This window comes from Eucyclogobius newberryi, unplaced genomic scaffold (genome assembly GCF_026437365.1).
Source record: "Eucyclogobius newberryi isolate DKJ021-1_F unplaced genomic scaffold, fEucNew1.0.hap1 SCAF_2, whole genome shotgun sequence".
In the NCBI taxonomy this organism is placed as follows: Eukaryota; Metazoa; Chordata; class Actinopteri; order Gobiiformes; family Gobiidae; genus Eucyclogobius; species Eucyclogobius newberryi.
This window is the reverse complement of record NW_027315834.1, coordinates 22,081,681-22,153,769: the sequence shown is the minus strand read 5'-3', so window position 1 is coordinate 22,153,769 and position 72,089 is coordinate 22,081,681. Positions and strand designations below refer to the sequence as shown.

At 40.1% G+C, this 72,089-nt stretch overlaps 2 protein-coding genes across 4 annotated transcripts; both read right to left on the bottom strand.

Moving 5' to 3' along the window:
* Window positions 1–18,676: 18,676 nt before the first annotated feature.
* arhgef28a (Rho guanine nucleotide exchange factor (GEF) 28a) lies at window positions 18,677–39,283 on the bottom strand. Its single transcript, XM_072454485.1, has 36 exons — window positions 39,208–39,283; window positions 37,437–37,500; window positions 33,705–33,855; window positions 33,293–33,628; window positions 32,490–32,649; window positions 32,185–32,365; window positions 31,890–31,950; window positions 31,067–31,110; window positions 30,927–30,993; window positions 29,375–29,448; window positions 29,182–29,297; window positions 28,930–29,110; window positions 28,761–28,854; window positions 28,390–28,473; window positions 28,092–28,131; window positions 27,498–27,599; window positions 27,048–27,171; window positions 26,272–26,404; window positions 26,024–26,079; window positions 25,858–25,918; window positions 25,521–25,641; window positions 25,328–25,437; window positions 25,110–25,250; window positions 24,780–25,027; window positions 24,585–24,710; window positions 24,381–24,498; window positions 24,054–24,308; window positions 23,684–23,760; window positions 23,433–23,611; window positions 23,268–23,359; window positions 23,010–23,195; window positions 22,674–22,888; window positions 22,529–22,576; window positions 21,633–22,148; window positions 20,441–20,717; window positions 18,677–18,825 (listed from the first exon to the last, which is right to left on the bottom strand). Exons 2-36 carry the CDS (start codon window positions 37,491–37,493, stop codon window positions 18,677–18,679), a joined length of 4,980 nt encoding a protein of 1,659 aa, XP_072310586.1. The 5' UTR covers window positions 37,494–37,500; window positions 39,208–39,283.
* A 4,557-nt stretch (window positions 39,284–43,840) lies between these two features.
* Window positions 43,841–60,641, bottom strand: erbin (erbb2 interacting protein). 3 transcript variants are annotated; one of them, XM_072454479.1, is made up of 25 exons: window positions 60,448–60,641; window positions 60,228–60,345; window positions 58,104–58,182; window positions 57,924–58,013; window positions 57,748–57,804; window positions 56,551–56,614; window positions 56,345–56,419; window positions 55,536–55,680; window positions 55,257–55,329; window positions 54,758–54,887; window positions 54,565–54,680; window positions 54,393–54,462; window positions 53,867–53,966; window positions 53,240–53,361; window positions 53,005–53,160; window positions 51,170–51,343; window positions 50,987–51,101; window positions 50,728–50,908; window positions 49,199–50,660; window positions 48,747–48,890; window positions 48,095–48,151; window positions 47,218–47,385; window positions 47,039–47,131; window positions 46,407–46,481; window positions 43,841–46,332 (listed from the first exon to the last, which is right to left on the bottom strand). In XM_072454479.1, the coding sequence occupies exons 1-25, from the start codon at window positions 60,631–60,633 to the stop codon at window positions 46,225–46,227; spliced, it is 4,158 nt and encodes a 1,385-aa protein (XP_072310580.1). In that variant the 5' UTR covers window positions 60,634–60,641; the 3' UTR covers window positions 43,841–46,224. The 3 variants fall into 3 exon arrangements, with proteins under 3 accessions (XP_072310580.1, XP_072310581.1, XP_072310582.1); XM_072454480.1 differs by lacking the exon at window positions 48,747–48,890; XM_072454481.1 differs by lacking the exons at window positions 43,841–46,332; window positions 46,407–46,481; window positions 47,039–47,131; window positions 47,218–47,385; window positions 48,095–48,151 and adding an exon at window positions 48,208–48,312.
* Window positions 60,642–72,089: the final 11,448 nt, after the last annotated feature.

The following is a 72,089-nucleotide window of genomic DNA, read 5'->3' as shown; positions in this document are numbered from 1 at the left end:
CACACATCTTTTACTTTTTTCTTCGTCTGTGTGAAACAGTACACCTCCCCATTCATAATAAACAGTATGTTTTATCAGAGCATTGTGCGGCAAAAAATGGGTGCAGGAGACGTCAGAATGCTAACCTACAACTGCAGGGCATCTTATACACAGAAAAGGTGTAAAGTCTTTCCTGAGTACAATCAGTGCTCCGAAAGTTTAGTGAATGAGCTTTTCCCTCTTCCACCATGTCTTCTTTATTTGATCCAACCCCAGCCTTATGACGGTCGACTGAACATAACGTGAAAGTCAACCAAGTCGCTCTACATTATTTTCTCATCTATAATATTGCAAACTAATCTAGTATTTACAATGTTGAGATGGCCGTGCCGACGATCAAACCCATGCATGCAATCCAAACTTAGTACGACTTTATTTAGTTTGTTTCATTCATTATGTTTTATACTTTCATTTGTGTTGCATTGTAAATGAAGACCTGTTTGATAAGGCTTCTCGTTGTGATGTTTGTTTGGGCTTTTTAATGCACTAGTGTGATTTACAGAGCTCTGCGGATAATGAGTGCTGCACTTCGGGACCTGCTGCTTCCATAATAAAGCACTTACTCAAGGAGCTGCCTAGAGACTGCAAGGTCAAGGTAAGCTTTAGTGTCAGGGTGAAGGCGTTTATGGCAACAATGAAGGACAAACACAGCAGACATAAACCAAACAGCATGGGCCCTCAACGATGCATAACACTGGGTAAAAGAAATGTCATGTTTGTATAGAGCAGATGAGATGTTTACAATAAAACTCTTGTCTAGAGAAAGAAAACGGTTCACAATCTGTCGTGACACGTGAAGTTTGGCTGTACCGGCCGATGCCTTTAGTCATAGAAAAAAATGAGTCTGGACAGTTTGAATGACAATCTATTATGCTTTTCCTTGCAGTATTGTCAAAACAAGCGAACCTTTGACCCTGCATGTTTTTCCTTTCTGACAGCAAATGCATTGACCAGTGATGTGGAATGCAGTCATCTGAGACGTGAGCGCGTGATATGAGCTCGCAGTGATTCATGCAGCGGATCCGGGAAGACGACTCCGGTCTCCACGAAGCAGCACGCATCGCCCTCACTGTCCTGTCTCCTCTCCTCTTAAAACTTCATTTGTGGCAACTGACAGTAATTATTGAGTGTCTGCGTGATGTCACGCAGGCACTATATGTTCTTGTATTTCACGTATTTTTTATCATTATATTTTCCATAATTTTCCATTGAGCCAGTTTCAACTCCTTAACGCTTCAACCGATTTCAACATGTTGTACCTCATTACGATCGCTTTCGCAGTAGTACGTGTGCTATTACTTTTACATTTGAACAACTTGTACTTTTTGCAGAATTTTCAAAAGTATTAGTACTTTTTCCCCATTTAAATGAATTTGGGCATTATGAGTGTCTGCGGAATTCTTTAGGCTTTATTCTTTAGAATTTTGTGACGGAGCCAGTCGAGCGAGAGAGAGAGAGAGAGAGAGAGAGAGAGAGAGAGAGAGAGAGAGAGAGGGAGAGAGAGAGGAGGGGAGGGGGAGAGAGAGAGAGAGAGAGAGAGAGAGAGGAGGGGAGGGGGAGAGAGAGGGAGAGAGGGAGTGAGGGAGAGAGATAGGAGGGGAGGGGGAGAGAGAGAGAGGGAGAGAGAGAGGGAGAGGGAGACGCAGACACTCCAGCAATGGCTTCAGCCATTGCAGATTTTCTAGTTATTATTTTTTATTTTATTTTCAGCAAATACGTGCCATTTTCCATTACATTACCTCAGCTGTCAGCATCAGAGCACATTCCTGGAAACTTTAAAGAAGTCATTGGATTTATTCAGTGTGAGGGGAAACATGACATCAGCATTCACATTCGAAGGAGATAAAACTATATAATTCAATATAGCCATTTAAAAATCAATGGCATTTGGTTTCAGCTTATTGCAGTGTTTGTTTTGTGTATGTAAGAAGACTGTTGTCTGCGTCACAACGATCTGTGTTTGAATGCTTGGTATTGACACACACGTTAAACAATACAATGTGACTGAGTTGACCTCTAGTAGCAGAATTAATTGACATAACTGTGTAGCATGCACTGGAGTAATTTTTATTTAAAACATGTATTATATAGCGTGTTATAATATGGGTGTTTGGTATTTATACAATAGTCTTAGTTTTTAAAAATAAATATATACTTTTTGTTTGAACCAAAATGTAAATTATTATGCCCTAAATTTTTGCCCATTTTACCATTATTATTAGTATTATCTTGTCTTACGCTAGCTGTTTTTATTTTATTTTATCTTTATTTTTCCCCTCCATTCCTTATTAGGAAATGAGAGGTTTTGTCTATAGGAGTTTTTGTTGATAAGAGTTTTGTTTATAAGAGTTCTACTATCAAGAGTGTTTTTTTTAAACTTCCTATAAGTTATCTGTCCTTTTCCTCTGTATCTAGCTGCGTTGCAACCATGAAATTTCCCCATGTGTGGACAATAAAGGAATATCCTATCTTAAAGTGGAAACTACTTCAATTTGTTTGATTCAGGCATAAGACAAGAACATATCCTACACTATGTCTTGCAGTACATCACATTTACGAAAGCTTTATTGCACTCATTTTAAAATCCACTCACTGTTGGAACAGCACAACCTTTACACCCGCAGTGACAAGCATGATAAATAAGGCTGCATGCATGACACTCCACATCACAGGGAGGATAATTTCTCTCACAGTTCCTATAAGACCTCTGTCCACTAGGCAGAATAGAACTGTCAGAGGCCGGTATAAAAGTAGAATTACATAGATATATCCCTGCGCTGTGTTATCACTGATGTGTGAACCTGTAAAGCTCAAGGTCTCTAATAACTTGAACTCTGGCACCAAGAAGAATACCATCTGGAGCATTTTTAAACCACTTGGACCATGATGCTATGACAGGGGCAGTTTTATACAACTTCTAGTCTGGTCAGCATTAGTTCCTAAGAAAATATAATCAAAATGGAGGGGGCCAAAGACTTTTTGCAAACACTCGGATAGAACACATGCACTAGTGTCTCCAAACAACACTCAGAGACATCGTGCGTGGGTGGTTTTGTTATTGTTTGATGAAACTCATTTGAATATGTGGTAGCTGTTTGTGCTTCTGCAAACAGTAACAACAGACATTTGTCCACGTCTGAGGCCGCTTGGGTTGGAGCAATTATACTTCTCATTTCAGAGCATATAATGAACAGTCAGGCGTTCACAAGCAGGACCTGTTTGCACTGCACAGAGTGTTTCAAATTAAACACTAGGCTTTATGGCTTCATTTAATCCTGTATAACTCTCTTTTGTGGTGTTGAAATGTGTATTTGGTTTGGGTGCAACTGCTTGTGTCACAGCATGCAATATAAATGAATGTCTACGTTCCCATGCCACGCCTTTAACTCTGCTGAAGTTTAGTTACATAATTAATAATTTCCAGTATTAAGAACGCATTATTAAGCTATTATACTATATTTTAGTGTGCTAATTGTACTGTACTCAAAGGTTGTTAATGGATTGTATGTTTTGAAGTAAATAAGACACATTGTATCCATGGAGTATTCATTTCCGTTTCCATCTGCTTTCGCACTCACACTCTCTAAATCCATCCATTTTCTACCGCTTGTTCCCTTTCGGGGTCGCGGGTGACTGGAGCCTATCCCAGTGACTTTGGGCCTTAGGCGGGGTACACCCTGGACAGTGGCCAACTCGTCGCAGGTTTAACACAGAGACATGGACATTACAGACAGTTAAGCTCACATTCACCAGGGCCAATTTAGAGTTACCAATTTTGCCTAACACATGCATGTCTTTGGATGGTGGGAGGAAGCCGGAGAACCCGGAGAGAACCCACGGTAACACGGGGAGAACATGCAGACTCCACCCAGAGAGATCAAGTGATGTTGGTCTGGTCCGGGAATCGAACCCATGATCTCCTTCTTGGGAGGCAAGAGCGCTTGCCACCGTGCACCACTCTCTTAATCCATTTAGTTTATTTGTAATCATTTATCGAGGACATATTTTTGAGATAGCTTGGCTTGAATTAACTTTTACTTAACTAAAATTGTGTAACACCTCACAAACAGATACAACATGATATACAGAACCAGCATTTCCTCATTCTCCCCACACACACACACAGACACACACACACACACACACACACAGACACACACACACAGACACACACACACACAGACACACACAGACACACACAGACACACACAGACACAGACACACACACACACACAGACACAGACACAGACACACACACACACACACACAGACACACACAGACACAGACACACACAGACACAGACACACACACACACACACACAGACACACACAGACACAGACACAGACACACACACACACAGACACACACAGACACAGACACACACAGACACAGACACACACAGACACAGACACACATACACACAGACACACACAGACACACACACACACAGACACACACATACACAGACACACACAGACACAGACACACACACAGACACACACACCTGATAACATTGGATCACAGTTGAGTTGCACAATATTTCCTCGTGTTCCGTATGTTCCTCACTGATCTTCTACTGGCTGTTGACTATTGATAGGAATCAGCCGGTGAGCTAAGGTTTCCGTTTAAGGCACATTCTTTCTCAAGGCTACATTCCCCATCTGTGTGCCCGCTTGACAAGTCCGACCTCCCTTTCACAGTCAGGAAGCCATGCAGGGATTAGCGGAATCAAATCACAACCAGGCTTGTTGTGTTGCTTCCACCGGAGAGCCATGTGCCTGAGGGCTTAATGAGAGAGTCCTTTATGTGGTGCTCAATAGTGACGTGTTTTGTTACAGTGAGCTAGTGGACTTGTTGATATAAAGTTTAGCCGCAGCGTTTGTCCTTCTTTTAGCTGCAGAGTGATAGCCCACAGGTTTTTCCATTGTGTGTTGGCTCCTGACCTCAGATTGTACTGAAGGACTTTTAGAAAGATTGTCCTGAGGATTTCCTGTGGAATGTGCACACAAGAAAGTAGGAATGTAAAAGCCATACTCATGTGCAAATGTAGTCTCCAAACATTTTAATCTGGCACCTATGAGCCTAACAAAATGTTACTATGGTTCTGTGAATCTCAGATGAACTAGGTTTGATGTTACTTTACATTATCAATGAACAAACTTGTGCGCTGCTTAGTCTGGTGCCCCTCTGTAGCACGTTTACTATTTATTTAAACGCCGTCTCTCTCGGCTCAACAGTCATTATGGGTCACAAGTGCTCTCGGGTGAGACAACTGTCTGGTAAGATGAATCTAAATTCTGCATACTCAACACTTTAATAGAGGTAAAAGTGTGACGGGTTTATCTTCCAATCTGTGGTTATTGAATTTATGTAGAGACATAAAATATTTAACAGATTGCCATGTATTTTACCAATGTATTGATCTTAAAGGTAGTTATAGCAAGTTCATAAACAATGTGCATGCCATTTAAATGTATGTGGAATTTAACTTTATATTTTGACTTTAACTCAGCAGTAAAACAGTTCAGCCAAGTGCACACCAACACTGAAGGTTAGCCAAGGACTGAGCACTATCTGATGGCACACTGTGATTTTTCTAACCTCCATGCTGATTTACCGCTCCTTAAATGAGAACAAACAGTGCACCATGGAAACCGTAAACCTCGTCTTATCGCTCCGCCAGTCCGGCCAAATAAAACAAATGTATCTCCAAATCAATGATGTATATTTCCAGTAGATATAACTGCATAACCCTGAAGCAAGGAATCACAATTTTTATTCACATATTTCACAGAGCTAGACTGCAATATCTAAATAACTTTTCCCTGCTTGAACTCCACAGATCCCTCACTATAGCTCAGATAGACTTTTATTATTAGATCACATAAAACACGGGCTGAATTACATTTCAAGTTTTATATCGCCTTTGTTTTTGACTTTGCAGAGCCTACAGCCATTCCAAACTTTAAATGTGTTTAAACTCTATCACCTCTCCCTATTGGTCTGGCCCCTCGCACTGTACAAGATTATTCAGGAGTATAAAACATTTGTCTCCGTCCACATGAATTTACTGGAGTTGTTAAAGTCTGTAACTTCCCAAACAGTACTAGATTTTAAGCGATTATGCAAGAGCTAAATTTAATCAAGGCCAGATCAGATAGTGGTGATTGAAGAAGGTAAAACAAGCGAGAGGTCTTTTATAAGGATGACAGGTCCAGCTCCGGAGGGACAGGTTTGCTGCTGCCAAACTAAATTTGCTGTTAGACCTGCCACGGCTAGCCCCCATCGCAGTCTGCTCATATATCTGCTGTAATATGAACTGAGAGAGAGAAAGGCAATTACAGCTCTCCTTTGGTGTGTCAGTTCTGTCATGTATGAGGCTAAAACACAGAGGCTCTTGTTATACCAACTCCCCCAAACTCATTTTCCACCTCAGTGTAAGATCCTATTACCCCAGCCACTGAAGACTGTCAGAAGGCCCCTATTTCGGAGGTTATTACTCTTCTTGCTGTGCAGGTTTTAATAAAGGCACCACATTATGTTGCCAGTGCCTCCTTTGGGCTTCAGGCCACGATCACGTCACTAACTTATAGGTTTGCATACAGTCTCTGCATTTGATTCAACCCAAGAAAGGACCTGGGTCTTTCTGTGAGGGGTTTCCATGTTTCTTCCCGTGGATGGGTTTGCTCCGGGCTCTCCGGTTTTCCCCATCAACAAATGATAACTAAAACTGGTCCTGACCAAGACTAGCCCAAGATCTGGAGATTGGTCCCCAGGCGTTGCACTGACAGGTTGCCCCAGCGGCACTGGTTGAAGGATGTTTTAAATGCAGAGGGTAAATTTCCCTACGGGGACCATAAAGACTAACCTGAACGAGAAAGGCATCAGGTAAAATGTTTTGTCAATAATCATACTTAAAGTTGGACTACAAAATTACATATGTGTTTTTGGGCACAGGAGAAGGTTTGGGAATTTAACCCAGCACCTTCTAGTTGTCTAGTGTCACATAAATCTCCATACCAGTCCAACCTGCCTGTACTTTAATACAAGGTCCACTGATATGCATTGAAACAGATTATTTAATATAGAGACCCTCAAGGATAATATTTTTTTATATTAAAAATTTGACCAGGACATGATATGTGCTCGAAACATGTCCATGTCAAATTTGAAATAGAGCACGCTCTGGATAAAACGTGATAATTACCTTTTCCCAAACAATAAATCCATTGTGACTGACAGGAGCTGGGGGAAAATGACTGCTCCCTTCAGCCGGTCTGCCCTGTTTCGCTCATTAATTGCACCACCAAGAGACAGCACAGGTGATGGATGGCACTGACACTGTCCTCTGCTGACATGATTTATCATTTAGCCTCATCTCTAACTTTGCCACTGTGTTCTCATCAGAGGGACGATGCCACTCCTTCGGCTTGCTGTTGATGTAAAATATATAGCTTCAAATCAACAGAAATTGTGATTGTGTCGTCACACCTCAAATCATTTCCAGTTAGCATGTTGTTTAAACCAATGGATTCAAAAGTTTTCAGGCACCGTGAGAAATGTAGCCATGCTCATACCTGCTTTCCAATGTCAGATCACATCAGCTCTCGGAAGCTAAGCAGGACAGGGAAGGTTATTACTTGGATGGGAAACCAGGGCAGCTGTGGCTACAATAGTTTCTTACCACCTCCTAGTGAGGAGTGTCGTGAAAGTCGCTATTTAAATAACATTTTCTGGACTATAAGTCGCACCGGAGTAAAAGTATAGGTTTTGGGGAAATTTATTGGATAAAATCCAAGACCAAGAACAGACATTTCATCTTGAAATGCAATTTAAAATAATAACAAACAAATAATAACATGGTGAACAGGTTTACGTATGCTAACGCTAACACCTTCAGCTACATGACGCACAGACAGAACTGTGGTGAGTGTCTGGTATGTTAACGTAACATATTAACAGTTATTCAGATAACTATAGCATAAAGAACATGCTAACAAGTTTACCTAAGCATCAGTATTACCCCAAATCACTAAATCCATGTAATTCTTCTTCCTCTGTGTCACTTGTAAACAACTCCACAAACTCCGGATGTAGAGGAAGTGCTGATTCTTCTTCTGCGTCGCTTAGAGCCTAGAGCGCCCTCTTGTGGTTGTCAGTGTGAAAATAACGAATATCACATATAAGTTGCTCTGGAGTATAAGTATATAAGTATATAAGTATATAAGTATAAATATAAGTATAAGTCGCACCCCGGCCAAAACTGGAAAATACGGTAATACAAAAAAACAGGTATTTTCAAAAGAATCAAAAACAAAATAAATTTGAAGGAGCGGTGCATGGCCAGGGTTGTGGGTACCTTGGTTTTCCTAAATTTAGCAGGTCAGTCACAATCCAACATAACAAGTTAACATGTTGCAGCTCTGTTTTCTTTGGACATTACATTTTGACATTTATAACCACTCAAAGCTAAGCACAACCTGAAACATTTCCTGCACAGGAACTTTATAGCTCTGACCTATCACTTCACTTCCCGTTGTCCAATATAGGACTCCTCTCAGCTCTACCACTCTATCTAAAAGTCGGTCAGGTCAGTCTGTCACTTATTTAGTCTCCAGCACGTGCCATTCAAGGACGTGCAGCACCGTGCAAGACAGCCTCCTTCTCTTTTGTCAGGTTTTATACTCTTTGTGAATGAATTTGCTTTTCTGGACAGCAGTGTACAACTCTCCCTGGTGACCCTGGTTAAATAATAGTCATTGATAGTGACTGTTGAATCCTGGGCACACTCATACATGTACATGGAGCTGGCACAGTCTGTTTGCTGCTGCTCATAATGAGAACAGCCAGCACAAACAAATGAAGTGTGCCAGGTGTGTATTTGCATCCACACACCAGAGCGCAGAGGCATCCAAACGCCCATGTAAAAGGCTGCACATGCTCTGAGGCGCTGCTGCTATTGGATTTCCTTGTTCTCCTTCTCCATGTAATGAAATGCAGATGCTTTTTTGTGCACCTCATCTCTTGGCTTACAGACACTGGATTACATTGTGGAGAAAGGCGATACTGCTGCCAAGTAACAGAACTAGACAGCTTTTGGAGGTTTTTACAGTTTGCGCTAAACAAAAATTAAATTAGAAACAGCTATGACGTTACTTATATTCTAGTGTGTTTATCGCCTATGTGGCAGTATGGCCTGCGGGCAGACCATGCCACTTCCTATTGGCTAATCATTAGGTCCGTTGGCCAATAAAATGTTCAGTTTTGTCATTCATCCTCTGACCCAGGGCCGGCCCAGCCTATAAGCGAACTAAGCAGCCGCGTAGGGCCCCGAGGCGTTAATAGGGCCCCCAATCTGGCAACCCGTCTTATGAGAAGTGCAAGCGCAGCGTGCGCCACTAGTGTAGTAGCGATGCTGGCGCGGCAGCGCACACAGCGGTAACATATAACGCACAAACCGCATTTATTTGTAATGACAATCTGGCAACCGAGACACCAAACCTGCGCTGATTGGTCAACTTCATTGTGCGCGAGGAGCTCGAGAGCAAAACATAAACACAACACAACGTGGTCCCTGCGTGGTCCTCATGTCCAGAGGAATATATCCCCCCGATGCCGAAAAACGAAAGAAGAAACTTCTTGACAATGTAAAGAAACTGCAAACTCAACAACACTCTCCAGGTATTGAACTTATCTTACAAAGAGACGGTTAATGCTGCTGTTTGAAACAACACGATTCTGTCACGTTAGTTCGCTCAGGCTGGAGGCGACGAGAGCTCTGCCCCGCACATAATAATGTGTCTGAATGAAAGATAATAAGCTTAACATTGACACCAGCCCGTGTTAGCTGCGGAGGTGGCGTCTATGCCCGGGTCACTAAGAGGCGGAGATCCGGTCCGGACGAGCGCCGTCTCGTCCAGAACCTCTGTCGTGAGACTTTGGAGTGAACAGTGTGCGGCCCCTGTCCCGGGCCCCTGTCCCGGGCCCCTGTCCCGGGCCCCTGTCCCGGGCCCCTGTCCCGGGCCCCTGTGCAGCCTCAGTCAGAGATGAGCTGGTTTGAGTTTGCGTCCCTCTCTCTCACATCACCATGTGTGAGATCAATCGTGACGCGTGATGTCTGTTTTACTTTGACTTCTTAAAGTGGAATAAGAGGAACGTAAAGGTTTAAGCACGTAAGGTCCATCAGCCAATCACATCGCAGCATTGTTTCATGCAGGAGTCCAGTGTGTGATGTTCTGATCAGACCAAACATTTATATTGTAATTAACTTTTAATAGAGCAATAAAACATTTCAATTTATTTAAAAAGCATCATTAGACTATTTGTTATAAATTATAATAAATTGATAGTGAAAAATAACCAGACATATTATGATTGCGTCTGTTATAGAATAATACTATTTTTATACAAAAGTGGCAAAGTTGCAGAAACACAGTCTCTTCACTATAGCGAGGTTTGGACCTTCACTTCTAGTTCTGTTCATTCTCTGGGAATAACATGTTTGCACTGTTTTATCAGTGTTAATTGTTAATCAAGCAATGCTTATGCCATTTGTTTAATTTAATATAACTTGTTTTGTCACTTTGGCAAGAAGGAACAGTTGGGAGCTGTAAAAGATAAATTAGTAAGGATAACTATTACTTTTACATTTTCAGTTAAAATGAATCAATTTGACCATAATTATTTTTCATAGCCAATATTGTATTGAGTAATTAAGTACACTATTGTATTAATAACTGGCTTTAATCATTTTCTCCTGGCACAGTTTCATCACATCATCATTTTATAGCATTACAACCTCAACATTTTACTCTTACTTTAGCCGGCTGGACCACATTAAAATGCACCAGAAGACCCAAAAAAGGTCTGAAAATTTCTGGGGGAGAGCCCCCAGACCCCCCTGTTTATTAATTTAAACTGCTAATGTGGCTGTAGACCCTTAACGCCCACAAATACGCCCAAAAACATATCTGGGACGTGTGTTATTTGTACAGGGAGTAGAGGTGATGTCAGCGGAATACCAAGTTGCATTGTGGGATTTAAGTTATCAATATTTGAGCTTGTGAGGTGTTGAGAATAAACTAACTGGCAAACGGATGCCCTGGAGTTTTGGTGCGCTTTGTTTGCGTTGAAGAAAGTTCCCATATGTGAATTGTTCACTGACAATGGCAATAAAACTGATTCTGATGACGTGGTGAGGGGCCCCCAAAAATGTTTTCGCTTAGGGCCCCCTGAAGGCTTGGGCCGGCCCTGCTCTGACCTACGCACTTCCTGGGTCTGGGTGTTGCTCCACGTACCTCCGCTCTCCAGTGCCGTGGCCTGTCACCTGGCGCCGCTTTGTTAACGCTCCGATGTGATCTCTGCTGACTCGGGATTGTTGTGGTCTCGCTGTCATGGCCCCACAGCGCGTGGTCCCGGGCAGCTAACGTGATGTAACCTAAACTCTCTGGAGCGGCGGTGTGCGCTGGAGCCGTTGCCTTGCCCTGCCCTCTGTTGATATGATCTGTGCCCTGTGTTGTCCAGATCCACTGGACTCTTAAAAGACTATACATCCACGCATAAAGAACTGATACAAACTGTGTTGTTACCCAAGCCTGTGTTAAAGTATTTATTAATTTAATAGCCTGTTAAATAAATTACATGTGAAACTGAAATCTGCCTCTGTATAATCAAGAACGAATCTGTGTGTCCTTTTAGTTAGTTTCCGGGTGTAAGCCCGGTGGCGTTGTTGGTTTTATTTTCTTTATTTTTATTTAATGTAAATTAGTTTAAAACATTTATAGTACCACCCGAATGCCACACCTATATAAAGGCTATACAACCCTAACACTGACATGCAGTGATGGGCAACTTTCACGTTTAGGATGCTGACCAACATTCATGACACAACTTTACTATCTATTTACATTCGGAACTGCTTATATTTGCTCTTAGAGGTGCACTATGTGACGTTTAAGAGGAGGGTCCATGAGGATGTTACTAGTTTGCATAGAATGCCTGATCTGTTCGGAGGCAAAACCGCGTTGGTCTTAAACTGAACAATTTTCACTGACAATTTTAATAAGTCGCACACAAAATGTGTCTGTTGTGCAGTGTAAATGGAGTACAAGTTGTAATGCACGACTGCTGATTGTACGGTCGCAGGGATTAATGACATGTTTGATATTTGTCATGAGTCGTTGGAGAGCATACATGGTAAAAACAGCTTAAGCGCCTCTGATACATCTTCTCATCAAATCATTGCTCATACAAATATCTGACACTGTACTGATAAATAATGCTACTATTCATACAATTATAAAGTTTGCTAAAGAATTTCTAGTTTGTTTTTGGCGTTTGAGAAGATATTGGCACCACATGTGTCCACAGGCCTCCTCTGGTCCCTCGCAGAATGAATATGTCAGTGGCCATTGCTCGGTGCAGTGTGTGTAAACAGTAGTGAGTCAGTAGAGATTCAATCACACACTGAGAATTTGCTGTTAACAAGTATAACAATAACAACCCATGCAATCGAATAAATGCAAGATAAGTTTTATGCGATACTGTTGAGCATTCAAGCGGGTTGTGAACCTCCCTCCAGAAAAGATAAATAGTGTACCTTTAAGATATAGTTCAGTACAATAGTTCTTCTTGATGTTCTTAAAGACAAACAGCCTCTTATTGTCTGAGATTTTTGAGCTGCTGCATGAACTTTCATGAAATGTTTTTCATAGTGCTTCTCCTCATGCAAATTGGGACTTGAAACCACAACAGCTAATAGTGCTGTCTGATTTTGCACTTCACTGATTTACCAAAATGTAATTAAAGTTCGTTCTTGGCCAGAGGGCCATGTGTGGCTTGACAGTGACTTGTGGCGCTCGCTGTTGGCCTCTCTGCCTGTTAATTAGGACAATGCAAAGTATTATATTTCTATTGGCAGTAACAGCAGCAGCAGATAGATACACAGTGTATGAGCACATTCATGTGGGATTGCCAACAATGCATATTAACAGATTTAACCTTTTAATTACATTTATTTATTTTTAAAGCACATTTTTGAGATTCCTTATTGCAGTAAATATCTCATGAAGCCAATCAGAGAGGATTATTGTGCTGATGATACCAAGTGCAAGCATTACGATGCAAAATTAGCTACACTACCACATCTCCACATTTTTAGTTATTGTTACAATATTTTCAGGTTTCATCTCATTGCACACAGCATGCTTACAGACATACCTTACATACATATATAACATTTAAAATACAATAAAGCTGCTTTCTTGTCAGCACGTTTTTGTGAATATTTTTTTAGCACAAAAACAACAATTCTTTTGTTTTAGCATTTTCAGATTTTTAACGCTAATCAAAAGCCCTAAATATCACAGGTTTGTTTACGCTGGGAGAAAACGCTGAGTGACTAAGAATGTGACTCATTACTGAAACTCTTCTGAAGGGAGATTTAAAACTACAACCTGGTACAATGCATCTCTCCTGTTAAGGTGAATGTATATTATGCACTTTCCCAGTCTCAATACGGCAAAATACTTAACATAAAGCCCACTTGTCGGCGTAATCCCTCATTCGTCCAAGAGTGTTCCATTGTAGGAAAAGATTCCGTTGTAGTCATCTGGACTCTGTTTTTAGAAAAACTAAACGTTTTGACTCTCCTTAAACAGAGGATGAGACTCGAAACTTTTTGTTTTTCCAGATGACAACAACGGAATCTTTTTCTATTATAAAGGCCAATTGGAAAACCATGAAGCTTCAAAATCTGTTTTTTAAATTCAGAGACTTTTGATAATTGCCTCCACGCACTGGACACCAACATAAATCACAGCACGTACAATAAATAACTGATGGGCAGCGGGAGGGAACTCAAACAGGGAGAAACTGGCATGGCAACTGTGTGACTGAAGCCCTCGGCTACAAAATACTGTGAGATGTTTTAATGAGACCAAATCCTTCTAAGTAACACCTAAATACTTAAGCTCTGTCTTCTTACCTTCTCAAGGCATTTTAAACACAATTACAGTCTGAGTGAAACCGATAAACCAACTGGAAAGATTATCATGTGGTCATGTAATGGCTGACCTGTTGTTGTTGTTGTTGTTGTTGTTGTTGTTGTTGTTGTTGTTGCATCATCATTGTTTATCAAATGGGCTGTTATGCTAACATAAAAAGTCGATCCTCCAACTCACAATTAAACATATAAACGTCATCATGGTAAATGTGTAGGTTACATTCTAAAACCTTAGCCCTTACTTCACACCACTAGATACCAACAATATTTTTAAAGTTCTTATTATTAAAGAGAAAAAAGAAAACAGAGTAGCCCGAAGAATAAAACTGAAAATAAAAAGTCCAGTAATGTATCAGTCCCATTTGTCCATATTCAAGTTCAAAGTAAAAGCCAATTTTTCCATTTTGTAAATGTCCAAAGTTATCTCTGTCTTTGACTGTCGTCCCTGTGATCCATTTCCTTTTTTTGCTGAAGCCAAAACTACAGTAGACATTTCACAGGTATCCATCTATTATTTTCATTGTTGGAGTGTTACATCCAAGATAGATGGAATATCCGCGTTGACAGCATTCTTGCATTGACTCTGCATACTTTACTTAAAAGAGATTGTGTTTATGACTTTTCCTCCTCTTCCCTTTTAATTTCAGAGTGTCTTGATGTGACCGCTGGCTGTAATGATGCGTGATGACCATGGATCTGTTATGGTGATGACCCAGTTAAGTGAAGGGGGGTGTAACCTGTAAAACATGCTTCAATCCACCGGGTCGGCCTCGCCGCTGATCACAAAGCAGGAGCCATGATTAACAGCAAATGACCCCGAACACCTATAATTGCTGCTTCTTCTCCGTGCACAGACGGACAGAGGTGTGGTCTGACCTGGTTTCCTGCTTTGACGGGTGAATGAGGGCCAACATCTGTTAAGGTCGAGGAGGAGCCACACCGACCAGAGTAAGATTAACATTCAGTAGAAACAGTCGTCACAAAAGTCACTTTAGTTCTAGAGCAGACATGGATAGAGAAGCCAAAAATTAAACTTCAGTAAAAGTAATATTACTTCAAAATAATACTCAAGGAAAAGTACAAAGAAGTTTCTCGAGTAGGAGTAATAGAGTATTTGAGGAAACTACTGTTCAAGTAAGAATACCTTTATTTATAAATTGAATTTTATCTACTTGGACAAAAAGGACAAAGCCCTAAATAATGCACATTTAAGGATTTAAATCATACCTGAAGGAGCAACAAATAATGCAATAAACTATTAAAATATACATGTGTTTTTAAAGTTGAAATTATTACAGGCGTCAATTTAATTTTGCTATAGGGTCCCTGGTCAGTTCATAATTATTTTGATGGTCCTGGCCTCAAAGGTTTGGAAACCCCTGCTTGAGAGCACACTGTTGTTGTGTCCTTGGGCAGGACACTTCAATCTTCAGTGTCCATGCCAAATCACCCAATGATAATAATACAATCATTTCCAGTTGCCCACTGCTCCAGACAGGTTGCCTCAAATGCATTGAAGGACGTGCTAAGACTGTATATTTATGAAGCTGTAATGACAAGGCTTGGCATTACTCACGCACATTGTTTGCTTCTTTTAATTACTTAAACATAATGCGTTGCGTGAGAACACACACACATACTTGGCCGTAAAGAATTTGAAAGGACAAAAGGGAAAATGAGGGTCCTGCAAAGGGACAGCTGGTGGGTGAGGCTAATGATGAGTGATGCTATTGTTGGGGAATACTGCTGCCATGGTAATAGTGTCACGTCACAGAGCTCATCACAACATCATGTCAAAGTCCCATGTGCGCCGCAGCCCTTAGCCCACTGAGCGCATAACCTCACCACATCTGTTTAAAGTGGTTCAAACATGTTCCACAGTGTTTCAAGTCCCTCTTCTTCCTTTGAGACCGTGTTGATCCTCTAATGACACAGTTCTTTACATGCGCCCACAGCACAACATCGCAGACAACGCCGCACAAAAGACTGATAACACTGACGACAGGGTGAATGGAGCGGTGCTGACAGGCGCTGAGCACGTTTTCACCAGGACAACGCATGAAAGATGATACGGCGTCAATGTCCACAACATCCCTGACAGTTGACAAGCACTCAACACGACGTTCAAATGACACGAGGGGGAAACTGTGTTAAGCACTGCAAACATCCTGATGGCATTTGGCCTATAGCGCTATTCATAGTCACTTCTCTTTCTTATATGGAGGAAGTATGGTTTACTCAGTTACATTTACTCAGTTACATTTACTCAGTTTTAATTACTCAGTTACATTTACTCAGTTTTAATTACTCAGTTTTAATTACTCAGTTACATTTACTCAGTTTTAATTACTCAGTTTTAATTACTCAGTTACATTTACTCAGTTATAATTACTCAGTTATATTTACTCAGTTACATTTACTCAGCAACAATTACTCAGTTATATTTTCTCTGTTACATTTACTCAGTTATATTTTCTCAGTTATAATTACTCAGTTATATTTACTCAGTTATATTTACTCAGTTAAATTTACTCAGTTATATTTACTTAGTTACGTTTACTCAGTTACATTTACATGAATACCTTTTTCACTGAATATTACTTTTTGGAGTGACTTTCTGACTTTATACTTAGATTAAAAGCTCTGGCTCCTTTCCCCAGTGTTAGTAAATGTACATGTGACACAAGCTTTATGTTGACAACATGAAATGATTCGAACACTTTTGCTCCTTTAGATGAGTCTGTTTTTCAAATGTTGTTGATCCCGATTAAAATATCCCGATTACGTGCTTTATCTAATGTTTTGTCATGAAATTATAAAGACAGTTACTTTTACTTGAGTAATAGTACTGGTAGTAGAAGTTTCCCCAAATACTTTTTACTCTTATTCAAGTCATTTCTTGGGCCATTACTTTGAATTTCTACTCAAGTAATATTATTTTTGAAGTAACTTTCCTCTCACTCAAGCACATTTTTGGGCTCCTCTTCCCACCTCTGCCTTCAGGGGCTACACCAATCTGAGGGACCAGTCCAGTCACCATTCACATGGGGAAAGTGTCTTGCTCATAGGCACCATGTCACTCTGTACATTATACATGATGAGACCGACACCAGACGCGCTGGGTTGTAATATTTAGGGGAAAATGCTTCTCTTGAAATGGCCTGAAACGTGTTGTATCTAGTGCAAAGGTCAAACTTTGGACGAGCCTTGTTTCCTCCTAAAGGCTTTAACACTTGAGAGATGCAGATGGAGCTGGGCAGGTTTATTTGGAGTAGAATCAGAAATAATTACACTTGAAATGGTTTGCTACATTGTGTTTACCTAAGCAGAGGACTCATCCATGGTTATTATAAATGATTGGATTTCATCAGATGTTAACGGTTTCACAATAACTGTGAAACATCAAAATGAGACAAGGGGAGAACACTAACCAAGATTAGATAAAGATTAAATTTATGGTTTTAGTTTATTTTTTCTTTGGTCAATAGGCAGAGGAAAAACGGACACAAAAAGCAGTTGGTGAAGTAAAAGATGATTAGCCTTATAAACTAACTTGTCTTGAACTGTTTTCTCTGCAGTTCATGTTGCTGAGGCTAAAATAAAATATCAAGCGGAAAAACACACAATGACCTGCACCTCCAATGATCCATAATGCTAATCACAGTTAGTGTTAAACTCGAGATTGCACTTCTCCTTGTCAGCTCTTTTCCCATTTAAAATGCCATTGGAGGTAATCAATTTGAAAACATTCTCTGCTTGGTGGCGTTTTACCACAGTTTTATGGGCCGTGTATCCACATATAATCTGAATGTTCCACGGTTTTATGTGCCACTGCAGATATTACACTTTCTTTGTGCTTCTTTTCTTTGTGCTTCTTTTATGAAAATACAATAAGGTTTAGTACAAATGTAGCAAGGTATTTGTGTTGTCATAAAGATGTAAGAAGACATGACATGTGCCTTCCTGGCATCAGCTTGTGTCTTTACAAATTATAACATTGATTAAAGAAGATGATGTTGCAATGCAACATAATCATTTATTTACAATTTAATGCAAATGGGTAACAAGTCATACACAGGAGATATATATACATACATATATACACACACACATATGTATATATATGTATATATATACATATGTATGTATATACATATATATACATACATATATATATATATATATATATATATATATATATATATATATATATATATATATATATATATATATATACACATACACAATATGTATGTATGTATATATAATATATATATTATATATTTTCTACTTCAATGTAATATTTAGTACATTTAATAAATATAGTGCCAGAAAACAGAAATCTGTACATAAACAACTGCAGCAACTATGGAGGATGTTAATACACAATGGGGCAATGGGGAGAGGATAAAGCTACAAGGAATAAATGTATGTAGTATGTAATGTAGTTACTTTTAACCAAAACACACAACTGTAAAGAAAAAGCTTTTCACTTAAAATAATTAAATACATTGATATATTTACAATATTCACAAATGTACAAAAGCCAATGAGAACTTACACAACCTTAAAGACAAAATAATGTTGGCTATCCCTTGAATATCTGGCTTAGTGCTTTGATGTGAGTCCTTATTCAGAGGTACACAATGGTCTCCTCCTTGGGCTCCTCTCCACTGCTGTCGGCCTCAGTAGAAAACAGCTCCAGAGGGTCAGTGTGAGGTGGAAGCATGAAGCAAGAGTCAGCTGTCTGAGACCAAGCTTCTCTGATGTAGCCGCGGTGATCTGTGTGGAGAAAAGGAACCTGAAAGATTAGCCACAACGGCTTTTCTGCATACATATCCATACCTATACCTATACCTATACCTATACCTTTACCTTTACCTTTACCTATATCTATACCTGTATCTATATCTATATCTATATCTATATTTATATTTATCATGATCCTGTGCATGGGCAATATGGATCTTCTGGTCTCTGGTATAACATAGCAACCTACATTATTTTATTGTTGTAAACAGGTTGTACTACATACAACAAATACAATCAGGGCTATTACCTAATTTGTTAGACTATGCTTTGTGGACAAGGTAACACATTAGATTTGGTTCTCACAGTGTGTCACTGCAGCTTTAGCCTTGGAATGCAATAAAAGCCATATAGCAACGGGCAGCATTTTTCAATAGTCTTCAAGGAGCTTGTGTCCTTTATATGAAAGCCTCTAAGACAATTATCTGATATTAGTCATCAGATAAAATCTCATCTAAGATTCTTTCCAACTGGTTTAGCAGTTAGATGACTGTGTACAGGAAGATCAAATGACAAAAGGAGTGCACTGCATTCATACATGAGAAGACAATCCTCACATGCTTCAGTGGGAATAAGCAGAGAGGTTATTCTTTTTAGAGCAACACAATGGAGGATTTGTATTGATACAAGACAGAGAGTGAGGACAAACCTGGTCTGACACACCTGGAGTTTAATACAGATTAATAAGAGTCTACATCCATCATTTACACCCCTTGCCCTCGCCTGCAGCTGATCTGGTGTAATGAGTTTTGTAAAGATTTTTTAAGATCAATGTCCGTATTAGTCAGTCATACCCTGCGAGCTGTGATTCACGTGCTGTGGTCTGCCCTGCCACTCCACAGATAGAGACACATCGATTCTTTGACGGGCATCAGTGCTGGTAAAGGGTCAGGGATGTTGCTTGTGGGAATGGCATTAGACACTGATTCACAATGAGAATCACACTTTAGGCCCTGGTTTGTTTGTTTTTCGCACAGTCTGAATTATCTGGATCTGGAGCCAGATTTATACAATAAATCTGGCTCCAGAACACATAACTTTTATGTGAGGCACTGCTGAGATGATGGTCAAATTGTTGCTGTCACTGTTTGGTGTTTTAGTTCTCGGATGATCCACACACGAGTCTCTCATGTGTGTTGCCAGTTTCAAAGCTAAAGTCCAGTGTGTAAATGCTTCCTCTCTCTGTTCTGAATAGTCACTAAATCCCAGCTCCTGCACCATTCATGAATCAAAGCTAGTGCAGCCTCTGCAGCTCAGTGAGCATGGAATTTTGGAGGTTCTGAGCTAAACATGAGCCGTGGCCTGTCCATGTAAAACGTGTATGTGCTCTATTCAGATTCATTTGTAATTGTAGTTACTTTTTCTAAACGTAAGAGCTCAGGCAACCAACTCTCACGTTAATGAAGAGTAGAGTTTATGCAAAGGCACTTTCTATCATGAACTTTAATAAAGTCTAAGGATCAAGCGATGATTTTACATAGAACTTCAAAATGCCAGAAGAAGAAAAAAGAACTAAAAGAGGCTGTTCAGTTTCCAAAATAAAAGTAAACATCTGTAAAGCGGCCATGAAATTTAAGCAACAAATTACCAGTGGGTGTGTGCTCGTTCCCCTGGCATCCTGCAGGGGAGTAGAAGTATCCAGGGCCCATCAAACAAACCGGGATGTCGGACTCAGGGTGTGGTGTGCTCAGAGCGCCGGGGGGCCGTCTGCTGTTGGATCGAGCCAGCAGGGCGTTGAGGCAGTTATGTGTAGAGGGGTCGTTTTCTCTGTGGTGGACCTGACGGTTGTTGATGCCACTATTGGCCTCATTCACAAATACGGAGCCATTATCATCTGGGTTTGTAGGCTGGGACATTGCTGGGTTCTGAAGAAATAAACGTTTTTATTTTTTTAAATTTGATATGGACACAACATTGCTTTATGTGTTGCTTTTACAGGGTTTAGTCCGTTTCAAACATGATGTGCACAATGGGCTCCCAACAGATAAAACACTGAGTAAACAAAGTAGAATGGGTAGATGTGGATGTGATGTAAATATTGTATATGATAACCACAAATTGTCAAAGTTCTAGCTCTAATCTAACAAAAGTTAATGACATTGTTTGCGTGGTAGTAACTGGTGTAGGTTCATCATTGCACCAGGACCTTCTTGTGTCCTCTCTGTCCTAACTAATTAGAATGGACCAGTGTCTGTGTGTCATTAGATCTGTCTCTGACCCTGTGAACTAACGCCTCTGGCATCATTCGATGAAGAGCACCTTAAATGCCTCGGGAGGCTTTTGTTTAACCTCTTGTAACACAAAGAGAAGAGAATGTACCGCGCTAACAGCTAATCTGTATTTTAGTTATTCATATAAGTCTTCTACTACATATCTAATATTCACCTGTTTGGGATATATTACAATAAGGAAAAGGAAGGGATTGAAATAAGGCATCCTTTCTTGTACAGCTGCAGGGGACCTTTCAGACAAAGTGACAATGATTTAAATAATTGTGTTAAAACACAATTGGTCAATGAGCCACATGCCTCTGCTTTTAATTATTCTGCTGGTGCAATCATTTGCATTGGTTTCATTATCATCAATCATTACAATGTTTATTATTAGGGGTGGACGTGCTGAAGCACTAAGACAAATTGTGCTACAATTGCTCTCATTACAGCCGGTTGTACATCATCGAACTATGTTGGGCCAAAATTTAGCTAAAAAAAAAAACTTTACTTCAGTAGCAAACAAATTCAAAAATGCGTGTAGTGCTAATTGTCTCTTATTTTTCTTACCTGATGTGCGTTTAATGGTATGACCATGTGTGGAATCACAGTGTCTCTCTGGTGACTGTGTTTCCACACCTGAAGCCTCTTGTGCTGGGTCTCCAGGCGCTCGCGTTCCTTCTCCACACTCTTTTGGCCTTCTCTGAGCCTCTCTAAGCTCTGCTGGTACTCTTCCAACTGGGCATTCAACTCTTCTCTCTCACACTTCAGTCTTTCTGCCTCAAAGTGGCACTGTTTCTCTCTCTCCTGCAGCCGCCTCTCTTGCGTCTCCTGCTGGCTTTCTCTTGTCTGGCACGCTCGTTCCCAACGCTCTTTTTCCTGTCGTAGTTGATCCTGGAGCCTCTGAGCAGTGGCTACTTCCTCTTTACGTTTCTCTAAGTTTCGTTGTTTCTCCTGTACTTGCAGTGTGTTGCTCCGGAGACTGATGAAGTGAGGACGCGGCTGTGAGCGAGGTGAAGAGCGCTCACTTTCCGATAGTATCAGCCTCTGTACTTCGTACCAGCTGTCCTGAAGAGTCACTGCAGCCTGGCACAAAGATGACAAGCAAATACACCATCATGCCATAGCTCTTTAACCGACTCGGGCTGAACTCAATACATCAATATCGGGATATATCGGGATGGACTTCTAGGCAATACGCGTTTCGAGAAAGATGCGTAAATGTGTGATAAATGAAGAGTTCTACACTTCTGAACCAACAAACTGCTTCATCAAGGCTGAATCTGATGAGCTGAAAATATGGATATGAATCCTTCAATTTACATTCAGAATCTAAAACAATGTTTGAACTGTGAACTGTGTTAAGTTCCTGAATCTCTGTTTGGGAATGAAAACACTCACAAGAAAGAAAGAAAGAAAGAAAGAAAGAAAGAAAGAAAGAAAGAACTAATAATAAAATAGTATACCTTGAGGCTGTAGAGTAACTGTGTCAGACTTAGAACACTTTGAGTAACCTGTAAAGAGAAAAACACACAGGAGTCAGCAGCAGCTTTATTTTCATTATGTATTTGTAGTAACTGTATTATTCATTCAAGTGTTTTGTGAGAGTACCTTTGAATCTATGTCTTTTTTCTGTATTTCCATCAAATAATGAAAATCTGAGTCTTCTTTGGACAAACTCTCCTGATTTGCCTCAGAATCAGTGATGGATAAGTTTGTGGAAGCCTCCAAATGTGAAAAGGGTCTGACAGAAAACACATCTGACTCAATGCTGCCCCCTGATGGTGAATATGTCTTTGGTGAGAGTATAGTTTTCAACTTTTCAGCTAGAAATCAAACAAACAAAATCCACAATTAAAAGTCACCTCCCTGGAGACCAAATAAAGTTGTTGACATTGATATTAAATGACATGTTTACAATGTTTTATTAATAATGATGTCAGTTACCTTCCCGTAGAGCCGCACTCAACAGCAAAGCAGCTTGTGGCGCGTCCTCCTGGTGCTGCAGAATCAACAATCTTGGCTCAACAAGCGAGCTGTCTTTCTTTACAGAGACAGCAGAAAGCTCAGCATAGATCTGTAGTTTTTCCTCTAAACTTGAGCAAATCTGCTGATCGTGGCTCATAAGACTTTCTAAAACACAAGGACACCAACTATTTAATCCATTGTATGACAATATGTTTATTTTTCTTCTTATTTTCAAACCTTGTAATCTGTGGATCTTTTGTATCCGAGCATCAGCTGCTCGTTTTTCTTCTTCTGATTCACTTGTATAATCTTGCTCTTCCTCCGGACAGCTGTTCAAACAAACCAGGTTAAAAATGACAGAACAATGTTCTGAGTTACCATTTCAATCATGTATATTCCAACCTCTCCACTGCCTCCCGGATCAGTCTCATCCAGGTGTTGCGTTCATCTTTGGAATATGTGTGGACCTCGTACATCTCTGGCCCTGCTGTGGAAGCGCTGATCAAAAACAGCCCTCTCTCCTCATTGGCAACTTCTCGCACTATTAGTTTCTGCAGTGCAATAACTGGGGGTTTCTGATCCTGTCATATCAAAATGAATCATTGAATAATTCAGAGCATCCTCATGTGTAACAGGTTCATGAATGTGCTTACCACAGCAGCAAAAACAAACTTCTGATCTTTTTCTTGTAAGAAGATTAATGTGTCCGTTAGAAGAAGGGCCAAAACGTCTGTGAAAAATCACAACATAACCTAAATAATAAAGTGGGACTTGACAATGTTACAAACGAGTTCTGCATAAAATAGCTGTGAAATGTGCAAAATGTGAAATCAGTATGAGCGTCTGTATTGTCTGTGCTTTCCATTTTTCCCTAAGCTCTTTCTTCTTCTGCAAAATATAGTGGGGAAAGAAATCCTGCTGCAATGTATACAATCAAATCATGACATGTAAAAGATTCACATAACAGTGTTTAGATGTCACTAGACTATTCCTAGATTAGTGTCATGGGTTTCATTGCCTCACCTTTAAGTCGTCCCGTAGCAGACTTCCAGAGGAGCACACCCTCATGTGTGAGAGTTTGTCCAGGCCTCATCATGTCCTGCTTGCGGAAAGTATGTCCGTTTTTCAGTTTAGCAGAACTACGATTCTCCATACGTGTCCACACTTCTTGCAACTTTTGGTGTCGTTCATATTTACAGACTCTGAGATCTACTGCTGTTATTAATTCTCGAATCAAAGCAAGTGCTTTGGAAAGATCACTATGCTCTTCTGTACCAGCTGAGGAAGAAGGAAACAGTGATGAGTGCGCTGGACTGCAACGCGTCCAGAAGAGGGCAGCAGAGAACCTACTTTGTGTGTACTGCAGAATCCTCTCCAGCAGAACTGGGTACTTAGTAATCCTTTGGGTTACTAGCAGGATGCACTCTGGAATTTCCCTTCGTTTGACTAAGTAATTATTTCCCTGTTGCTGAAATAATAAAAAATCACAAAATCACAAAACAACTACAACTGTGTCACACACTTTTGTCCACAGTGAATACAGCTGTATTTTACCTTGATAAAAGTTTGAAATTTCTTGTTATTTAACTGAAGTTCTTTGAAGAAGCCAACTGCTTCCATGTGGTGACTGCAAAACTCTCCATATAAATGAGTCATTTTCTTTCCATTTTCATCTGAAAACTGCACAGAAAGCATATGTTTTATTGACATGTGTTATTCGTGTTTTGAACAGGTGGATAAACCCCAAACCTGCTGTAGCAGCACATCTCCAATCCTCTGAATAAAGTAGTTGTTCTGTTCCTGAGACTGTGAGTTCTGACGGCGTTCCTTCAGAGCAGCGAAGAAACCATGATGGAAAAGCAGCAGCTGGTCCAGACAGGGAAAGAGGCGCTCCGCTGCGTCTGCGTCGAGCTGGACCTCCTCCTTCACGCCTCTCCTGAACACCTCGGCCATCACATGCAGGGTCTGGAGATGGTGGATCTCAGTCTGCATCAGCTCTGTATTTTATACACCCCGAAAAGAATGTTGGTTTCAGACATTTTAATGTATGACAAATGAGCTCATCGTGCCTTTCCGTACCATAGATAACATCCTGTCGTTTAACACATTTTTTGTCCAACTTCCTAAAAAATCTGTGGTCTACTGATGAACTCCACGACTCAGACTCATATTGTGCTGCATCTACCAAGATGTCTTTGAAAATGTATGCATCAACACAATCTAAGAGTAAGAGAAAGGAGAAATCAAACGTTAACATATCTTTCAATTCAAATCAAAGAAATGCAATCATTCTTTACCTTCTCCTGAGGAGAGGTCAGTAGACGACACTGGAGTAATCACAGGCTCTTCTGTTGTGCTGGTAACTTTAGAATGGTCAGAATCTGATCCTGAGTTTTCGTTGTCTAGCCTAAAAAGAGAGGAATTCAACAGTTTGTCACACTACAATAAAGAGGATACAAGCTTTAACTATATACAGTATCGTGCGTTCACCTCTCAGCACTTCTCAGGAGGGGGCATGGAAGTCCGATGTCTGTCTTTTCATCAGAGGTCACAGCAGGGAGACATGATGCAGCAGGGATAAACTGAGGTGGACTCTCTCGAACTATAAAATCTACAAATAATAATCCAATCTAAGTAATGACAAAATGTTGTATAATCTCCAAAGCTTTTCAAATTTGAAGTTCCAAGTATTAAACAGTGAGACAGATTTTAGCAAGAGGCAGTATTTCAAAGTAATGTTAATATGCAAATAACAAAGTTAATCATGTGTAAACTGAAAGTAATTCACGTGACAGTCATATTTCCCTTTTCCTTTGTGTGAACTTACTCTGTGGTAGAGATGCTGTCTTATTCTTTACCATGGGAACAGCATACTTACTCTGAAAAGTCTAAGCAATGTAATGACAGAGATAATGAGGTATTTAGACGCAGCGTTTGGAGATGTCACAGTGGAAACCAGTAAATCACTTTGGAAACAAGAGAAACAGACTTACCTTTAAACATGGGGGGATCGAATCTTTACAGCTTTTGTGTACAATGGCAGTGCAAACTGAAACACAATGAACAACCCATAGAGTTTGATACTTTCAGGTTGATTGACAAGACGTTTCAGTCTACATTTGTGCATCAGAGTAAAAACAAGTTCAACAGCATAAATAAGTTGTGACAGAACCAGAACCAGATTTGTTGACAAAATGGAGCTTGGTTAAAGCCATTAGAATAGAATGTGATCATTACTTACCAGAGCAATGCAAAATGTATTTTCCTGTTGCTGGTTTGTCACACGCCACACACATGGAAGGGCCCAAACACGGGCCAGTGGAAAAGCGATGTCCATTCAGCTGCCTGTCCTTCGCCTCTCTGTCTTTCTTTCCCTTTGAAAACCATGCCATAAGTGTTATGAAGATGACCACTTAGAGAGGTTGAAACTATGTCCGAGGCTTTGACATTCCACCATAAAGCAGAAGTGAGCTTTGTCTGGTTTCTATTTGCACAGTAAACACGACTCCATTTAGGGGGATATACTGATTATGAGGATTTTCTGCACAAAAACACTCACTTCCATGGAAGGCTGGGCTACCACACACAGCGGATTAATTATTAAAAGGGACACTATGTTTGGACTGACTTTCTGACCTTGAGCTCTGTCCCAGCACTTACACTGACACAAAGATGTTATGGAGTTTACCCAAAGTCTGATACAACTTAAAATACATGTGTTTATATATTATATTGTATCGTAATGTTTAGAAAGGAAACGTTACAAAACGCTCACGGAGATCCTGTCTAAATGAATCGAGATTGAAGGTGCTCATTATTAACTGGGAGAACACATGGTACTCTTCATGTAATAAAAGTAATAAAAAGCCTCTATTTTATCTGGGTTAAATCAGTGTTTAAATGTTTTAAAAGCATGTGCTGATTTCTTTCCCACCGCTCTCACCAGCCTTCTACAGTGTATATACTGTTTGTTGTTGCGAGTGTAACTGTAAAAGGAATTTTCTCCAAAACTTTTACCTTGGATTTATTGCGTGTGGTGGACATCCTGTTCTTAAGGAAACTGAAAGTACGGATCACTTTATGTTTCTCTGACTCCACCTTCACTGGGGTGTAATATTTGTCCTGCTCCTCCTCTTCAATTCTGTGTGAAAATCACATTAGTCTGTTAGTACATTGTATGTATACACAAATCAAAGTAAGATTTTGTTTTAGTTCAAACAGTATCTCTCCAGAACAAGTGTTAAATAAACACACATGACAACCCATTTTAGTCACTAAAAGGTGGTGAAATCATTAAGTTTTCAAACTTTATTCCTGTAAATTGAAGGGAAACATGCTAATTGATGCTTTTTGTGTGCAGATTGTTAGTAAAACATGTCACATTTAGTTGAGAATTAAACAATTGATAGATATTAGAATCTTCTAGGAGGGATTAGTGAGAACTGCTAGTTTTAAATGATCACATACTCTTTAAGGAACTCTGACAGGGTGAGATGTTGAAGGGACTGAACCAGCTCAAGGCTGCACTCATCCTCTGCAGACTGGGCACGTTTGCGGAAACTAATCTCCCTGCAAAAACACTCTATAAGTAAAATACATGCAGTAGGCTGAGGTGGTATTTTACTCAAGGAGACTAAGAACTAAGAAATGATATACTGAGACAGAGAGGTCCCGGTCCCTTTTTAATTAATGATTTGCATTTCTCAGTGTGCCTGCAAAGTTCCACTAGGGGGAGTTTCCAACCTTCTAGTAGTGAAATAAATAAGGATTATCTTCTACATTGGGCAGAAACATTTTAGATTTGAGTTTCATTTTTACACAGTACAAAAGGCTGAAACAGGTGAGGACAAGTTCAGCCAGGACAGAGGCTCAGTGGTAAAACATCAAAACAAAGGTCCCGACTAAATTAAACCTGCTCTGCTACTCACAAACAAAAGGGCTTCATAAAGACAGTCTCAAACTACACAGAGGTCCTCTGATCACCTAGCAACCTGGTAGTCATGGTGACACACATCTCCAGCCCTGTCGTTCACACATTTTAATATAAAAACAACCGCACACCTTTTCTCATGCGACTGTTCCGATACACAGGGTTTTTGCTCTGTGGACAAAACAAACACAAGTGATTAAAATGCAATGGCAGCATAAATAGAACACATTGTGCATTCAATAGGCCTATTTATCTTCAAAAGTAGTCAGTGGTTTCATTGACAGAAGAATGATTATAATTTGTGATAATGTTGTTACATAATCAAATTAGAATGCACAATGAGGAACACAAACATATTTCTACGATCCATATGAAAGCAACATGTGGCATACTGAGCCACAGACGCTAACATCAGTTGTTAGTACTTACTACAAGGATGTAGAAGAGACAAAGATTTAGACAAAGAGAGGGCCTGAAGGAGAGATCGGCCATAACTGACGCTGTCCATGTGATCTACAAAGTACATGGGAAAATATCAAGTACATAGAAAGAACACTATATGTGCAATTATGTTTCAATGTTACTGCTTAAATATGTTTTGGTAAAATGAAAGTAGAATGTACTTAATATTCCTCCAAAATAGAATGCCGACTGTGTTTAATAGTAGACCGTTACATGCAAAGTAGTAAAACAGAAAAGAGTAGTGGAAGCTTAGTGACTACTACATGAACACACCAAACAGGTTCAGTTAGTTTATGTTAGTCTGAGGCTTAAACCTGAGGTGGAGCAAACATACTGACCAGGACTGACATCACTTGTAGATTGATCTCTACGGAAACCGATTTTGGACGAGGAATATGAGTAGGAGCGCAGTCTGATGTCCTGCTTTGGCTCCTATACAAAATAATAAAGATTAACAAGAAATCATTATCTAAAAAGTTATGACGGCAAAAAACCAGGGCGCTTTACTTTGGAGGTGTGTTCACACGAGGAGGTAGACTGGCTCCGAGTGCAGCTCAATGTGGAAAATGGACGGAAATCTTTCGATTTCACATCATTTTTGTCAACATCAGGCAAAAATGGAGAAACTGGTGACATGGCATCGGCGCTGTCATCCTCACTGTTCAACTCCAGAGCCACTAGACTAGGACTAGAACACGACATGTTCACGCACAATATTACAATGAAATTACAAATCTTTAAACAACACGTGATGCACACCTTAGATCAAAATGATCCATGTTGGAACAGCTGTCCTCTACGTCCCATAGACTGTCTGTCTTTGAACTTTCCTTTGTCACTCCAGAGATGTCTAGTTTCTTAACTGCAGTGTCGCACTTAGATGAAATGGAGAGGTACGATTAATAAAATACATACACTTATTCTGAATAACTCTGGTATAACTATGACTAACCTCAGAGGAATCGTTCAGGTCATTGTTGATGTTCATCTCACTGTACGTTCCATCCAATGCTACAGGATCATTTACTGAAAACAAACAATCAAATAAATTTTTGAAGTAGTGTCAAGTCATAATTTTTTTTTTTTTTAAATAAATCTAACATCTAATCAAAGTAATGCACGTAAAGACAACAGAAGGCAGATGCTTATCACATATTGAGTGATGCGCCTTTCCTTGAATCAATTTATTTTTCATTTTCCGTGCAAAGGTTAACTGAAGAAAAGCAATTGGTTGCCATGCCAATTCATTGACCCCATTGGATTCACAGCTGAAAATGTAATAACAGGTCCACTGTTTCTTGAGTGAAAATGCAATTCCTGATAAAACCAGAGACCCTTTATTCATCTGAAGAAATTTGAGTGTTGCAAGGCAAAGTTCACTTGGAATGTGCAATAAAAAGCAAGATACAAAAAAAGTGACAATGTCCACCTTTAAGCAGAGATTATGAAAAGCTTTTTACTTCAGCTTGCACTAGCTGTAGACTACAATAGTGCAAAATAAAACAAAGCAGAAAACCACTTTCTGTGCACTCTGCACTGTAAACTATCCAGCCGTACTTTGATGTCTGCTCCAGCCCTGCCTGCAGTAATGTAAGGGAAATCCTGGGCATTGCACAGGCATTTCCTCTGCACTGCTCTCACACCGAGGAGATGTTAGCATGGGGCCATACATGGCACACATCCAAGGCTCATTCATTGTGATGCCACCCTCTACATCTGGACAGAATAGTTTTAGAATTCAACTTTTGTAATTACTAGCACACAATATCAACACTTTGGTCATTTACATCAACTTAAGAGGTTAAAAAAATAAGCTTTTCAGAAGGAAATGCTTAGCTGTAGTGCAATTTATCAGCACTTTGACTTATGTGATCCACTCAGCAGTCGAGAGACTTGCCTTCAAGCGCTTCCTTCCTTCACAAAACACACACTTAGTAACCATGGAAACACTTGAAACATGTAGGAAAGTTTTTACTAGCACTCACAAACTTCACTCCACTGTGCAGATTGTAAAGTTACCATATGTGGTGCGGCTGAAAATCTCACCTTTTGAAAAAACTACGACATTGGGGCTTGTTAAGGTTCACCCCATTCAGTCCAGGCACAGAGCCCCACTGTCCCACCACACGGGGGGGAGGGGCGGCACTGCCAGGACAAGAGGACAGAGGGAGGGCATCTCCACAAATCAGACAGTAGAAAGTGGGACATGCCTGACCCCATTCCAGAGTTTTAGTAGTGGTGACGGGGCAGATTCCAGCACAACACAAGTAAGAGCTGGACTGATTCATTATTGGTGGTAGTGAAAATACTGTTGATGGTGATGACAGTTCAGAGACACCCGTGGACCATGGATGTTGGTGTTTGAAGTGAGTTTTATAGTACCCTCTGTAGATTACATACCGATTTGACAAATGACAACCTTAACGCATTGGTCGAATCCTGATGCAGACTTCATATTATAGCCAAATACTATATTACGATGGTATAACAGATTTAAGTAATACCTGATGATGACGGGTCCACCTCATAGCTGTCATCATCCAATGAGAGAACAAGATGCTCTTCAAAACCCTGACGAAACAAAATCAACTTGTCATTTACAACATTTGTTCTGATCTAAACAAATCAAATAAGTAACACTCACGTCGTTTGTCCGGGCCTCTTCCACGCACTGCTCCTTTTTCAAATCTGCAAATATTAAAGCCATTATTCGACATCTCTGTGCTTCACCTGCTTACATGGCATGTCTGCCAACATACTTTTTTTGGTTTTGTTTTGTTCCTACATAAATTGCAGCCATACAAAACTGGGCAGTGGCTTGTTTTTCCCAAGCAGAGGGGGCACAGAGTGCACATACTGCCCGCTGTGGACCACCATTTCTCTCAGAGTAAATGGACAGAGGCAGGAGTTAAGGTCAATACCAAGAAAACGCATTTCCTGCTCCTTCCAAACAAGTCGATATGAGCCTGCCGTCCCCATAGTTACTAGTATGAACCCCGCTCCAGTTTAAGGGACAAATAATGTGTGTGGAGTGAAGCGGGCAGAAAGCAGTTGTCTGACTAAAAGCTACTATGATCTTTATCTGTGTTTGGTTGCATGCCAGTTAGAGAACGTCACAAGCTAAACACGCCTCCATTTAGTCTTCAAAAGTACAAAGCGCAAGACGTAAAACCTTTTATGGAACGTATTTGACATGCTTCAAGCTTTCAGGTTTAAAACTGCAACAGCACTCGTGGGCTAAATCTGTTTTCGGTTGTTTACTTGAGGTAGTTTTGAGTGTAGAGACGTGGGTTAAGGCCATCAATTATTTAATGAACTCAAGTATTTGCAGGACTCCGCAGAAGGAGCTGAGGACTAAAGCTTTTAAAGATAACATGATTAAATAATACTAAAACAACAAAAGGTTTCAAAAGGTCGTTTGACATTTGTTGTAACGTTCACTTGTCGTCGATACGAAACCATCTTACCTTTGTGATTCTGTTGTCTTTCTTTTTGGGCTCTCTCACTCAAGGCTTTGAATGCAGTGACCTGAGAATGTAAAATAAAATATGAAACACGTCTTTGTACTGAAGAGCCTGAGTGCGGTTTGATTTTGACCTTTCTTCACTTCACTAATTATGTACGTGTGAATGTACGCGTGTATACAAACTGTAACACAAGCACACAGAGATATTTACAGTGGTTGCATGATTAGCAGTGACAGCTTCGTAATTAAACAAGTGTTGATGTGTTTAGTAATAACAGTATGGAGTCTGCACTAACCATTTTGAGAGTGGAGGGATCTTTTAGTCGTTCTCGCAGTGTCAGAAGAACGGCCTGATGGGAGCTTTTGCCCAGTGAGTGTCGCACAGTCAGAGTCAAAGAGTTTGCTGCAGGACAGAACCTGAGCACGCTTGAACTGTCGGACCACAAGCGCCGCACACCTGCAGAGGGGTCTGCAGAGCTGAAAGGAAGAAGGAAATATAAATGCTATATAAATGAGAGACATGAGTAATATATAGTGATACGTGTCAAGTGAAAATTAAAAACTAAAATCAAAAACATATCTTTACCAAACCATAACTTACTGCTCTTCTTTCTGAACTTGCAGAAGAGTGTCCACGTCCGTATTGGGTAGAGTTAGTGCCTTTTGACTTTTAAATTGATAAGTGACAAAGTGAGAAAGTTGGACCAAGCCCAAGTGTGCAGCAAGGTGCAGAAGCGGCTTGCTGTGCTGCGCAGTCAACACTGGGGAAGACAAAACAACAAGGTCAAATATAAATGTGATACTTTTTTTTTGGCATATCGCCCTGTCCTTTGGTAAATATACCAGGAGCACCCATTATGTTTTTTGACAATAACAGAAAGCACAGATAAGTAACAAGCCCCATATTAAAGTCTCTGTCGACTTCACATGATCAATTCACCGGATAATGTGAAGGAAGAGTAAGAGTGAAAGCGTGTCCTGTCAGCAGCCAGACAAGTGGGAATAGTAAAAGTAGAAGAAAATAAAAAAACATATTGGTTAGCAGCAGATTTCACAAGCTGCAGAAGCACTCTGATCTGAGGGAAGAGGAATAATGGCAGTAATTGCTTTCTTTGTCTCAGTGGGCTTATTGGCTCGTCCAACACATCATGTGATGGGAAAGTTACGGGTGGAGACAGATCCCATGTTGAGTTGGTAACACGAGCTGACAGAAAATCTCTCTCACACAAACACTAAGTATTACGTTGAAAATAATGTAGCAAAATGAAAGGAAGGAAGAAGCAGCAACTTAAACTTGTCAAGGTAAAATTTTGCTAAAGAAAGTTATGATAAAAATAGAAACAATTGTGATTATTTGGTTGTGACTGTTCACAGTTCATGACCAGAGGCCCGACAGTTACTCACCGGTTTCGTCATGTTGCCTGCTCTGACAGTCTGACTCAGTCCACTCCAGAGGGTGAACTAGGTTTGCCAAAGCACATGTTATTTTCTCATCCAACAACCTCAGCTCATCTTTTATGTCGACAAACTCTTCATCTCTCTGGGTCCATTCTGAAAAGATCTTCTGGATGTGAATGGAACTGTGAGGCCCAAGTTGATTGCTGCTTGAGTTGAGGTATTCTGCAATGAACTGTGCCACATCCTTAACATACTGGAGAGAGAATTCATTTCCACAGGGTTCAATATGGCCCTTAAAGAAATGGTAAGGTGTAACGGACACAGCTTCTGGAAGATCGTGGCCTGAGAAAAACACACATTTCTAAATATGAATCTTTAGTATGAAAGCTAAGAATCCTGATTTACTGATGAAACCTACCTGGAACCACAAAGGTTAATGTTCGACCATCGTCTCCCATTTTTGCCGCTCCAACGTGAATGAGCCGAGATCCTTGAACAACGACATAAAACTCTTCATCTTCAGAATGAGAGGCACCAAAGTGCAACTGAACATGGCGCTCCTCCAGCCCCTAAGATACAAAATGTGAGGATAAAATAAAGCCATAACATTTCTTGTGTTTAAAATGTGTGTCGTGTTCTACCCAAGTCAGGATAATTGGATTGATATTTGCCCTGTAATGTACATTTTAGTTAAAATACTTAATAATCCTACAAGTTTCTGTTACTTTTGAATGTCTTAATATAATTGGCTTTAACAAGATGTCTGTTAAATGTTTAGTTCCACTTTAGTTTTTGACAGTGACTCTAATGACAGTGAACAGTGACCACAGTTCAACAGAGAAATCTTTTCACGTAACTATTCCTCAAACTGTGATTTATGAAATCAAGTTTTCTGAATGATAAAATTCAGTTAATTTGACAAAAACAGCCAATTTTGAGGCCTATGGAGAGAATTAAAAAAACAAAATGTCGCTTTTAAAAGTGTTGCGATATTATTTTTTTGTTGGATTATATTGTGACCTGAATTATCATGATTTTCGATTAAGCGAATAATCTTGTCGTCCCTGGTGATCTCTGGCATCTGCTGCCAGGCTGTGTGTCTTTGATACAGACTTATCCAGTGACAATAAAATATTCACAAGCTTGTGCTTGAGCTTCATGCCTCCCATATGGGCAGGTGTTAAGTCTACTATTGAGTCTTGTGTTACTACAGCAAGGAAAGTCTAAATCCAGCTTTTTGCGTGTACGTTAATATAACATAGTTCTGAGGTACTAAATATTAAAGTAAGGATTTCAAAAACAGTAACCAGTTGTATATGCGTCTACAGGCAAAAACATGACAAACGGGCTGCTGATGGTCTCCTGGAAACCAGCAGTCATCAGCCCTTGCCATGATCTCCTGAGTACACCACACAAGTGACGTCAGGGGCCAGATTACAGAGCAACAACAACAAACGACGCTCGCATAACACACACTTATCTTTGGTGAGTAAAAGCCTGAAGAGCCAGACAAGAATAATTTTACCATATTTAGTAGCTTTGTTTGTTCATCTTTGCAGTAAGTTATACAGCTTTACTCAGAAAAGGTCCTCCAGAGCTTCATATTCACACCAGTGTTATTGACTGTTTTTAAATCCACAACTACAGTGACTTAAAAACCAAGGTAGAAAGTAAGGTAGCAGCAGCATGTTAAAACATTTTCTCACAGTCAGTAAGTGCATGCCTCTGACTTAATCTGCTGTTCAAATGAGACACTAATAACTAGTCTCATTTTTCAAGAACACACCTGGCAAATACTCGCACTTCCTTACATAATAGTCATAGAATCTGCTGAAACCCTGCTATACAGTATCTCACCACACATTATAGAACACACTGTAGGTCTAGACTTGCTCAAACATGTTTTCTTTTATTTTCTGTTTGCCATTGATAAGAACACAAAGTGACATTTAAAAAAAGGTAAGAAGTAAAAAGCAGAGCAAACACAGATGTACTTTCACACAGGTGCTTTGTACATATTGCGTCTGGCTCCATTAGTGGTGATAAGAACTCGTTCAGTTTATGAAAGCACTCATTTTTATAGCATGGGAACTTTAGGGCTGCACAGTATATCACAAAATAACCCACATATATTCAATCCGAGTCTTAAAAATGTGTTGTGTGCATCAACAGACCAGTCATAATCTTCTTGTAATTGCAATAATCACAACTAGAGGTGTCTACGTTCACAACATTACATTTCAGTCTAATTTTGATACATAATCATCTAGATTTTTTATTGCATATTTCTATTCTCCTCCTGTTCTTAAACGTTACGTTGCAACACTGGAATTTCCCCATTGTGGAACAAATAAAGGTTCACAAATCTCTCCATTGTATTGTTATGATTATTGTGCGAAGAAACATCACGATTATTCATGATTACTGGATTCTAATAAATGATGATTCCTCTAGTATGTGACTAGCCGTATAATGACAAAATGTAAAGTTTAAGTAACATAAACTGCCAGATTAAGAAGAACTTTAAATTTATGTTTACTTATTCTGCTTCAAATATCATTCATTTTTGGTTCTAACAATTGCATTCTGACCTGACAGATCATGACTATCGATAAACCAAATAATGTCCCGCTTCACAAACATACACAGTTTCATATGTAACGTGGCCCTAACATGAACCTTTCACTCGGTCAGTCCCGCACACACCTCAGCTCAAACCTGGGTGACAAACACAGGGTTACAAAAACCTTGTCAATGCACCCATTTATCTACCCCTTTCACCAAAAACAGAGTCTGGTTTGCGACTGACACATGCAGCATTTGTGTTGGTTTACCCTCAAAGAGTGAAACAATAACCGTATTCATAAGTTAGCGTGCCTACACAAAGAACAGCATTGAAATCTGGATCTCATTGAGCAGAGAGAGTGCCTCCTATTTGGGCAATGACCTTCGAGGGCGGAGACAAACACTTCCTCCGCATGGTGAGTATAAGCAACCGGGGAATAGACTGGGCTTGCCTGCCGTTTCAGTGTCCACCTCTGTTATGAGTTTGGTAAGAGACCTCCCCCCCACCTTTTCCCCCATCGAAATCTAGTGGCACAGCAAAATAAGCAGACACTGTTTACTTGAAATCTGGCAACACTTGACAAGCCCACCCACGTGTGCACATGATGGGAGACATGCTTCGTATAGGGAAGAGGACAAAACGTTAAATGCATTATACCTATCCAAGGAAAGGACTATCTAAATATGTATTTTTTATAATAACAATAAGAAGATTCTGGCATTTTAAACTACCTTTGGCCACAGGCATATTGTATTTTGAACATCTACAACGAGGTGGGAAACGTGTTACAATAAGCCCTGATTCCTGTGCATACAAACCGCCAATGTTGAGTGAAGCAGTTAATTCTAGGTAATGAGGCATGAGACGCTTCAGGGGCGACAGTTTGAGCCTTGAAATGATCAGAACAAGTCTGATGAAGGCGTAAGGACATTAAAAACATGGAGGAAATATCTTGCGAGTGTTTTTTGAGACAGAAAACGAAAAGTCAGATTAGCAAAATTATACAGTATCTAAGGCTGCAACAGTTAATCAAAAATAATTGTAAGCAATTGAAGATTAAAACACCTGCGACAAAAATAATGGTGATCATATGAAAATGCTATAGATCAAAATGTATTTTTCTACTATGGACAGCTCCTGGACGTGATAAGTCCAAATAAGATAAGATAAGATAAGATAATCCTTTATTGTCCCCACATGGGGAAATTTCTTATCTGGACTCATGCTAAAAGACATTAAAGGTAGTTGCAATATTAAAATGGCAAAAATCTAAATCAAAATGGTAAAGAAATAGTTGTAATAGTACATATATAATTGGTAACATTGATTAAAAATACAGTACAACAATACATCTGTAAATTTCCAAATTGAATCCAAAAAATGTCACTTGTTGCAGCCCTTAAGTCCGGTTCAACTTCAGCGGTTACAGAACAATCCTAAAATGAGCACCTTGTGGAGGCACAATACTGTATGTTCAGCAGTTTATCTTTAGAACCACAAAACGTCTGTTTGTTAATGTTATTTGGTTGGCAAAGGTTGATTTATCATTACCAAATATTTGTCAAAACAACATTGATAACTTACATAGAGCAGGACCTCTCTTGGGTTGTTGACATTGTGCAGTTTTTCTCCCTCATCCATTGGAGTCCTGCAGAAAAGATAGATAGTACATAGATATATGAAACAAATATAGGGATATATAAAATGGCATAATCAATGAACAATTGCTCAACAGCGTCACTCATAGACAAATCAAATCGATGAGTATTATCCGCACACACCTGGTCCAGTGATCTCAGCTTCCTCAATTGTACTTGACAAAACAACATTCCCTTTATAGCTGCAACATTCAGTGTTTCTCTTTTGCATATTTTTTCCAACTAGAATACAGATACAATTAGAGCTGGGTTTCGATTCAAATTTCAAGAATCTATTCAATTCCGCTTTTTACGTTTCAAAATAGTTTTTTTTCCGATTTTTCAGATCCCATCCGATTCGATCCGATTTCGATTCGATCCGGGGGTTAATGTTATTAAAAATGAATAATATATTTGAATCGTTTCCTTCACTTCATGACTGTGTAGAGAAGCAACATATTAAAACTAGTATTATATCAATATTAAACAGCAAATCTTACAAGTATTGGTAGTTACTGATGGCTGGAAGACTGATGAAAAGGTTAAGGGTCAATCTACCTTCAAGAAAGAGAATCCAGGAGTCCTGAATTATCTTTCTTGAAGGTAGATTGAAGTTCACTGAGGGAAATGTAGAAAATAATTTTAATTTAAAATAAATAAATTAAAAAATTAAAAATTAAAATCGATCTTTGGACGTACGAATCGATAATCGGTCATTAATATGTGAATCGATTAAAAATCGGAAAATCGATTATTTCAACCCAGCTCTAGATACAATTAAACTTCCAAGAGCACGGACATTTCTTCTGTATTAAACTAAACTCAAGCACAGCAGAAAGAACAGACACAAAGCAGCTGCGTCTTCAGTGTCCACTTTGTCCTCACGACACAAATATACATATCATATTTTGTCCTGCGTGATCAAGTTCAAAGGGTATTTAATAAATAGGACAGGGGAAGCCCCGGGCCTGGGTGTCTCTTTTTAATCCCTTCTACCTCCGTGGGCATTGAAGAATGTAAAATGATAGTTTGTGTTGTTATGAAGTTCAAAGTTGTTTTAGTAGGAAAGAACGTCCCTCTGGGTCAACAAGATGTGAATAGTGCTCTGCTCACATTTACTTTAGGGTTGATCTCACACCACACATCTCAGGTCAAAGAGGATAAATGAGACAAGACTGCTCTTATTCACTGTCCTTAGGGTGATTCTTCTTCAACATGTCATTCACATGGGAACCAAGCAAGAGACAAACACAAAAAACACACCCAAACTAGGCCTAAGCAAACATAAACACTTGCCACACAAACAGTACCCCTAACATGAGAGTCATGATGTTACACTTGCATTTCCAATGGGCTGCACATGCATGACATAGACCCACAGCAGATCATATAGCAATGGGAAAAGTGAGATCCACTAGTGCAGCCTCAGGTTGGGCTGATGCACATTCTGTATCGGCTTTGTTCAATATCCTTCTGTTATTGTTGAGGATCAGTTCAGATCAGAGAAACTGAAAGAGAAGCTTACAATAAGAATACAATGTCCAAGTAAGAGAAAGGTCAACAGAAATGAGTAGGTTATATCCAAAGCTGATACAGTTTGGCTACATTATTTCAACATGTAATTCGGTTACAGAGCCACGGCTTGTTCAGCGACTCTTTTAACGAGCCGTTTCTCGCATTTTGTTCGCGTAATAACTCACGTGTAAACGCGCCTTTACCTGATGTTGCCTCTCGAGCTGCTCCTAAGATACGAAAACTCGCAGCTCAAACTTTTCACCGGGAATCCATTTGCAGAGAAATAGAGTGAGTTGTGCGGCTGGGCTCGTGTTCATGTGCGGCCCCTGAGTCCAGCGCAGGACCAGGGCACGAGACGGGGCGGCGCAGGTGTCACACTGGTCCCGCCCCTTTTCTAACCTCCAAGCGACTCTGAAGGAGCCTGGCATCATACATGTTCACTCTGCAGGAGGCATCATACATGTTCACTCTGCAGGAGGCATCATACATGTTTACTCTGCAGGAGGCATCATACATGTTCACTCTGCAGGAGGCATCATACATGTTTACTCTGCAGGAGCCTGGCATCATGCATGTTCACTCTGCAGGAGGCATCATACATGTTCACTCTGCAGGAGGCATCATACATGTTCACTCTGCAGGAGGCATCATACATGTTTACTCTGCAGGAGGCATCATACATGTTCACTCTGCAGGAGGCATCATACATGTTTACTCTGCAGGAGCCTGGCATCATGCATGTTCACTCTGCAGGAGGCATCATACATGTTCACTCTGCAGGAGGCATCATACATGTTTACTCTGCAGGAGCCTGGCATCATACATGTTTACTCTGCAGGAGGCATCATACATGTTCACTCTGCAGGAGCCTGGCATCATACATGTTCACTCTGCAGGAGGCATCATACATGTTTACTCTGCAGGAGGCATCATACATGTTCACTCTGCAGGAGGCATCATACATGTTTACTCTGCAGGAGGCATCATACATGTTCACTCTGCAGGAGGCATCATACATGTTTACTCTGCAGGAGGCATCATACATGTTTACTCTGCAGGAGGCATCATACATGTTCACTCTGCAGGAGGCATCATACATGTTTACTCTGCAGGAGCCTGGCATCATACATGTTCACTCTGCAGGAGGCATCATACATGTTCACTCTGCAGGAGGCATCATACATGTTTACTCTGCAGGAGCCTGGCATCATACATGTTTACTCTGCAGGAGGCATCATACATGTTCACTCTGCAGGAGGCATCATACATGTTTACTCTGCAGGGGCCTGGCATCATACATGTTTACTCTGCAGGAGGCATCATACATGTTTACTCTGCAGGAGCCTGGCATCATACATGTTTACTCTGCAGGAGGCATCATACATGTTTACTCTGCAGGAGCCTGGCATCATACATGTTTACTCTGCAGGAGCCTGGCATCATACATGTTTACTCTGCAGGAGCCTGGCATCATACATGTTTACTCTGCAGGAGCCTGGCATCATACATGTTCACTCTGCAGGAGCCTGGCATCATACATGTTTACTCTGCAGGAGCCTGGCATCATACATGTTTACTCTGCAGGAGCCTGGCATCATACATGTTTACTCTGCAGGAGCCTGGCATCATACATGTTTACTCTGCAGGAACCTGGCATCATACATGTTCACTCTGCAGGAGGCATCATACATGTTTACTCTGCAGGAGCCTGGCATCATACATGTTCATTCTGCAGGAGGCATCATACATGTTTACTCTGCAGGAGCCTGGCATCATACATGTTCACTCTGCAGGAGGCATCATACATGTTTACTCTGCAGGAGCCTGGCATCATACATGTTTACTCTGCAGGAGCCTGGCATCATACATGTTTACTCTGCAGGAGGCATCATACATGTTTACTCTGCAGGAGCCTGGCATCATACATGTTTACTCTGCAGGAGCCTGGCATCATACATGTTTACTCTGCAGGAGCCTGGCATCATACATGTTTACTCTGCAGGAGCCTGACATCATACATGTTTACTCTGCAGGAGGCATCATACATGTTTACTCTGCAGGAGGCATCATACATGTTTACTCTGCAGGAGCCTGGCATCATACATGTTTACTCTGCAGGAGCCTGGCATCATACATGTTTACTCTGCAGGAGCCTGACATCATACATGTTTACTCTGCAGGAGCCTGACATCATACATGTTTACTCTGCAGGAGCCTGACATCATACATGTTTACTCTGCAGGAGCCTGACATCATACATGTTTACTCTGCAGGAGCCTGACATCATACATGTTTACTCTGCAGGAGCCTGGCATCATACATGTATCATACATGTTTACTCTGCAGGAGCCTGGCATCATACATGTTTACTCTGCAGGAGCCTGACATCATACATGTTTACTCTGCAGGAGCCTGGCATCATACATGTATCATACATGTTTACTCTGCAGGAGCCTGCCATCATACATGTTTACTCTGCAGGAGCCTGACATCATACATGTTTACTCTGCAGGAGCCTGGCATCATACATGTATCATACATGTTTACTCTGCAGGAGCCTGGCATCATACATGTTTACTCTGCAGGAGCCTGACATCATACATGTTTACTCTGCAGGAGCCTGGCATCATACATGTTTACTCTGCAGGAGCCTGGCATCATACATGTTTACTCTGCAGGAGCCTGGCATCATACATGTTCACTCTGCAGGAGCCTGGCATCATACATGTTTACTCTGCAGGAGCCTGGCATCATACATGTTTACTCTGCAGGAGCCTGGCATCATACATGTTTACTCTGCAGGAGCCTGGCATCATACATGTTCACTCTGCAGGAGGCATCATACATGTTTACTCTGCAGGAGCCTGACATCATACATGTTTACTCTGCAGGAGCCTGGCATCATACATGTTTACTCTGCAGGAGCCTGGCATCATACATGTTTACTCTGCAGGAGCCTGACATCATACATGTTTACTCTGCAGGAGGCATCATACATGTTTACTCTGCAGGAGGCATCATACATGTTTACTCTGCAGGAGCCTGGCATCATACATGTTTACTCTGCAGGAGCCTGACATCATACATGTTTACTCTGCAGGAGCCTGACATCATACATGTTTACTCTGCAGGAGCCTGACATCATACATGTTTACTCTGCAGGAGCCTGGCATCATACATGTATCATACATGTTTACTCTGCAGGAGCCTGGCATCATACATGTTTACTCTGCAGGAGCCTGACATCATACATGTTTACTCTGCAGGAGCCTGGCATCATACATGTTTACTCTGCAGGAGCCTGGCATCATACATGTTCACTCTGCAGGAGCCTGGCATCATACATGTTTACTCTGCAGGAGCCTGGCATCATACATGTTTACTCTGCAGGAGCCTGGCATCATACATGTTTACTCTGCAGGAGCCTGGCATCATACATGTTCACTCTGCAGGAGGCATCATACATGTTTACTCTGCAGGAGCCTGGCATCATACATGTTTACTCTGCAGGAGCCTGCCATCATACATGTTTACTCTGCAGGAGCCTGGCATCATACATGTTTACTCTGCAGGAGCCTGGCATCATACATGTTTACTCTGCAGGAGCCTGGCATCATACATGTTTACTCTGCAGGAGCCTGGCATCATACATGTTTACTCTGCAGGAGCCTGGCATCATACATGTTTACGCTGCAGGAGCCTGGCATCATACATGTTTACTCTGCAGGAGCCTGCCATCATACATGTATCATACATGTTTACTCTGCAGGAGCCTGGCATCATACATGTATCATACATGTTTACTCTGCAGGAGCCTGGCATCATACATGTTTACTCTGCAGGAGCCTGACATCATACATGTATCATACATGTTTACTCTGCAGGAGCCTGGCATCATACATGTTTACTCTGCAGGAGCCTGGCATCATACATGTTTACTCTGCAATACCCTTTTAGACTTACTATCATACATGTTCTCACAATTACACAAAACAAGTGTTACTTCTTCATTTTCAGCCAAAATAGTTTTAACTTGGAGTTGGTTGTATAGTGTAGAAACCCATTTTTCATAGTTCAGCCTATTTAATAACTCCTGATTTGAGTTTTCTTATATTCTTGGCCCGGGTTATTAAACAACAGTGTCCCCTTGTGGACAACTCCCTGTGTGATTATCTGTAGCTTGAACAGATATTTTCACAGTAGTAATTCATACTAGCCCTCTGCTCAGAACATTGTCTGTGCACAATTCCAAAATGAAGGGGACTGCAGGCAAAAGCAGGAAGTAAACCATTATGTTCAACGATTAACTGACACCAAATCTAAATGTATTGGCTTCAAGTATTTATAATAGAAATGAGCAAAAAAAGGATAGACATGTCAGTTAGTTTGCTTATCAATTACAAAGAATGGAAAAAATACATTCCAAATAACCTCAGAGATTATCCTTAGTTGGTCAAAAGAAAAAAATTATTACCGGGTCAGCATTTCTTTAAGTATTTGACCAGTAAATTCTAAAAATCATGATTCTGCCTTCACCAAAGCTGCTCAATGTTATCGTAATGCCCTACTAAATAAATACATACAGTAAAATATGAAGTAGCATGTATGTAAATGTCTTAAAACCAAGCTCTATTATCACATGTATGAGTGGTTTTCATTGGCTAAAACCGCTGTAACTTAAGTCTTGTGACAAACACTCCAGGCACAGCAATAACATCACCATGGCGATAAGACGGTGGCCCCTCCTCTACTAGAAAAGTTACACAGTGTACCTTTAAACAAAACATAAGCAACAGTATTATCGTGGACCGGCCACTAGAACACAAAAATGCACCATTTAAGAGCTTTTTCTTTTATTTTCCACAGGTTAATTCTCGAACAAGTAATTATGTACAAAATCTGGAATGTTGATAAATGCATATCATTTCACTCACGGTGGATGTGGCTAGACACACTTTTACATTAAAACAGGTGCCTCTGCATTTTAATCTATTGCTGGTTTTACAATCGAAAGTCACTAATGCATTATTAGATCTTCTTCGTTTTTGAATTTTCAATGTACAATTGGATTAGTAACGTCTCAAGACCACTAAATAAATTAAAATACAAAACAAAGAAGCGTTAAGACACACCTACATGAATGTTGAGTGATTTTGATCTCCGTAGATTGTCAGCTTTTCCAATGTGTAGAACAAAAACAAAACAAAGAAGTACACAACATAGACGATACCATTTGAGAAATACACCGTTTAGTGATGGTGAAAAACATTTTTGGGTAAACAATTTCAACATCAGTTAAGTAAGCTACCTTTTCCAAATGCTAAATAAAACATTTTGTTTGTCAATTTTCCACAGTGTCTTCATTTTGTTTGTTTTAGATCAACAGCGCTGCAGGTCAAACTTGTGAGAGCGCGGCTAAAACTACTACTACGAAAATGCTGGTATGGAAGGACATGGATAAAGGACTTTTTAAACTACACGGCTGATTTGGTATTCAATTTAAATAATTTTCAGTTATTTAGATAGGGCCTTTGTGGATAACTTTAATTTCCATGGTTTCTAAAAACATTCCCATAGAAATTCCATGTGTGTATAAATATTTGTAATTCATGCAACTGACACAATATATAAAATAAAATTTTAAAATCACATCAAAAGGACTTAATATCACCTTTAAAACAGACATATTTTGTTACCCAGGACGGTTTAGTCGCAGCCGTTAGTTCTACTGAACATCAGCCGTGAACCGCATGGGGAAAATGACCCAAACATTCACTTTAACACAATGCACATTATCGTATCATTTAGCACTTTGTCAAACATCGTCAGTGCTATCTCATCGCAGAAAAATTAAAAACACATTTAAAATCAGGTCTCGATAAAAGGTTATGTTTTCAAAATGTGATCGGCTGTGTGAATGGTCATAATAAAAAGACTTTACATATTGCTTTTAAACCAGTGCTTAGAATGTATATGTGAAACGTGAGTATTGCTTGATTTCTGGGGTCGATCGGCCCCGCTTTCGAACAGCTCAAGGTCTATGGCACGTACTCTTTTTTTTATCTCCCAAGCTCCATTTCTCTGTACAGCAAAACAGCAAACAAAAAAAAAACATAACAGTGCTTTAAAGTGATGAGTAAAGATAGATACAAGGCAGAGCGTGGTAATCTCCTATGTCAAAATGATATGGTTTAAAAAAGAAAGAAAACGAAAAAGCATACCAACAAATGGCCTAAACTGCCCGAAACATGAAGCCCTTGAAAATAATGTAGCTTGTTCTTGTTGTAATCTCATACAAAGCTTGATTTTTGTGTCTTTTTATTTTCTTTTTTTACTACTTTCTGGCTCGCTTTGGTTAACTAGCATAACCGCCACATTTTGTCTATTTGATAATAAAACACATCCGACGGAACTAAAACACGGCCAAACAAGCAAAATCAAACCTCTCAGTTTTCACAGATATTTGAATTCCATCCCATTGTTCTCGCCTTAGTAAGAGCTCACAGCCAGGATACTCCTCACGCACTTTTTGTACCATGTTTTGACTTATTCTCTGACAAACTCTGTCCGCGCACAGTAGCAGCCCAGGAAGGCGGTCCAGCCGATGTTGAGCGGATGATGAGGATTCACCGAGGACCAAACGTGATCACATATTTGATGATGAAGGTGGATGATTTCTTCTCCTCACAATCTCCCAACACCACCTTGTTCTACATTTCGATTTCACATAAAATGCACATAACACTGTCCTTTGCGGATTGCTGTGCGGCCGACCAAAAAAATTCCCATTGTTAAATTAAAAAGTAAAATAGTGGCAAAGTGAAGTAAAAAAGAGGGCACTCCGGCTCTCTAGTGGTCAGATTTAAGTCATATCATGCAAAGATGGGATGAAAACAAGAGCAGAACACATGTCTGTACAGAGACCACAGTAACTATTTGCCTTTCATCAATTCATATTTTACCTCTTTTTGTTTAAAAAAATATCATTATATATATATACCACAGTGATGGCCTTTAAAGTCTGATACTTGCAGTTCTCTCATTCTCACTTTATCCACTACATCCAGTGGTTTTCCCATCAAATCAAGGCTGTTTAAAAGCTACTATAAATAGTCCAAAGTATCTAGAACCAGGCTGTTAAACGTATAAAAATATTGATGCCAATATTACGCTGTCTTCTCCATTTTCATAGTGATAAGATAAGATTAAAAAAAAAAAGTCTATGCTTGCATCTCTCTGATAATAGTCAATTCCACAGTGTTAGGAAAAGTCTTCAGGAGGGACACTGCATTTCCATGGTCAATGTTCACAAAGTTGTAGCCATTTGCCTACAAGAAAAGACGCGACATAGTTAAGCCAAATGCACTGCTAATTATATCCAGCATGTGCAGTACGGAATTACCTGGAGTATTTTATCCCCTGGCTGAAGAATCTTGGAAGCCGGTCCTTCTGGTTGAACCCTTGTCACAAAAATACCCTAAGTAGGAGGAGAGATAAACAAACAACATTAAGTATTGTATGATATTTACACACAGCACATTAGAGGAAATGTGTAAAACCTTAGACATGAGTGTTGTATGAAATGTATGAGATGTATGAAAACACATTAATTTCATGAAAGGATGAGCAGATTAAGTAAGATAGATGCATTTATCTTTGCCAACCCTGGGCCTGGGATCTTTAAATGTATTAAGCCTCGTTCATGACACATTCTCACCTACAGAGTTGTTCTGGTGAGGGGAACAATCCTGATAATACTATTCAATGTGAATGGACTGAAAAATCAACCACCAACTAAAACTTGCATCTCAAAACAGCGATACTATATTTTTGTCGACAGCTTGGATACGGGCCGGTGTGATGAGACCCCTCCTGGACTCATCTTCTCACCTGACCAGAGCGCTCTCTGTGCTCCCTCTCTTGTCCCTTCTCCGCAATAAAAAGTTGCTTATTTCATTTGGTTGGCGATTAAAATGTAATGAATGAGGACAATGGTATTTCGGGGTCACAGTGAGTGCATACATGTGAATTTACATTGTCATCTGGACGAAATGGATTTCCTCGACCACCGACTCCTCCGGATATGCTGAAGCCCAACTCGGGATTCTTCTCCACTTTCACATGAATCTGAAGGCGACACAGCATTATAATTTACACAGTAATTATGTGATAAGTTTCTTATTATAAAACATCAATTGGCAAAAAACAAAAACCTCTTGGTGCAAAGTTTCATGGGGAATACGCGGGTGTCCTTGTGGCTGGTGTGAAACCTTGAGCATTAAGAAATCGATGAGCTGCTCTCTTGAAGGGTGACGAGCCACTGTCGACTGGCTCATCTGAGGACGACCAGATGGTCCCACCTGACCATTAACCAAAGGCACCTAGAGACATCCAGGATTAGACCAAGCAGCACTTGCATATTTACATTATAATGTCCCCTTTGAGCAACAACCCCAGAAAGAGAGCACAGCCTAATGTTTCCAGTTATGATGTAAGAATGTACATTTGAAGTTAAAGGTTGAATGGACAGAATCTGAGTCTTATTTCCTCGTGACGTGGACTGCCGATTAGTCCTGCAGCCGCGTGTGGCTCGTCCCCATGTGTCCGCGTGTCTAAGCGCATTGATCTATCATAATATAGTTCCCTCAGTGTATGGGACAAAATGAAGACGGAGAAAGACTGTTAGAGCTGACTCCGAAGAAGACGGAAATCTACGGGAGACGAGAGATGCGATGCGGTCAACAAACGCATGTGTGTGTTGTATCAGTCCGCACGGGGGAGTGCGCATGCGCACTTCCGCCTGCGTTCTCAAATCGCCGAAAAATCGTCCCATTTAATGGGCTGAGTTCATGCTCATGACAAGAGCCATTTTCCCCTGACTAATGTTGGATTCTAACATGAAATATTGAAAAAGAAAATTCATAAATGTTGAACCGGATTATTTCCCTTAGTGATTAGACCGAAGAACTTATTGTATTACAACACAAATCTACATTTTAACAATATTCATTTTAGAAGTTCATCATTTGCATTAAATATAGTCTGAGGGAAGGGGTCACGTGTAGTTTCAGTCTCATTTGTTTCACATACTTTTCTGTGGGGGTCCAGGGTGAAGCTCTGCTGACTTTGGGGAACAAACACGTCATCCTGAAAGGCAATAGATAAACATAATAAAATACAGATCCTGATGACAATTTGGTGGTGTTGTTGTTTTTTTTAAATAGGAATGAGCAACACAACAACACCTTACATACTAAGTCTGCTTACCTTTAGCCCCCATACACACCTTTAGAGATTATGAATGACCTCTGAAGATGAAGTGAATATAATGAAATAAAGATTAAAATAAGAAAAATGTTTATGGAATAGTATTAAGTAGATTAGGGGAAAATGCACACCACAAACATGACCGAAGGTCTTGTACCATGCTGAGCTGACTGGTTTGTGCATACCTTTTGTGGCAGCAATATCAAGATGGTACAAAACTTACCTCCACAACACACAATAAAACTAAAACTACAGAAAACATCAACACTCAGAAAGGCTGGAGAAATACACCAGAGGAAGCATTTCAGATGTCACAGGACACTCTACAGAAGAACAAGGGAAGTGTGACTTTGTCAGTGATCACTTCAACATCAGGGTCAGAAGGAAACAGACATTTCCTCATGGTCTAAAGGATGTGAAACTATCAGGAGCTGGCTTAGTATGAGCAGTTAGCTAGACTACAGGCAGTACTCACACAAGGGCCCAGAGCGGTGTAGGCGGGTCCATCTCTGGCACTTAAGACCAGAGAGCCTTGGCTTGCATGCAAATCCCTACAGCTGCTGTAGTGAGACCAGCTCAGTGGAGCATTATTGGAATTATAGGAGCGAGACAGCATGCTCTGAACAGAGGAACCACATGGAGTGCTCAAGCAACGCATTTCAAATGTGATGACAAAAACATTTAAGACAGAAATAATGAAACAATAACAAAACAAAGACAAACATGCTCTTGAATATGTGAAGTAGTTAGCACAGAATACATTTTATGTTAGTAGTGTTGGATAGAAGACTTGAAATTGAGACAAAAGTTAAACTATTCTTCATCTTTTGTGTGTGTTCATGAACGGTCCTAATGCTAACAGTAAACACTTTCAAATGCCTCTGACAATAGTATTATAATAGTAGTACAGCACAGAATAGTATTTACCTTTTCCATTTTCTTGGCTTCAATATGCCGCATCACTTGATCCCTCCAGTCCACTGGCACCCGACCTGGTCCAGACCCAGCCACTGGACCGTCCAGAAGAGAGTGCTCCGACTTGACTCTGGTGTTGGGCCCTTTGCTGGGGCTGCTGTGCTGGTAGTTGAAGTCACTCACGGACATGGTCCTCTCTGGAAGCTCATGAGGCTGTGGTCTGGCACTGTATGGTCTAGCACCTCCAGGGGCATCTATGCTGTAAGTGCGGGCAGAAAAGGGCCTCTGCATGGCATGGCTCATTGCCAGAGGGCCCCTGGCGAGTGTTGTGTGAATATCTCTGTAGGTCATATAGTCTCCCTCAGGCAACTGTGGCCGCCTAGGGTCACCTGTGGACAGAGTAGAGGCACTGCTGCTTTGTCGCTGTAGGGTGCTGCTCCTTGGCTGTCCACCTGCAGCTGGAAGTCTGTCTTTGGGCCACATGTCCCCGGGGAGTTTGGATGCCATGGGGGGTACCTTGTGCTGGGTCTGCAGGGGGTAGGGAGGCACCTGATTGCGATTGGAGTAGTTTGTGTTGGCTAAAGAATGAGGTGGGGGAGGTAAATAGCCTTGATGCTCTGGAGGCATGCCAGAGGCATTTGGTTGCCTTTGACCCCACATGCCGTCTTTTGGCACCGCACTGCTTGTATACTGCACATTGTACTGAGGAGGGGGGGCACCCATGGCCATGCTGGAAGACACTGGGTACCTGCTGGAGCTGGCACAGGGTTTAGATGAAGACAGCAGGTCAGAGGAGGACACTGAAGCATTGGGGTAGACCTGGAGAGACTGGTCATTAAGCAGCGAGGCAGATTTACTCCTCACGATGCTCTGACCCTGAGCCCCCGAGCCGGCCCCCGACACCCTGCTCACTGCCGGGCCATCGTAGCGGTCGCCGTCTCCATCAACGGCGTAAAGCTTCATGCCGCCCGCCTCTATGTTGGTGATGCTGTGGTACTTCATCACCTGAGGGGGATAGCAGCGTTTTTCTGGGGACAATTCCTCTGTGCTGCGAGACATGTCACTGCCGACTGCAGAACCCGCATCAGCCCTCAACGGGAGACCATCCATGACCTGCTGGTTTCCGTTCTGCAAAAAGTCCACGTTGTTGTTTCTAGAACCATGCACAGTGTGAATATCCTCCTGCGCATGCCAATTCCTGCCCGTTTCCAACTCATCCAGCTTAACAATGTTATTAGTGGTGGAGATATTCATATTGATCTGGTCCCACTTGTTGTATGTGTCCCGCAAGCCGTTATTCATTTCCTTCTCAATAATGGTGAGTCTGGCTTCCACCGACAGATCGTAGTCTCCTGCTTTCTGTGGCTGGGTTGGCGGAGTTTTCAAAAGCGCAGGGAGAGATGTTTCTGAGCCGTTGCCATTGTGGAGAAATGGTGTAGTTTCTGTGGGTTGGTTCATGTTCTCATCTTCCCGCCTGAAAAGAAAACGTCATAATTACTTTGACCAAATGTAGAAGAATTTCTATCCTCTCCACGACCTACAGTTTTGGTAGAAAAGCCATCTTAGCTTCTCGTTCCGGCGTGCAAAGAGAGTTGTCCTGACTGCTGTCTGTGGTCAGAGAGACCGAGTCTGACATGCGCGAAGGTGATGAACAATTGCTGTTGTTCTGGTTGCTGTTGGCGACGGTGTCATCCAGAAGAGAGTCAGCATCCCTGGAGTCATCTATGAACCATACATGACAGTTATCCAATGGCAGTTTGGCTGTAATCTTCTAGATACATCCATCCATTACAGCCATACCTTTTTTATCCTTACTTAATGTCACCACTTTTGGTTGGTTTATAGAAATTTCAATAAGTGGGGGTCTCATCTCTGCAATTTTCATCTCCTCTTCATCAAAAAGCTCCTCAGAATCCTAGAGACAATATGACACAGTTAGTTTCAAAGTATTGTGTGCTTTTTATTGCATTCTTTGTTTTTTACCTCCAGGGTATCTTCGTGGTTTGTCAGTGAAGCTTCAGAAGATTTAAATTGACCTCGGTTTGATGTATAGGATTCTGAATTGTCATCTGGTGTGGACACATCTTCATGATATGTGCTGGGAGAGGTTTGTTCCTGCACTGCAATCATACCATTCGGACAAGGGGCCTCAATCACCTTCACACACACAAAAGAAACACGTATAAGCAAAGTAAATATGGCCAGAAACTTGGTAAAAATCCATCAAACAGAAAATGAAAGAATTGAATTAAAATCAATTTGAGGCTGGCAAAAGACGGTTTGGTTCAGTAAGATGGAAAAGGTTTAAAGAGTGAATTAGAGTTAACTACACTGACACTAACACACCACCCTGTAGTTGTTTACAGTAAGAGATATCTGTTATTAGTTAAAGGTTGAATGGACGATTTTTTTGGCCCAAATCTGAGTATTATTTCCTCGTGGCGTGGACTGCCGATTAGTCCTGCCACGTATTAATCATAAAACGCACCTACCGCTCACCTGCAGCTCGTCCCCATGAGGCTCGTCCCCATGAGAGCAGCACGGTTCCGCGTGTCTAAGCGCATTGATCTATCATAATATAGTTCACTCAGTGTACGGGACAAAAGGCGGAAGCACTTCCGCCTGAGTTCTCAAATCGCCGAAAAATCGTCCATTGCGCCTTTAAGTTCACTGATCTACCCTACGGTGTGACCTGAGTCATATTCTGTATCATCGTTTATGACCCTAATGAGTCATCGAGCAACGATTAGCCCTTTGTTTTGGTCTGAGGATGGATTTGTAAATAATAAGGGCCTAAGATACAACTTATTTGTTCCAATGATGGATTATTTTTAATGACAAATAAAACCTCTTTGACCCCTCTCTTCTCCTACTCCTACTATCCTCAAAGGAGCAGATTGGAATTGGGAAATATTATTGGTATTCCTCAACACCAATGATGGAAAATAAAGTACTGTAAAAGGTAGAAATACCAATTTTTGTTTTGTTTTACTCAAGTACATTTTACAATGAATAATTTTAACTTCTCTTTTGTTTGTGATTTTATTAGTTTAGAAAATCAGTTGGATTGATAATTTTTAATTTAGTTAATTTTATTGTAGTTAATTTTTATCTTTGCACTCTTCTTTTTTGTTTGTGATTTTATTAGTTTAGAAAATCAGTTGGATTGATAATTTTTAATTTAGTAAATTTTATTGTATTTCTGTAATTTTTTTGTGATTTGAATGCATTTTTCCTGCTGTGTGAAGCACTTTGAATTGCCTTGTGTATGAAATGTGCTCTACAAATAAACTTGCCTTGCCTTGCCTTGCCTTTTACTTCACTGCATTTGTGAGCTTAAGTAACAGGAAATACAAAACACGAGTAACAAAATGGAGTACTCCTCAAACCTGGCCTCACCGTTTGAGCACAGTAGTTTGGGCGGAAGAAAAAAGACAAACCTAAACAAATATGGCAACGATGACAGACATAATTTGGCCTATTTTAGCCGATTTACAGACTATTTTGATTTTTTTTAAATATGCACATAGAAGCACTTTGTGTATTTGAGGACGAGGAAGAAGTCTGTGCATTCCTCTGACTGAACTAAACAACTGTTTGGTCATAGTGTCACAACTGCGGGACAAGCGGAGACATCAATCGGATTCAAATATTCAACACGGCGTTACGCCTTTTCCCGACTGCTTTTGGCGAGGGCCTGTCCAGTTTGAGTGATGTGAAGAACTATTCAGAGTGATACACACATCAATCTGTCATGAGCCAGGTGACCACAGCAAAACACTTGTAACAAATGAGATTGATAAAATTCTTAAGCGGACCTTGACTCCCACGTCCTGCAGTCCTATGTGGTTCCTCTCCATATGTTTGTCACTTGATTCCTCCTCCTTCAGTCGGTGTGCCACAGATTGAGCCGTCTTCACCATGTTTTTCAGCTCATCTGGGTAGGGTGTAGGATATCGCTTCAGGTTTCCCTCCTATGAAACAAATATTTTAATTGTTTTTAATATTTGATAGTATACACTCAACATGGCATTAATGTGGATCAATACAAACCCTTGGTGGAGTTTCTCTCTCGTCCTTATCCTCGTCACACTCAAACGCCACCTGAGCTCGATGCTTGCGTTGCTCTTCCCATAAAGCTGGGTTGAAGCTCTCGGAATCAGAGCTGGGGATGTCTGAAACATCAGTTGAAATCAAAAACAGGTAGTTTCAGGAAAGCAGATCGTCATTACATTTTTAACCACAAGAGGGCACAAAAACATCACTGTAAAGACTTATAGTGTCCTAAAATGTACCACATGTGTAAACAAAGCTTTTCTTACTGTCAATTCATAAATTACACTGAATAATTGTTCATTTTTTAAATATGTAATTTCTAGATTCATACTGTACCAGATACATAATATAATATCTACTGTATATATCTTCATGACAGTCAAATGAAATTGTAAGGTCAAAAGAAGCAGTCAAGTGGAATAAGAAACCAAACATTTGCTCTACAAGAGGTTAGACGAACACTAGTGTTTCTCGCGTCTCAAGTAACAGGGTCACTTATAAAATATGCACTAAGGGACACTTGTAGGTCACATGCAAGTCAAATTTTCAGCCAAGAAAAGAATACTTGTGGTGTTTTAGTGGAGAAATGCAGCCAGTGTGAATGTGCATAGAACAATAACTTACAATCCTCAGCCTTGGTCTGCTGAGGAAACATGTAATTTGTCAGGACAATCTTGTGCGTCTCGGGATCTTCTTCTTTCTGAAGTGGAATCAAGGCCTTCGACTGTAAAAAAAAGGATAGTGAGTATTATCCAGAAGCCAAAACTAAAAATAAATTAATAAAGCATCAAATGAAGTGATTCAATGGTCACATATGAAGGGTTTCACAACCCAGATGAATTGCATAACCCATGTGTGACCCATTTAGGTAAAAGAGACAGAATGTGTGTCCTCTATTAATGTAATGGAGGTCTGTGTTCACTTCAGCGTGTCACACAGGCTTTGTCATTTGGCACATTTTAATCAGATATTGGGGAAGTGGTTTACTGCATTTTAAATGTGTTTTCCTTCCTCGCCGCATCCATTTACAGAGTAACTTGTGATAGCCTTGAGGTCAGTGAACAAAGTGTGCAGTTCAGCCGCATGTCAAAATGCCCACTGACGTATAAATACTTAACGTTGGGAACAAAGAGCAGGATATATGGATTACCTGATTTTCAGAGAGCCACATGGCAGTCATCTGGTTCAGTTTAGTGAAACTATATGGAATATTTTTTAACCTGTAACAAAAGGTACAAGGGTACAGTTGTATCATCATCAACAACAATACATGCTGGTCAAGTCCAGTTAGACCGATTACACTGGATGCACAGTTTACTCACTTGTTGTTACTAAGATTAACAACCTTCAACCTCTGCATGTCACCCATCTCCTCTGGCAAAGACTCTAATTTGTTTGAATGGAGGAATAGTACCGTTGCATTACTCCAGTTCCCCATCTGAGAGGAAGAGGAAAATCGCTCAGAGTTAGAGGTGAAGCTTCCATCACACTCAGAGACACTGCAGAAATAGTCACCTCAGGGGGAAGCTGGCTGAGGAAGTTATGATCTGCTGCAAAGGTGCGGATGCTGACACATTGGCCAATGGTGGAGGGCAAGCTTTCAAGCTCATTAAAACTACAGTCCAGTTCTTCCAGAGACACCATCCTGAGGAACAACAAGCACTTTGAGCACAGGACAGCGGGAAAAATAAGACGGGTAAAATAATAACAACAAATAGAACAAAATTAGCAAGCTTAAATGTAAATCCATGAATGGGATTAAAATAAACCACAGGCTTTTAACATAATATGTGTGAAAGTAATATATCATACATAAAGGGGACATGTGGGTTCATAATTGCGTTTTTAAAACACCAGTTAGATGTGTAACAACAAAATGGCAAATAATTGAAGCTAAATTACAAAAATGATTCATGAGAATTTTTATGTTTTTATGTAATATTTTGTGATTTTCTGTACAATAGTGATTGTGTTATATATATATATTTATATTTATATTTTTTCAGTTGCTTACCCCCCAACAGAGTCTGGTAGTTGCACGAGCTGGTTCTCATCCACTTTCAATGCAGTTAATTGCTTTAGCGAGCCTGGAGCACAGAAAAGACAGTCAGAGACGCTCTCGCCTGCTCGGAGCAGTTTATAGATTATCAACAAAACGAATATTCATTGCATTTATATAAACTGAGGTTCCAATGTTTAAAACAAATAAATGCACATTGTATATACAATGTTGGATTGAAAAATATAAAATTATCATAACCGAATGGTGACGCATGTGTGTGTATGAATTTACCAATTGATCCTGGAAGTTGGACGAGGGCATTGTTTGAAATCAGGAGGTCCTGCAGATTGTCACATCCAGATATTTGCTCATCAACCATCTCTAGGTTGTTCTTGGACACATCGAGATATGTCAGTTGTTTTAGCATTCCCAGCATCTGGCAACAGAAAAGTTTATAATTGTCCAGGGATTAACAAAATGTTGACATAGGGATATTTCATAGGAGAGGTTTATGATGTGGTGTTTATTTTACAAATAGATATATAAAATTAACTAATAGAAACAATCGCCGATCGCTTGATCATTTTGTCCCCACATTAAAAAATAGTTTTAGTGTGATCTACTTAAAGATCACTTGTGGATGAAGCCTATGCCCATAACTATGTGGCAGTTGTTCAAGAACTTTGCATTGGTATTTTACATTTTTAATACTCTTTTAATGCTGGCAACAATGAGATGTTAAATAAGGCAAAACAGCAGTAACTAGCATAAAGGTTGATTATTATTAGTTACATATGCAATGATTGAGAGCTGAAATAATCCCACTCCAGAGAAAGAGTATTTAAAAAACATATATGAAAACTTCCTAGAGACTGGGGTTACTTCTGCGTGTCAGCATAGCATAATATGGGACGTTAAAAAGCCTCAATAAAACAGTACCCGAGACACTAAGATGCTAAAGTGAATTATTCTGGATAATACAGAGTTGGGGGAAAGTTTCACACAGGTGTATTTGGGATTTTTGCCTTAGTTTGAAATACAAATCCTTCTAAATGTTGTACATTTCATAACATGATATAACTGCAATAAACTGAAAATACCCCAGGTAAAAATGTCAGTCTATTTCCATCCATCCAAAGCTCCTTGATTGAAGTCAGCTGCTCCAACACTTCAGGCTGTCAAAGAGTTAAGAGACAATTTAAGGCACAAACACTTCATTAGACATTATACACATTCATATTTCTATACATCAAGTCATTAAGCGTAAAACTAAGAGAGGATGAGACGCCCGAGGTCAGAAACTCACCACTTCAGTGAATTCGTTACTTCCCAGGTCGAGCCTCTCCAGCTGTGTGAGCTTCTGCATGCTTCTGTCAACACAAAAAAAAGCACAAGAATTTAACAAAACTGACAAGGTGAACCGAACCCACTGCGAATAATCCATATTTAAAGTCGCATGTGGTGAAATTCTATGCAGTTTTAGTCATAATGATATAGTAAGTATGTGTATTGCTGGTCAAGTAATTAAATGGTGCAAAGTGAGAATATGTTAAGCCCTTTGTTTATTTTGCGGGAATTGGAGTATAAAAGCACTGCACTGAGGATTAGTCGGCTTTGTCACATTCTTACCTCAAAATTTGCAAGAGGACAAGTGGCCCAAACAAGGTAATAATGAAGTGTACCAGCTAGTGTACAAAATACAAAACACTTAAGTCCATTTAATCCCTTTTTCCTGGTCCATGTCACTAAACATACATGCAGTAGGGTTGGCAAGTATTTAACATCAGATTCTAAAACTAGTGTCGAAACTAGATACTCATTTGAAAATACAAAAATATATACATCGATACAAAAATATATATTTTTAAAAGACAGTTTACATTCGTGAGCAGTTTTAAAATTATCTTGGGGTTTATCAAAAATGATGAGACCACATTGTTTAATGAAGAAAATACTATCGTTTTGTGTTGAAAATTATCTAAAAGAGCATTTTTTGTGTGATACTGAAATGTGTATTGAGAATTGAGTATATAACTTGGAATCGAAAATGAAATTTTAGCAACATGGGAAGGGCACTAAAACATAGCAAAAAAGGACACATGACCTTTTGAGCACGGGTCACTTCACCACAACATACAGAAGCTATTAGACCAAAAATAATACTAAATAATCGTTAGTGACAGCCCTATTGTATTGTTTTAAAAAAAAATCTATTCAAAAGTAATAATTAACAATCTTGTGCCCTTTCTACACAGACAAACAACCGGAGTAGGGTTATAAAAAACGATCAGAGAAAGCAGCAGAAAAAAGATGTCTCTTATGTAATGGTGTGAAATTTAATACTAGCAAAGGTGTGGGGAGTGAATGTACAGCAAAAAGGGAGGAATGAGTGCAGACAAGATGTAGAAGAGCTGGTTTAAAGTGAGGGATGTGATTTTCAGACAGAATGTTCCGTTCATTTGTTTATTAGACTTTAAGTATTTACAGTGGACACATGACTTACTTTGGCAACATCTTTAATTGATTTTCCCTCAGCTCTAGGATTTGAAGTTTGGTCAACCTTTGGTAAGAGAGAAAACACACAGTTAAAAGCAAGTTCCTGGATTTCTGGGGTACGGAACACAAAAATACAGGCTGTAATGGCGGGTCTATCAGATATCGAAGTTGACATGAACGGACCTGCCAAAGCTTGCCGGTAAGAACTCCAGAAAGGCATCATTCAGGTAGAGCTGCGTCAGACTCAGGAGCTGTGTGAAACCGTCTGGGAGCCTGGCAAAAACAAAAAGTCATGTCCAATTCAGAGTTTCTAAATGAATAAAGTTGGTATTGGTGAATTGTGGGTACACGTAGTACACTTACTTTGATATTGGGTTCACACTAGCTTCCACAACAGTTAGGACTTTGCAGTTTTTGATGTTCTCTGGAAACTCCTGTATACCTGAAAAACACACAACAGTAATGTAGGCTCAAGTTGTGTGCTAGTTATTAGTTATAGAAAACCTGAACATTCAAAACTTAAACAAGGACCAAGTAGGTAGATGGTTGGCATTGGCAATTGTTTGTGCCCACAGCATTTGGCGTTTAGTCAAGAGATACTTTCAGGATGCGCTGAAACGTTTTCTTATTTGATCCTAAATTGAGCCCATTAAGAGTCCTTATGTGGACTTGGTTTGGTCCTGTTAAGAGTCCTTGTTTAGACCTGGTCAAGTCCAGATTTAGTTTTTGGTTTAATACTGGTTTAGTTTAAATTCTGATGTGGTGAAGGTGGCTGTGCAAGTGTGAATATTAGACTTCAGTTAATCCAATGGTTTCTTTCAGATCATTGCTTTTGAAACTTCTCTTTATGTCACTGGCGATGTCAATCAAAGTGAGCCTAACTAACACTAGCATGTATGTAAAGAAATGTTGTCGTTATTCTGCTGGTTTTAGAGTTACGGCTTCATTTTCCCCAGAACTCGTCCTGATTTGCACTAATTATAAACCGGCTTCACTCCATGGAAAGTTTAAAGTGTCTCGGCCGTTTCCTTGATCAAACATTTTGATCACAAATGTGTAAAACAACAAATTAAAGGTTGAATAGGCGATTTTTTTGGCCCAAATCCCGAGTCTCATTTCGTCGTGGCGTGGACTGCCAATTAGTCCTGCCACGTATCAATCATAAAACGCACATTGGTCCAAAATTAAGAGTGATTAATCGCAATTGAAAACTTGTAAATTTAGTGATTGATTGCTTAAACATTGAATAAGAGGTGAATTAACATGTCTTCCGTGACAAAGCTGTTCATAATAGTCTGTGTTTGCTAAGGGTGTAATGATTCTTATTGTCACGATACGCATCATATATGTCTCAATCTGTCTCGTAAGAGATGTGCACTGAAAAACTACATTATAACAGCACCACAGCCACGTCCTGACAGTCACGCGGACTATGAAGCATAATATGTCTCTCTTCTCAAAAACACTTATGTGCTCGACACAACTTTGACGACGTGCAGAGCCAGAAAATATTCTCTGAGCTTCAAAATTTCTCTTCTGTGTTTGAGAGGGGCGTGCACCAAGCGAGAGGCGGGGCGCACACACACACGGACACGCACACGCGGACAACACGCACACGCGGACAACACGCACACGCGGACAACACGCACACGCGGACAACACGCACACGCGGACAACATGCGGACACGCACACGTGGACACACACGGACACGCACACACGGACACGCACACACGGACACGCACACACGGACACACGGACACACAGAGAACTGCTCCAGGACAGAGCGTGTGAATAGACAAAGCAGACGGAAAGGACTATGAATAAATAAAATGATCAATATTTTATATCATAGCCTACTCGATTCATTTTGTAGATCGTGTTTTAGGTTTTTCATGCGGTCTACAAATGTGGTGTTGAAAGTCCTTTTACCATAAGCCTCTGTTCAACAGAAGCAGGTGCAACAAAGTGCTGCCTCAAAGTTATAAAGTCACAGTGGATCATTGACAGTGGAGTCTTTAACAGAGGCTCATCTGCTGCGTTGTGTTTGACTGACTCACGAAACGACTGCTTTAATACAAACGGGAGATCGTTCTGCTTAAAAATATGTGCCTATTGCGCACTGCGGATCACGGACCCCTAGCACGAGGCACGCACACATGGGGAGGGGGGTTTATACGGCAGAGTGGGATAAACGCAGCAGGGTGCGCTGTAAACATGCAGGGGGGAGGATCCTCAATTTATTTAAAAAAATTCTGCTTTGATGTTAATTTTACACATGTTAATTTTCCCGCTCCTAATTTTTTTTTATATATATATATATATATATATATATTTATTTATATATATATATTTATTTATTTATTAGGAGCGGGAAAATGAGAATGTGAATGAGAACAGAATGTCCAGTATGATTCAAATTGAACAGGGCAACCAACCAATTTAGCTCAGTTCACATTCTGAAATACAAATATAATACAATTTCTTACTGTTTTTGCTGACGTCGAGCTCCCTGAGATTGATGAGGTTGGCTATCCCAGCTGGCAACACTGTTAGGTCATTATCTGGCAGGCTCAGTCGATGGAGTAACTGGCAGTTAAACAGTTGCTGTACGAGGGAGAGATGAAGATGAATGGTCAAAGAATTTGGCTGGGTGTTTAACTGAGTTAGAATTTAAAATAAAATTCAAAATTAATGATTGAGGTTTACTTTGGGCAGCTCCTCAATCTGGTTTGCATCGAGGTAGAGTTCTTGCAGGGTCTTTTCAAAGCCAAAAATCTCCTTGGGAACAGTCTCCAGGCTGCAGTGAGAGTAGTCCAGCGATGTTATCGTCTCCTCTTCACCGCGCAGGCAGCGGCATGGCACCAGCCGCACAAAAAAACTCCGCTTAGACATACTCAGGCACTAAAGCAGACATAAGGGTAGAGAAAATAAAAAGCCGGTCAAATATCATTCAGGTAAGAGGGAAAGACAGCTTATATTTATGAAATAGCTTCATCATCTCATCAGTCATCTGCACATGACTGTACATTTAAAGAGGATGTGCAGCCACACTCATTACAGTTCCAAGTAGGAGAACACATCCCCATTTTGTATTTATTTATAAAAACATGCATTTTGTGATAAAATAATCACATTTCTTCAGTGACAAAACAATTTGAAAAGGAGAAGAGTTGTCTATGGGGAAGCTTGGAGAACTCTGGAGGATGTTCAAATGATTTATCATAACACAACATGACATTTACGATATTTTTAATTCTATCTTGAAATACAGTGTCATTCAAATTAGAACAAACTACATACTGATATGTAACATCCAGTTGAAATATGCCATCTTTTGCTTTATTCACATCATAGTTATCTACTGATCAATTCAATTAAATCAAATATGTAAGGGTTTTATGTTTCAGCTTGAGACTATTAAGTCTTACTTCTAGACTTAGAGTTTTAAAACTGTGTTTTTAGACGTGTTGCCAGTTTATTTTGTAATTAGGTAATGAGGGCTTTATCACATACAGCACACTCTATGGAATGTGCTCTGGTCAATACAAACATGTACAGAATGTAACTTCATCTCTGTTCTGGACTGTTTAGCAACTGTGCTGTTCATAATCTTCTAGTGCGTTTATCACAGGCAATAATCTAAAACTGTGTTTTTAACTATGGCCTTGACCAACAGTGTGTTAAGATAAGATAAGATAAGATAATCCTTTATTGTCCACACATGGGGAAATTTCATTGATACAACGCAGTAGATACAGAGGAAAAGGACAGATCGTATATAAGTGAACTAAAAAGGGCAAGTTTCAATCATCTCTGGTGGGCCAGGATGAGTTCTTAATGCAACCAAATGTAACTGTTAATTGCAGATTATAATAACATCCCTTTTTTGTCAGCCGGCATTATACCAAAACCACAAAATGACTTTATGTTGTAAACGCCCACACATGAGGTATGCACTATGGAGGGGCTGTGAACCTCCCACTCACAGCAGCGTGCACAAACACTAGGCGTAGGCCATTCGTATCGGGTCTATCACCAGAGGGAATGACAGAGGGCTTGGCACTGTTCTCTCCTCATAACAAGCGCTGGCTGTCTGATGACGCATGTCAGAGAGGAGCTCTTCAAGTATCCAATCCAACTTTATTTGTATAGCACATTTTACCAACAAAGTCCCCAAAGTGCAGCACAGAGTACAAAAGAAGTACAAGCAAAATAGGTTTAAAAAAATAAAAAAGTATGATGTATGGGTTCCCACACAAGATCATCTAATGATGAGTAAAAGTAATGTAGTGCCAGTGCCACCACCATCAACTATAAATATATTTGAATGTACAAAGGTGAAGCTGACAGCATGACTGAGTACTAGCTGACTACGGCCTGCATCTGTAAGGCACTGCTCTAATACAGCACTGCTGAGTGCCTACCACACAGGCTTATATCCACTGACCTAGATGTTACTGGAACGATTGCTGCCCAGCTTTACTCAATCAACAGACATTCATTTAAGAAGCAAGACATGTTAAGCTCTAGTCTGAGATTTCCTCAGTCTACTCACTTGACAACACACTGACCCACAGCCACACTAGTTTTGAAACACTTTGGAAATGAGACAAATGCTATCTTTATTTGCATTTCAAGCAGTGTGGGCTTGTATGAATGGTGGACATGTGACTCCAGACTGGCAGTGCTCCTCGTGGCCCCTTGTGTGCAGCAGTGAATGAAACAGGCCCAGAAAGCACTGCAAGTCCTCCCATTCTCCTCCTGCAATGCACTCTTAAGATTTAGATGATAATTTCATAACACTATAGTCCAGCTGTAATTACTAATAACTATCCAATTATCTGTTTTCATGGTTGGTTCAATCTATCCGTTACTAGAGCAAGACCAAAGTAGTAAGAAAAGAGTTATGTGGGGGAGGTAGACGGCATGGAAAGAGCTGCATTAAAATGTTCATGAATGATGATCACAAAGTTGCATGAATATAAACACGGTTCTGAAATGCACAAACATCTTATGTCACTCTGAATTCAGTAACCAAGAATATTTCATGTCAAACCATGAGAGTATTGATCCGTGTGCCAGAGGTTGTTCAGACTTTGACAGCATGAAGCAGTTTGCGTAATTTATAGCAAACAATAAATGTTGGCTGGAAATAGCAGGATATGATGAGGACTCAACCATGGCTTTATGAAAGACACTTCCACATTGTAAGATTCGAAAATTTGCCATAGGAATAACTCATAATAATTAATGTATAGAACCGTATTTTCCCGATTATAAGTTGAACTTTTTTACAGAGTTTTGGCCGGGGTACGACTTATTCCTGATATGATTAGTTATTTTCACACTGGCAACCGGATTTCACATGACAACCACAAGAGGGCTCTAAAGCGACGCTCTAAGCGACGCAGAAGAAGAAGCGGCACTTCCTCTACCTCTGGAGTTTGAGGAGTTGTTTAGAAGTGACACCGAGGTTGTGATTACTTGTGCAGACTCAGAGTAACACGCGCAGTAGTACTAACTAGTTAAAACTATTAAAAACAACATTGAGGCTGCGTTCACACTTTTGCAAATACTGCATCAAAATTGGGACTAAACTGAGGCTAATCCTGGAACAAAACCTGGACTGAAGCAGGACTAAACCAAGACTAGAACAGGACCAAACCAAAGTTTTCAACAAGGACGATGTATGAGGTATGAACACAGTTTTCTCTTCAGCGCACAACTGTAAACTGGACTCTGTGTCGATGCATGTGCTTTTGCCGTGCAGTGGCTTTTGTCTGGTGTTGAAGAACAAACCGGGCACTGCTGTTTAGCAGTGACACAGAGGAAGGGTTTAGTGATTTGGGGTAATACTGGTGCTTTGGTTAACTTGTTAGCGTGATCTTTTTTTGTTTATAAGAGTTTTTGTTTATAAGAGTTCTTCTATTAAGAGTGTTTTTTAAACTTCCTATAAGTTATCTGCCCTTTTCCTCTGCATTTACCTGCGTTGCAACAACGAAATTTCTCCATGTGTGGACAAATAAAGGAATATCTTATTTTATCTTATCTTTATGGTTTATCTCTATGGTTATCTGAATGACTGTTAATATACCAGACAGTGCGTTGTCTTTGCATCATGTAGCTCAATGCGTTATGTTAGCATACGTACACCTATTCACCATGTTGTTGTGCTCAAGTATTGATGGTTCATACTTGGCAAAACCCAGTCTTTCTTCATTATCGATGTCTCATGGCTTTGTGTAACTCCATCTTGATGATGGTAGCGACTGAGCATGGAGCTGCCGGTCCAATGTGGGTAATGCGTCACTGTTAACGTTTGCGTCTGTCTGTGCGTCATGTAGCTGAATGTGTTACGTTAGCATACGTACTCCTATTCACCATGTTGTTCATTCTATAATCTGTTATTATTTTAAAAATTGCATTTCGAGATGTTCTTGGTCTTGAATTTTATCAAATCAATGTCCCCCAAAAATGCGACTTATACTCCAGTGCGGCGTTCTTCTCCATCTCTATCTTCTCTATGCTGAGTTCTTCTTCGCTATCTTCTCTATTATGCTTTTTTTGGCTGGTGCAACTTAGTACTCCGGAGCGACTTATAGTCCAGAAAATATGTATGTTTGTGTACATACATTGAAGAAAATAAGTATTTGAACACCCTGCAATTTTGACAAGTTCTCCGTCTTGGGAATTATGGACGGATCTGAAATTTTCATTGTAGGTGCATTTCTACTGTATAAAAATCTGGAAATTACATTGTATGATTTTTAAATAATTTATTTGTATATTATTTCTGCAAATAATTATTTGAACAGCTAATCAAATCAATGTTAACATTTGGTACAGAAGCCTGTGTTTACAATTAAAGAGGTCTAACATTTCCTGTAGTTCTTGACCAGGTTTGCACACACTGCAGCAGGGATTTTGGCCCACTCAAGGGAGTTTAAGCTCCCTTGGATTTAGGTCTGGAGACTATAGCTAGACCACTCCAGAACCTTGATATGCTTCTTACAGAACCACTCCTTGGTTCTCCTGGCTGTGTGCTTAAGGTCATTGTCAAGTTGAGGACCCAGCCACAACCAATCCTCAGTACTGACTGAGAGATGGAGGCGGTCCCATGTGCAGAGAAGCACCTCCAAAGCATGACGTTTCCACCTCATGCTTCCCAGTAGGGATGGTGTTCTTGGGCTGGTGTTATTGGGCTGGTACTCATCTTTCTTCTTCCTCCAAACACAAATGGAGCTTCTACTAAAAAGTTATATTTTGGTCTCATCTGACCACATGACTTTCTCCCATGACTCTTCTGGATCATCCAGCTGGTCATGGGCAAACTTCCGTGCGATGCATGATTTAAAACGGCGTAGTGTACTACAGATAATAACCTTTGAAACTGTGGTCCCAGCTCTCTTCAGATCATTGACCAGCTCCTCTTGTAGTTCTGGGCCGATCCCACATCTTTCTTATCATCATTGTTCCCCTACGAGGCGAGATCTTTCATGGAGCCCCAGTCCGAGGGTGATTGACGGTTATCTTTAGACTCTTCCATTTTCTAACAATTGCTCCAACGGTGGATCGTTTTTCACCAAGCTGCTTATCAATTGCCCGTAGCCTTTTCCAGCCTTGTCTAGGTCTAATATTTTGTCTCTGGCGTCTTTTGACAGCCCTTTGGCATTGCCCATGGTCGTAGTTGCAGTCTGACTGATTGTGGGGTGGAGGTGTCTTTATGCCGCTAACGAGCTCAAGTAATTTAGAATAGTAAGTGGAGAAGAGATGGACTTTTTAAAAGGCAGACTAACCGGGCTTTGAGAGCCAGAATTCTTGTTGATTGGCAGGTGCTCAAATACATATTTGTAACAATAAATTACAAATAAATTATTTAAAACTTATATAATGTGATTTCTGGATTTTTTTTTAATTCTGTCTCTCCCAGTGGAAATGCACCTACGATATAAAACTGGGGAAAACTTGCAAACTCACAGGGTGTTCAAATACTTATTTTTCTAACTGTACATATGAAGGTTTGCTATTTCTCATTGGAGATTGAGAAAGAAATTGGTCTCCGAGTTCCAGTCCAAGTTTTGAAACCACTGCATTACTTCTATTCTACACTTATTACACTTGTTATGAGCCAGAACATGTCTGAGGTTTTTAGAGAACATCAAAATGCCCAAGTCTGCCTAAAAGGAGCATCATTTTATTCAACATAATAATCAAATTGTTAACAGTTGGTGAATTTATTGTTATTATTTTATCAATTCATACACACTTAATAAAAAGTGTCTTTTCCCATTTTCATAGGTCAAACGGGCGGAAACAAACAATACACAGTAAGCAACAGGAACTGACGTCTAAGATTACAGCTGAATGAGAGAAAACAAGAAGGTGTCTGTAACAGGCAGCCACTCCGTAGAACCTGAAGTTCCAGTTTCAATTCTCACCACTGTTTTTGGGTCTCAGTGGTCTTGCGTGACTGTAGATAACAAAACAATGATTGTTTTCTTTGAATACACAGTGCAATGAGGGAAAGTAATCTGAGCGGTGATAAAGACAAAGTGCCTTTGACAAAACCAGAAACTTTCAGCCTAAAGCATTACATTCAAAAGACTAGGCTCAAAATAACAGCCAAACAGGAGCATTTCAACATCCGCATTCCACTATACAGAGTTATCACCACTTATGCAACATGATTGTCCCAACATGTACCAGGAAATAAAGAGGAGAAACCCCTACACAACCAAAACCCAATGAGCAATAAGACCAATAAAATTGCTTCCTGAATATTAACAATACAGGCTTTCGATCAATCAATCAAAAAATATAAAATGACTTTAAACTGCTCTCTTTCTCTCTCCCTCTTTCTCCTTTTTACAATATGGCGTAGAACTCATACGGTAAATGCACCTTTTCAAATGGCTGCCAACCGCCATTAAAATAACACAACAACCCAATTTATTTTGACGCTGCCCAAAACGACATGCTTTAACTGACTGCAAACCCCTCGATTAAGAAAACCCAAGCATTTAATTAACGCTTATTAAATACTGAAACTCGATCTTGACTATGTTTTCATTAATTGCGCAGCTCTAGCTGTACCATACAATTACAAGGGCCTAGCCGATGTGGACTTTTGGGGGCCGAAACAGTGCAGATATAAAAAGGATGTATTTAGTAAAATAGTTTGAAAGAAGCAGATTATAAAAAGTCTGTCAGATTCTACTAGTTTAAAATTTAGTTTATTAAAAGCGTAATTTACTGCATTACAGTTTACTATAAATGAAAAGAACGAAGCATCACAGACAAAACTCTTCACAAATAAGATTCCTTTTAATCCTGACTCCAAATAGTAATGAATAATCCAGCATGTTGTGCTTGATCTTAGACGAAAGCCCTCTCTATTCTCCACACTGACACTTTGATTTAAAAAAATAAATCCTGTGTTCTTACTAACGTGATCTGTGCAAGTAAATTTTTATTCTTGAGTTAGTCATTCTGTAGCAGCATTCAGGTGCACTACGACGTCTCCAACACTCAAACTACTGCGGTGCACAGAGAACTTTTGGCTCTACGCTAAATATTGTGGCATTAATCTGTCTGTAAATTGTATTCCAATCAATCCATCCATCTTCTTTCGCTTATCCGGGGCCGGGTCACGGGGGCAGCATTCTAAGCAGGGACTTCCGGACTTCCCTCTCCCCAGACACTTCCTCCAACTCATTGTCTCTCTAGCGTGTCCTGGGTCTTCCCTGGGGCCTCTTCACATGTCCGAAACAAGGGCAGGGAGGTGTTTTGGGCGTGGCACCGTTACATCACCAGTTTAATCACTTTGATGACTAGTGAATATTCAATTTGAATTTTTGTAACACCCAAGATCACAACAGCAGTTGTCTCAAAGGGAAACCCTAAGGCCCTACTAATTACTACAGTAATATGCATAACTCATCAAGTTGAAGTCCAAACGTTAAAGCACTGTCACCTTGGCACCGCACATGCTCAAGAGCAGTAATAATGTGTGCGGCTTTGTGTCTGAGAACTCTGCACACAATAATACAATTTGCACATGGTGTGTTCCTTCCTGTAACATGACAAAACAGAATAAATCCTATGCAATATAAAGTCATCGTTTGAAATCTCTGAGCACTAATAAGAAGAGAAATATTCAGAGAAAAGATCCATGTAACAAATAAACACAAAAAAGTTGCTCTACATTCTCCTTTATTATACATATTGTTATCATATATTTTAGAGGTTGAAGGAGACATTTCTTTGTTACGAGTAAAAGCCACATCCTGAACAGGAAGAGTGATGCACAAGACGCACAGTTACCTTTCACTTGTGATATAGGACGTTGTGACAGGTCACATACATGATTGGTCTAGTAATAATTGCACTTTTAACTTTGTAAAGAATGCTCTATTCTTCGGATTCTGTCAAATGAAATAAGAAGTCGGGCCCTCACTACTTTGGAGAGATGTCCCTTGTGAATGATAAAGTCCTTTAAAGTGTTTCTGCAGCAGGTTTTGGCCCAGGCCTTTCTTGAAGGGGTTCAGGATCTAGATCACATGAGGACAACTCCATTTTCTTAACACCTGTCATTAGCAGGTGATTTTTATCATGTTCTGACAACATCCCCCAAACGTTGGGATATGAGAATGGAAAATCTGTTTGTAATTGTGAAAAAATATAATATCATTGAATCATTGCAGATTCATCACACATCTGACAGATGAGACCTTCTGTGTTGGAAAGGGCAGAATAAGGAATGAGTCAGTATGGAAAATAATGAAAGAAGACTGTAGAAGAGAAGAGGGTTGCGCGGTCTGAAGTCTTCTGCTATTGTTGTTCTCGTACCATTTACGTCATTAGACATGTTTTCCTAGTGCGATTGACAGACTGACTTTGTGCTTCATAGGTCCGGCCTCAACTTAGAAATGTCTGCGCTGCCCAGTGGTGATGGGTAAATAATCAGTGAAGAACATTTGATTTGAATAGAAATAATGTTGTTGCTAGAACTACTCCCGACTCTGCTTGCTGATCGATTATATTCAACCCTGGCCGCTTCTCAGAGCACGGGAGACTGGGACAACAATCCAGACTATGGTTGTCCAAAAAAGGAAACAATTACACAGAAGATGGACCAATCCTAAAACTTAGGTTTGGATACTAAAAGAATTCAGACCTTTTCAGAATAGTTTTAAAACCATCTTGACCGTAGCACAAGACCACATGGTAAAATAAATGACTGTGAATTACTGTTACAATGGCACTACAAGAACATATAACCACAGTTGAAAATAGAGATAAGCGAGTCAAAGTAATTTGCTCAACAGCGAAGATAAACATATCGTGTCAAAAACAATAACACTACACTAGACAATCAAGACTAGAGCTGGGTTGAAATAATCAATTTTCCGATTTTTTATCGATTCGCATATTAATGACTAATAATCGATTTTTTTTCTTCTTCTTTTTTTTAATTAAAATTATTTTCTACTTTTCCCTCAGTGAACTTCAATCTACCTTCAAGAAAGATAATTCAGGACTCCTGGATTCTCTTTCTTGTAGATAGATTGACCCTTAACCTTTTCTTCAGTCTTCCAGCCATCAGTAACTACCAATACTTGTAAGATTTGCTGTTTAATATTGATATAATACTAGTTTTAATATGTTGCTTCTCTACACAGTCATGAAGTGAAGGAAACGGTTCGAATACATTTTTAATTTTTAATAACATTAACCCCCGGATCGAATCGAAATCGGATCGAATCGGAAATCGGAGCGAATCGGATGGGATCTGAGAAATCGGAAAAAAAAAAACGATTTTGAAACGTAAAAATCGGAATCGAATCGATTCTTGAAATTTGAATCGAAACCCAGCTCTAATAAAGACTGAGGCAGAGAGGCCAAATTTGCGTCATCGATGCCGATCTAAAACGAGAAAACGTTCACTCGCAGATCAGGACTGAACTCACATATGTAACCTCTTACAAAGCATCCTCCAGGCTTGTGTATGATTAATTATAATAATTATGACTATTATATAATCATCAGGACGCATCAAAGAAACCACAACGATTTTCTTTATATCTCTCGATCTCTCGAGATAGAGATAGAGAGATAGATAAATAGGCATATCTTCTCGAAGACGACAAAGGTTTAAATACTCAAATGCAACACATTGTTTTGCAAAAAGACAATGTTCCATAATTATCTAGAAAAGGCATTTGATTTAGCTGATGAAGTTAGTTAAAGACATAAATATATATGGCATCATCCATCCACAATCATCCGAGAGCACAAAGAGGCCAACAGACTCAAAAAACAGAAGAGAAGAGAAGAGGGACATTTGACTTATTCATCAGGGCTCCCAATCAGCTGCAAACACAGAGCTCATTAGTTTCTGCCCCACTTCCTTCTGCTGCCTTTATCCTCATCTCATCAACAGTTTGGGGATACATATTCCTAGCACACATAACCCAGAAGGAGCACACAAAGCAGACGATTTTCAAATCCAGGGAGTCAACAATGGGGGGAAGGGGCTCCGGAGAATTTAGAACAGACAGATTTAGGGCACAAGAAATCAGTGACGTATTAAACTGTCTACTGGGTGAAAGAAGATCAATTCTGGTTTCACTTCCTGTTTAAAATGGAACTCGATGCCAAAAATTAAAGCATTAACAGCCTAAATAGTTGAGTTGTGGCTATGTTTCTTTAAACCATAAAAAGAGCTGCATGCAAAAGTCAGACTCTTTTTTTCCATTTTGCAGTTGTGTTCCTGTCAATGTATCACTTTGGTGTAGCTCCATCTTAAAAGGTTAAGATCCTGTGGAGTTTTGAGGGATTCTGCACAATAACTTGGGGATTAATCTAAGCTACAACCTTATACTACTCAAAACATGATTTGCAGAGTGCAGTATTTAGACTCAAGTAGAAGATTTGGCATGACGCCTTCACACAGTACTTATACAGTGCACTTCTGGGTCACATGTACAGTATGCGTGTCACTAAAAGGGTCAGAAAACCTAAACTAACTAAATACGCCACAGGAGCAAGATTTGAGCCCAGTCATTATTTGCTCCAGCCCCACTCTGTCTGTATTGTGTTGCAGTGTATCAGTGTCCTGTCCGTGAGCACACATGAAAGTGGAGCACTAACAGTCCGACCCAGTAACAACGTCCTAACGAGCAAAAGAACATTCAATTCTGTGAATAAAGTGAATAAAGTTTAAGGAGTGAACTTTTGTCCATTTGACAGAATGCAATTCCTTTAGCTGTGGAACCTAGTTGGACGACTGAGGGATTACACGGACAACATGCTAACGAGTAGGAGGGGAAAGCTGGAAAAACTGGATGAGGTCTTGGAGAAATGCAAAAGGAGCCTGCAGAGGACAAAACAACTTTCAGCGTAATCTTTCAAATAAAGGGAATAAGAGCACTTGATGGTAAACTTTACAGTTCCTTCTCCTTTTGTGCGATGCTTGAACTTCAACCCAAGGCGGGCATCATATGAACAAGTAACAGGAGATGTGAAGGTGAAAGAGGACAAGGTCTGGGACAGTGAGCTGGAGGGGCAGCAATACATTTGGTGGCAGAGAATGATACAGTCAACAGATTCAAGCTGTAATCAATGTTCTTAAAGCGGCGCATGACCGAATAATCGCAATTATCGATTAACTGATTCATCTTTATATCTTGTGCAGTACGCTGTGGATATTTTCAGGACAGTATTTTGTTGCAAAAACTTGCCAGCAAAATAAATTCTTGCAATATTTGTGCATTCACTCGTGAGAACGCATCTGGTCACGCTCCCGCTGTTGTGATTGGGCCCGAACCAGTGGTTTGGAGACTCAACTCATCTCAAGGCAGCATTGTGGTTTGGGCGGAAGCCAAAGTTGATGCACAAAACTATATTTATCAGAAAAACAGACTATTTAGTTTTAGAAAAAGGAGCAGAGGGACAAGTGCAGTAAAGATGTATGTGTCAAAGGAATTTAACAAGTTGGATGTTTGAAGTATATGTCATGATGAGAGCCATTCCAGATGAAAGTGCATAACTCAATTAGATAAGATAACCTTTATTTGTCCCACATTGGAGAAATTCCAGTGTTGCAAGTTGCAACAGAGATTAGGTACAGAAACAGATTAGGCACATAACAAAGGATAATAATAAAAACTCAAGAGTGCTACACTTATTAACACCTGTTATTACATATAAGTTAGCTCATTAGTATGAATATTATGCAAACTACATATAGTATTAAACACACAAAATGTGTGTGTTTCAGCACACTTTTACATCTGAGTGTGAATATCTGCTGCTGTTCAGTGAGACAGATGCTCTGCAAACTGGGT

Coding starts and splice junctions, on each gene's coding strand:
- arhgef28a (XM_072454485.1), bottom strand. CDS start 37,493: ATGGATGAGGGAGAAAAACTGCACAATGTCAACAACCCAAGAGAGGTC. Junction 32,650..33,292: donor CAGGCAACATGACGAAACCG/GTGAGTAACTGT, acceptor TGTCTTCCCCAG/TGTTGACTGCGCAGCACAGC. Junction 29,111..29,181: donor ATGGATCATTTTGATCTAAG/GTGTGCATCACG, acceptor GTCGTGTTCTAG/TCCTAGTCTAGTGGCTCTGG.
- erbin (XM_072454479.1), bottom strand. CDS start 60,633: ATGTCTAAGCGGAGTTTTTTTGTGCGGCTGGTGCCATGCCGCTGCCTG. Junction 60,346..60,447: donor AGATTGAGGAGCTGCCCAAA/GTAAACCTCAAT, acceptor TCCCTCGTACAG/CAACTGTTTAACTGCCAGTT. Junction 47,132..47,217: donor ATGAAACTTTGCACCAAGAG/GTTTTTGTTTTT, acceptor TGTCGCCTTCAG/ATTCATGTGAAAGTGGAGAA.